At 54.4% G+C, this 68396-nt stretch overlaps 5 protein-coding genes across 6 annotated transcripts in view; 1 reads left to right on the top strand and 4 right to left on the bottom strand.

The window, feature by feature from the left end:
* The first annotated feature begins 730 nt into the window (after positions 1–730).
* Positions 731–9959, top strand: ANKRD54 (ankyrin repeat domain 54). Of its 2 annotated transcripts, none has more exons than XM_090272460.1 (8): positions 731–1170; positions 2530–2577; positions 6750–6848; positions 7490–7561; positions 8063–8110; positions 8185–8309; positions 8504–8611; positions 8986–9959. In XM_090272460.1, exons 1-8 carry the CDS (start codon positions 846–848, stop codon positions 9058–9060), a joined length of 900 nt encoding a protein of 299 aa, XP_090128586.1. In that variant the 5' UTR covers positions 731–845; the 3' UTR covers positions 9061–9959. The 2 variants fall into 2 exon arrangements, with proteins under 2 accessions (XP_090128586.1, XP_090128587.1); XM_090272461.1 differs by having other exon boundaries at positions 1106–1170; positions 6755–6848.
* An 8685-nt stretch (positions 9960–18644) lies between these two features.
* On the bottom strand, positions 18645–21719 carry GALR3 (galanin receptor 3). Its single transcript, XM_090275329.1, has 3 exons — positions 21358–21719; positions 20058–20435; positions 18645–19450 (listed from the first exon to the last, which is right to left on the bottom strand). The coding sequence occupies exons 2-3, from the start codon at positions 20414–20416 to the stop codon at positions 18661–18663; spliced, it is 1149 nt and encodes a 382-aa protein (XP_090131455.1). The 5' UTR covers positions 20417–20435; positions 21358–21719; the 3' UTR covers positions 18645–18660.
* Positions 21720–23766: 2047 nt separating this feature from the next.
* On the bottom strand, positions 23767–30105 carry GCAT (glycine C-acetyltransferase). The gene is made up of 9 exons (XM_090272463.1): positions 29874–30105; positions 28285–28415; positions 26680–26781; positions 26068–26214; positions 25434–25588; positions 25215–25297; positions 24858–25029; positions 24351–24472; positions 23767–24076 (listed from the first exon to the last, which is right to left on the bottom strand). Exons 1-9 carry the CDS (start codon positions 30067–30069, stop codon positions 23925–23927), a joined length of 1260 nt encoding a protein of 419 aa, XP_090128589.1. The 5' UTR covers positions 30070–30105; the 3' UTR covers positions 23767–23924.
* Positions 30106–30581: 476 nt separating this feature from the next.
* H1-0 (H1.0 linker histone) lies at positions 30582–32761 on the bottom strand. Its single transcript, XM_090272464.1, has one exon. It carries the CDS (start codon positions 32429–32431, stop codon positions 31847–31849), a length of 585 nt encoding a protein of 194 aa, XP_090128590.1. The 5' UTR covers positions 32432–32761; the 3' UTR covers positions 30582–31846.
* A 28900-nt stretch (positions 32762–61661) lies between these two features.
* TRIOBP (TRIO and F-actin binding protein) overlaps positions 61662–68396 on the bottom strand; it is a 21720-nt gene continuing 14985 nt past the window's right edge. The window contains exons 8-14 of the mRNA XM_090272465.1: positions 67143–67290; positions 65284–65386; positions 64573–64732; positions 64393–64503; positions 63467–63553; positions 62600–62763; positions 61662–62038 (exon numbers count right to left, since the gene is read on the bottom strand). Of these exons, the coding sequence (XP_090128591.1) occupies positions 62602–62763; positions 63467–63553; positions 64393–64503; positions 64573–64732; positions 65284–65386; positions 67143–67290 (771 nt within the window). The 3' untranslated portion in view covers positions 61662–62038; positions 62600–62601. The remainder of the gene's footprint in view (positions 62039–62599; positions 62764–63466; positions 63554–64392; positions 64504–64572; positions 64733–65283; positions 65387–67142; positions 67291–68396) is intronic.

The raw sequence follows: 68396 nt of genomic DNA on the forward strand, positions 1-68396 counted from the left end.
CTGGAGAGGACACTCCAGCGTCATCGCAAGATGTCGATTCAACACGGGAGGAGACAGATACCGTGTCACTCCCGAGTCGGACTGCACAGCCATTCTCGGCGGTGCAGATAGACTCTTAAGAAGCTACACCATCGTCTCTCGAGACGGACGGCTGCTGATACCCTGGCTCAGTGACTGGTCTCGGACTGTAGCGTCGCTCTGAAGTAACTACGTTGAATTAAAATTCTTTATAAATCAGTGATCAACGCCGGTTACCGAGAAAACCCTGAAAAAAGGGATCCGTCGCCTTCAGAAGCTGTTGCGCCTCGGTTCGTGGTGATAACCAAAATTTTAACATATTCTCATTTTCCTACTTACCCTACGCAATTGTGGGAAGTTTTTTTCCCCACGCTTATTGATTTAAAATATATATTTATTTCTCCCTCAAGTTTGGCTTCTCAACTTTCTTTTCCGATTGGCTGAAGATCATCTTAATGTGATTGGATAAAGCATCTGCCCGTTACCTTTCTCCTGAGCCGATGGAGGAAATGGAAAGAAGTGTCTTAAGTTCATCTGTTTTATTGGCTCCGGTGTTGGGCACTTCAAAAATATGATTGGTTTTTATGTCCGACAGTCACTCTACGGGAAACCAATTCTGTTGCCAAACCAACGCCCGTTGGAGGGCGGGGCTTAGGCTGGCAGGGTCTCCATTGGTTCGGAGCGCTTCGGCTCGCGAGACCCGCGCCTGCTCGGTTGCCGTGGTTGCGGGCCGTCCCGCCCGCTCGCCCGCCGACTGCGAGGCTCAGCGCTGAGGGAAGTGCGTCGCAACCAGGCTCCGGCGGCCAGGCCCGCGCGGAACTGTTGCCATGGCAGCCGCCGCCGGGAGCGCGGACAACGAGCCGCGCTCGGGCCACTCAAGCTCAGATGGGGAGTGCGCGGTGGCGCCGGAGCCCCTGACGGGCTCCGAGGGCCTCTTCTCCTTCGCCGACTTCGAGTCGGTGCTCGGCGGCGGCGCGGGCCTCCCAGGCCGGGCGGCGGGCGGGGCCCAGTCCCCGCTGCGCTACCTCCACGTCCTGTGGCAGCAGGACTCGAAGCCCAGCGACGAGCTGCTCCGTAAGATCCCCGCCGGCCGGCTGAGGCGCGCCGCCAGGCCCCACCGCCGGTTCGGGCCCATGGGCAAGGAGGTGCACGGTGAGGAGCGCGCGGGAGGCGGGGCTGTCGGTCGGAGCCGTCCGACGTCGGGTCTCAGGGCCGCTGGGTCTCCCTTCGGTAGTAACAGCCGCTGCGTGTAACTGCTGAGGACGGGGACAGTGAAGGAAAGCGAGGCTTCCTGCTCAGAGCCTGTCGCCCCAGGCCTTTCACGCGGGGTCGTTCCCGAACGGAAACGTTTCAGGAGTCCAGGCGTTTATTAATAGATAACAAAACGGGGTACCGGGGAGCACTTTTACTGTCGAGCGGGCAGGCCGGAGCCTGTGGCCGAGCGCTGCCGGCCTGTTCTCACGCTCAGCCCCGGGCCGCGCGCCTCCGCCTCCTTCCGCCCCGGGCCGGCCCTGGAGCCTCTGGGCCTTAGTGCCCTCCGCTGGGAAGGCGTGTGACCCCTGGTTTACAGGGTTTGTGGCAGTTAGTACCCTGCCTTTGGGGCGCGCCAGGCGCTGCTGCGGTCACCTCTGGTTCTCGCAAGGAGAGCTTACTGAGGTCCGGGCGCCGGCCCCATTTTAGGGGCGCGGAAACGGGCCCGGAGAAAACGCCGCCTTGCTCCGGTCCCGCCGCTCGCAGGTCTGCGGCGCTCAGCCCCCGCGCCGGGCGGGTGCCGGGGCGTCTGCGCGGTGGGAGGCGGCCGTGGGAGGCGGCGGGAACGGTGCGGGAACGGAGACTCCCGGGGTCCCGTCCAGGGCCGGCTGTGCGAGCCCACCCCGTCCTAGAGAGCGCTGTATAACCCGCGAAGTCCTCTCTGAACGTGGGGGGTCGTTATGTACCCGAGTTGCAGTTTTTGCCCGTTTTTCCGATGACAACGGCATCGCTTTCTGTTAGCCTCTAATATAGAGGTAGCGTCATTGTAGGGGACAGTGTTTCTGCTTAGCAATGACCAAATCGAAGTCATTGGGGGGGGGGCTGCTTTGAGGAGAATATGAGGTTGTCTGTGTAGCCTGCTCGCCGAGAGCTTCCATGTAAACGTCTCATCGTCTTTGCAAACGACTGGGGGCTGCCAGCATAGCGCTCAGCCTTGTGTGGCGGAGGATGGACCTGAGGCCCAGGAGGGTCAGCTGACTTGCTCAAGTCTCCCAGCTACGGCAGGTGGCAGAGTCGAGATCTGGCTGCACAGGCCTTGGAGGGTTTGCTACAGAATGTGGCTTTCGCAGGGGCTGTGCCACATTTCAAGTTGCTCCTCGTTCCCCGGCTAGTGTCTCCTGTATCCTGGCGCCTTTCTTTCCCTTTCGATGCTCCTGTGACTGAATGGTGGCTTAACTAGCCAGCCACCCGCTTTCTGCTGCTTCATGGCCGCTGCTGTTACTGTTGTTTTCTAAACGGGCACTCTGTTACTCTTCGCAGCTCTGAAGAGGCTGAGGGACTCGGCCAATGCCAACGATGTGGAAACAGGTGAGTGTGCAAAGCAGATCCGGCTCTAGCGGCTGCTTAGGGAAGACAGCTCCAGGGACCCGATCCCTGGGAAGACAGTGCTTGGACTCCCTCGGTCCGACAGCTCGCCCCGTGGACCATGCTCACTGCCGTTGTATAACTGCCGGCACCTTGCGGAAGTGACGTCTGGCCGAGATACTCACTTCCCGAGCTTCCCTGTCACCATGAATGTCCTGATGTCTTAGTGTGTACCGCCCCGTGGTCTTCTTGATGGTGGGGACCGCGTCTGCCTTTGTATCCCTGACACCCGTCAGATTAGGAACTTTTGGGGACTTCTGGTTAATGGGAACGAACAGTTGATTTTGGCTGCCACCAGAACCACCATCTGCACAGAGCAGCCACCTTCAACTGCTCACTGAGGCTTCGTGGCAGTTGGGTCACTGGTTCTCAAACTTGTCTTTTGGCAGAACATCTGGAAGGCATGGAGGGGCCCTCACAGGACACCGCTCTTGTTTTGTTTTGTTGTTGTCATTGCTCTCCAGCCTTCACTAGCTGACGGGGCAGTAGCAGTATCAGAGGTAGAAGGATAAGGCAGAGGAAGGAAGTTCTAGTTTTATCCACTGACTTCATTCTTCCTGTGATCAGGGGAAAGCGCTGTATTCCTTCCTACAGCTGTTGTAACAGACAGACATAGCGGTGCAGAACAACACAAGTGGACTATGATACAGGTCCACAGGTCGGCAGTTCCGCACAGCTCTCACCAGGCTGCCAGCAAGGTGTCTGCAGGGCCGTGCTTCTCCCTGGAGGCTCGGGGTGAGGACAGGACCTGTTTCCGCGCCTTTCCTGGCCTCTGGAGGCCACTCTGCTCCATCGTCAGCTCGGCAGTAGTGGACTAAGCTCTCACACGGCCACCTCTCTGGGTCTCACGGCCAGGAAAGGGTCTCTGATATTAAGGACTCATGGAATTAAATTGGGCCTGAATAATCCAGGGTAGTGTCCCTAGCTCAAGGTCCCTAACCTTAATCACATCTGCACGTCCCTTTTCGGTGTGTAAGGTAATATAGCCATGAATTTGGGGATTAGGGCGTGGCTTCTTCAGGAGACGTGGACATCACTCTGTCTTGGTGGTGGGGTGCTGCAGTCGACAGATCAAATGTGAGCATAGACTGAGGGCCACGGGACAGGAGACCCCATGTGCAGCAGGTGTGGAGAGGAGGTTGATCACTGCGGAAGCTGGGGTGTCACAGACGGCCTTGGAATGGTGCCTTATCCCTGGGGTGGCATAGGGAGCAGGCCTGGAAACCAGAGGGCTTTTCAGCTGGCTTCACTTTGGTCTCTCTTCCATGAACTTTAGTATTTTGGAATATTTGGGCAGCAACCTAGATAGCTTATCAAGGAAAAATGATAAGCGTTCTCTTTTTAATCTCTAGTGAGTGACCAGAGAATATTTTCACTATAGGTCCCTTCCAAAGAAAGCCTAGTTCATCTTGAATCAGTATTCACATGGTGGTTTTATTATTTTGATAGAAAGGATGCAATTTTCCGTTCAGAGCCTCTTACACACCCATCTTCAAATCTAAATGGTGTTTCATTTACCAGGCTCTTGCAGGACTGATGGTGAAACTGGCTGTAGCATTAGCCTCTTCACGCCTTTTCTTTTATGCTTAGCATTTTGTTTTCTTTTGTGCATATTTATTTATTTTTTTTGTATAGTTTAGCAATTACAGTGGACATAAAATTTATTCCTTGCTATTGTTAAATTGTAAGTGCTCTTCTATGAATTCATAATCATTTAAAATATTTTAAATATGGAAATAATAATGTATGCATTTAAAATGCTTTTGAAGTTTACAAGAAATATACAAGTAAAACATCCATAATGTCAGCAAAGAAACTAATCTCTGTTAATGTTTTAGTGACTGTCCTTCTAATTTTTCTTTCTATGCGAAGGGATTTTCTTTCTTTTCTTAAATTTTATTCATTGATTTTAGAGAGAGAGAGAAAATTGTCCATTTTGTTGTTCCACTTAGTTGTGCATTCATTGGTTGATTCTTATATGTGCCCTGACCAGGGATCGAACCCACAACCTTGGTGTATCTGGACGATGCTCTGGCCAGCTGAGCCACCAGCCAGGGTGCTATGCAGAGGAATTTGCTTGATGGGCTTGCACGTTGTGCACAATTTTGTAGGCCACATAATTTTTTGTGTGTCATAAACATTTTTCATAGTCTTTGTAACTTTATCAAAACGGAAGTGTCATTTTTATTTATAGAATGAATGCATGACTATATGATTTTTCTTTTTTTTTTTTTAAGATTGTATTTATTTTTAGAGAGAGGGTAGGCAGGGAGAAAGAGAGGGAGAGAAACATCAATGGGTTGCCTCTTACTCACGTCCCAACTGGGACTCAGCCCGCAACCCAGACATGTGCCCTGACCAGGAATTGAATCAGCGATCCTTTGCTTTACGGGACGACGCCCAACCAACTGAGCCACACCAGTTATGGTTATATGATTTTTCTAAAGCCTATAAGGTAAAAAGCAAAGAACACTTTGTAATTTCATTCCCCAATTATAATCACAATATTTAATGGATGCATGCAATGCCTCTAAAGGGACAAAGAAAAAGTGCTTCAGTCAGTTATGTATTGGCACATGGGTATTTCATTTTTAAGATAATTTTCTAGGTATGGGATTATTTCATCAAAGGGTATGCATGTTTTGATGGCTTCTGATAGATGTTGATAAAATGCTTTCCAAAGACTATAACCGCACAAATCACAAAATAGAACTGGTTTGTATCTCTTTGATACTGGCTCTCTTTTGGTGATTGGTCTGGTGAACACTGAGATGTCCTGATGCTTTTATTTCTCCTCCCCTCTCACAAACCTTTTCCTTCATTAATTTATTCAATCAACCAGCAACCTTCACTGAGCAAGACAAGTAATATCTTGGTCCAAGGTATTAAGATAAACAAAACCAAACCCCTACAATATAGTTGGAGAAGAATATTAAAGCAATACCATTTCTAAGCTACAACTCCCTGAAAAACTGAAATTACGTATTTAGCTGGAGAGGTGTAAGTTCTGGAGCCAGCAAAGTGTGGGTTTATATCCCAGCTTGGCCTTCTGTCGCAGAGCGGACTTGGCCTGGGCACGTCGCACGAGTTCTCTGGGCTGGAGTCTCCTGGTCTGTGAAAGGGCATGATATGTTGCTGGGTGTCTGAGGGGCTTAGCAGTCAGGTACCTGACACCTGGCTGGTGCTCAGTGTCCAGCAGCAGTTACTCTCAAACAGCATAGCATGTTAACATTAGAGCAGCGGGATGAACGGCGCGTGGGTGCAGGCGAGGGAGCAGCTAACTCAGCTGGAGGAGGCAGGGAAGAGTCATGGAGGAGGGGATATCTGGGCTGTGTCCAGAAGGACTCAAGTACTTGAGAGGTTTGCTGAGGCAGATGAAAATGTTGCTTGCCCTAAAATGATGTTTGGCAGCAATTTCTGCATTTTAGTTGGACACGCACCTATGATATACATAATGCCTCACATCCTATAATGGCTCCATACTTCTCAGAGAAGGAGATTCACATCCATTATCCTTATCACAGTGGCTCTGGTTGGCAGGGCAGAGATTACTGCCATTTGCTGGTGAATTGGGGCCCAAATCTGGGCCTTCTCACCCCCAGCCCAGCTCTTCCCACCGCCCCGTGCTATTGGCAATGTACTTGTTAGCTTAGCCTAGCCTGGGATTTAGTCTGTGCCTCCAGAACCTGTGCTCTGTCCCCTGTAAAGGGCTGCCTCCTGGGAGCAAAGCAAGTGTCAACCAGCAGCTTGGACAGCTGTGTCCAGCTGGACTAGGTGTGTGCCCAGGGTCAGGTGGTGGCAGGGGCCAAAGTCTCTGCTGGGGATTTCTGTGACTAGAAGTTCTGACTCTGAGGGCCGGGATCCTTCTACAATGTTCTGTCACTAGAAAGTAGCTTGAGCACCCAGAATCCGTGGCTATAGTTGTGTCCTCAGAAAAACAAGTCCCTTGTCATGGCAGTCCCTGTAGGCCAAGCATCCAGGGGGCACTAGCTCCCCCATGCATTATCAGTGCCTTGCCTGGAAGGGTCCCTGAGCATCCCTCTCCATCCCCTGGGGACTGCAGCTCAGCTAACACTGTCATTTCCCCCTGCTTCCCTCTGCCTTGGTGGTGTCAGTGCAGCAGCTGCTGGAAGATGGCACAGACCCCTGTGCAGCGGATGACAAGGGCCGGACAGCTCTCCACTTCGCCTCCTGCAATGGCAATGACCAGATTGGTGAGTCCCAGAGGCCTGGGGAGGAGCCTCCGTCTGCGCAGCAGGGGCGGTGCCCGCTCCCCTGGCTCCCTGGGCCTGCAGCCTGTGGCCTGTGGCTCTGGCCTATCCTAAGATCATGAAGATAGTGTCCTGTTTTCTTCTACAAGCCTGACTGAGCTTCACTTGTAGGCCTGTGGTCCCTCTTGAATTAGTTTCTGTATATGGTGTGACACTCAGCCCGGCCCCACTCTGTCAGTCTGCCTGCACAGCCGTCTGGGTAATGGAGGAGCTCTGATGGCGCTACTCTTGAGGTGTCTCGCAGCGTCATCTGTTGTCCTAAGTCCCCACTATGGCGCTAGGCTGTGGAAGGAGCAGAACATGCTCCTGAGGACCTCCATTAGCAGCCACTACTGTTGGAAGAACTTTCTCTAACCCTTAAAATCTCAGTCCCATAAACCTGGATAGGCCAGGAGGTCCCCCTGGAATCGTGTGTTCCTGGCCCTCGGTCCTGCACGTGAACTCAGTGAGTGAGTGAGTGACACAGTGTAAGGGGCCTTGTTGAGTTTCCAGGTCCACCCTTTGAGTGAGCCTCTTTAGCTAGGTTAGGGGTGCAGGTTAGGGTCCAGTCCATAGACACCTCCTTTGGGTTTTCCCATTTCCAGTGCAGCTGCTCCTGGACCACGGGGCCGACCCCAACCAGCGCGACGGGCTGGGGAACACACCGCTGCACCTGGGTGAGTGCCTGAAAAGCGGCCAAGGCGCCTTCCTCTGCCGCACAGATGGGCTCTTTTGATGAGGAGCCTGGGGTCCTGCAGGCCCCAACAGGACCTCCTGTCGTCTAGGGAGAGCCCCAGCCCCCCGTCTATGCGCCGTGGACTTCCCTGTCAATCACTAGTTGGCTGTGCCCTGAGCAGACCTGACTTAGCAACGTAAATGGACTCAGCGGCAGCTCTGCCAGGGCAGGTGAGGCCTGCAGCTGGTTCCTGCCCCGTGGCTGACTCATGCCATGGCTCGCGGTGAGGCAGGTACCATCTCCAAGCCTCAGTTTCCCCAGCGGTACAGGGAGGGAGCCGGACTTGATTGTGGAGTCCCACCCAGTTGCTGCCGTGGTGATGCCCTCTCAGGAGGTGTGACCTGACACAGGCACACTCGGAGACACAGTCCTGCTCCCCGCAGCGGGCACCCAGGGCCCAGCCCTGGTGGTCCTGCACTCTCAAGCCCCCGTTCTTCCTCAGCGGCCTGCACCAACCACGTCCCGGTCATCACCACGCTGCTGCGAGGAGGTACGTGGCGCCCTCCCCTTCTCCTCCTCTCCCGCCCTCGCGCCCAGCCTGCTCACCTCTGCCCGCTCCCACAGGGGCCCGTGTGGATGCCCTGGACCGAGCTGGCCGCACGCCCCTGCACCTGGCCAAGTCAAAGCTGAACATCCTGCAGGAAGGCCACTCCCAGTGCCTGGAGGCCGTGCGGCTGGAGGTGAAGCAGGTGAGCGCCCCTCGTGCTGAGCCCATGGCCACGGGCAAGCGCCAGGCAGGTGCTGCCCTCACCGCCGGCACCCTCCTCCAGCGCCAGCGCTCCCAGGTCGCTCCGCACCGACCCCAGTTGGTACCTGCTCCACTGTGCAGCAGTGGCAGGCCTCCTAGATGGGACCCCCTGCCTAGCCTGCCCTCTCCTCTCAGATCATCCAGATGCTGAGGGAGTACCTGGAGCGCCTGGGGCGGCACGAGCAGCGGGACCGGCTGGACGACCTGTGCACCCGCCTCCAGATGACGAGCACCAGGGAGCAGGTGAGCCGTGGCCGCAGGCGCAGACCCCGGTGGCGGGAGCCGCAGGGCCCGTCCATCCCTGGTTCGAGGCAGCCAGACCCTCCCTGTAGGAAGGGGCCGTGGCTGTGGGGTTGCAGCGCACTGTGGGCCCCGAAGCCTCTGCTTGCTTCCGGGGAAGCTGCAGGTGTCTCTTCTCTCTGGGGTCATCTGAGACCACCTGCTGTGGAGGATTAACCTCTGGACAGCTGTTCCAGGCAGAGTGAAGCCGCCATGCGCCTTGGGAGGAGAGTCAATGCCTGCCCTCCAGGCTTGTGGTATTGGGAAGGAGACTGGAGGGCCCAAGCACTTAGGCCTGTCCTGACACCCCGCGACAGAGCCTCACTTTTGTCCCGCAGGTGGATGAGGTGACCGACCTCCTGGCCAGCTTCACCTCCCTCAGCTTGCAGATGCAGGACATGGAGAAAAGGTAGCAACAGGGGCTTGCTGCCTTCCCGGCCTGCCCCTGCCCCTGCCTGCCTGCCCACCTGCTCTCGTTACAAAGGAAGCCTGATGCCTGGGACTTCGGAGCTGCGCTTGTCTGGGAGGCCCTCCCCTCACCCCCAGACGCCATGGGCCAGAGGTGCTCTCTCACCAACCTCAGAGCCTCTCCCAGTTGTGGTCTCTGCCATCTCTGTGGCCCGGGACCACAGCCCCCAGCTTCTTCCTCTGACTCCGCAGCCCCGCAGCCACACCTCATCTCTGGCAGCGCGCGCTGTCCGAGCAGGGACACTCGTCTCATGGTCTCCCTGGTACCCTCAGCAGACCCAAGACCCTTCTCTGCATCCCGTCCCAGGCACGGACTTGTAGCCAGCAGGGTGTGTAGGGCAGGCGCCCTCGGGCCTAGAGGTCACTTGCTGGCCCTGCACCGCTCACCAGCACTTAGATTTAGACTTGACTTTGGCACCTGACTTTCAAGGGGGCACTGCAGTGAGTTTCTCTGGTTGGAAGGAGAGGGTTGGTAAAGCCTAGACCTTAGAACTACAAGGTTAGGAAGGACCCCGCAGAATCCAAAGCAGAAAAGCCCCAACTCTTTCTCCTAATCATCGAAGCGCCAGGAAAGAAGAGCAGTTCTGCAGCTCAGTTGTAGTGGGGTGAATAGTGGGCCCCAAGACAGCCATGTTCTAATCCTGGGAACCTGTAATGTGAGTTCACATGGCAAAAGGAACTTGGCAGACATCATAAATTAAGGCTCTTCAGACAGGCGATTACCCTGGATTGCCCTGGTGGGACTGATGTAATCGCAGAGGTCCTTACGAGACAGAAGCAGATCAGAGAGGAAGGAGGGGGTGCAGTGGCAGAAACAAGCTGGAGTTATGTGAGGGGGGGGGGGTCACAGCCAAGGAGTGCAGGCAGCCCCAGAGGCTAGAAAAGGCCAGGCACCTGTCTCCCTGGGGACTCCCAGCAGGCCCAGCCCTGCCGAGTTAACCCCAGCAGGTTGATTTTGGAATTCCCACCATCCGAACTCTGACAATAAATTTGTGTTGTTTTAAGCCACCGAGTCTGTGGTAATTTGTTGCAGCAGCAATGGGAAACTAATAGACTAGAAAAGGCTCAAAACCCCCTGGGAAGGGGGCACCCACTCACACCCCTGCAGGAGCGGACATTGCCTTTGTTGTGGTCCCCGGACACAGGAGAGGCAGCAGCGCCTCCAGCGGGGGCCGGCCACGGGGGGCCGAAAGGAAGGCGCCGCCTGGCCCAGCCCTCCAAGGGGGCACCTGACTGCAGAGCAAAGGCAGACTTGTTCCAGTCGGGTCTGCACTGGCTCCGCTCCACTTCCTCTCCCACCAAATTGGAATCCTGGCTGCTTTTCAGAGGAGAGAGCTTATTCCCCAAATCCCAGCTTGGTCGGGCCCGAATTAAACTCATGCAACCCAGCTGCTCCCTAGACCCCGAAGGGAAAAGGGGGTCTCTGTGGGTATGAGATGCTGGCTGGGCTGCCTCCAGGACCCTGTGAGAGGGAAGCCCAGAGCTCCACCAGGTGGGCAGGTCGAGGAAGGGGAAGCGTGGCAGCCCCGAGAGGGGGAGGGCGAGGGGCAGAGGAAGAGCAATGAGCTGTTCCGTGGAGCTCAGGTCGCTGTGCTCTGAGGGAGGTGGCCGCCTGCCGGCTGTGGGTAGGAGCGAGGTGGGGAGCCAGTAGCACGGGTGTGGGGGTGGGGTGGCTTTTATTAACTCCTTGCTCGTGAGCCTGCCCACTCAGGCCCAGGGGCCTCGGTTGAGCTCCCCTTCCTACAGGGACTGTGCTGGGGCCTGTGCCTGGACACTGCCCCCTGTGGTCATGGCACCAGAGGTGGGGCTGGGCAGGGAAGAGTCCTGGGCAGTGGAGGGGTAGGGGTGGGAAGGGGTGGACGTCAAACAGGTGGCCGCTTCTCTGGGGACCTGCTCCTCTGGGCCTCTACCACCCCACCCCCAGGGACGATCACCCTGGAAAAAGTCGAGGCAAGGTTTCCCAGCCTCAGGTCTAAGGGGTTCAATCAACAGGCCCTCAGGTATGAACCCCCTAGACTGCGTGTGGAGGGTGCACGTGTATTTCTGAGGCAGAGGCCCAAAGCTTTCGTTCTCGGCAGGCTTCACACTCGGGAAAGGTCAGGAGCTCTTGCTATTGAACTTTGGGAGCAGGCAGGTGAGGGTCCCGCCAAGGACATCCTGGGGGACTGCCTGGGCTCTTCTGGGACCTACTGTCCCCTCGGGCAGGCTGCTTTGTACTGGCAGAGCCGCGGGGTGGGGCGTGCTGAGACTTTGTGAAGCTGGTTTCTGAGACGACTCTGTGTTTCCAGAACAGCCTGACACGGAGGATCACTGGCTATCTCCCAAGTCCGTGGCCTGGACCAGCCCACCCCCCCATCTGGAAACCAGCATCCTCCATCCCAGTGATGCCCCACCCCCACCCCCACTTTTGGCTCTGTAGCCAAGTAATCATGAGAACAGGCCACTGGGGCAAGGGAAGGGGCCATGCTCAACTCTCTCCCTGGCCATGTAGACAGTGAACAAGGGGCTGGACAGATGAAGGTGGCTCAGAGGCTGGTCATCAAACACGTGCCAAACAGTGAGGCAGCCAGACAATCTGCCTTGTCCATTTCCACCGAGGATTTATCCTGTGCCCCCAATCTGTGAGGAGCCAGCCTGCCCCAGACATTGGGGTGAGGTAGGAAACACCAGTCGGCCCTGAGCTGGCTGGGCTGGGCAGGGGGCAGGAGGGGAAAGCCACAGGGGTTGGAGTTAGTTCTGTTACTAGCTGCTCAGGGAGTTACTGAGTTTGGGGGGGAAGCAGGGAGGAGGGTAGGGGACAGGAAGAAGAAATCTATCTTTATTGATTTCACCTTCTGGGAGGGTCCTCTGCTCTGTACCTCACATTAGTTCCTGTTAGAAATACTGACCCCTTGCTGTGCATGAGGCACTGTTCTAGGTGGGAACACAGCAGTGAACGCAAGGACAAAATATTCACAGGTTCTCACAACCTTGATGGGTGAGAAATGCGGGTTTGCCAGGGTGACCCGACCAGGCAGCTAGGCTGGAACCTGGATCCACCCCTGAGCTGCTGCCGTTGCCACCAGGCCTGAAATGAAAGCCTTCTCAGAAGCACTGTCCTAAAACAGAGGGCAGCAACATTTGTTGAGCTCCTGCTGCGTGCCGGCTAGCCCTTTGTACAAGCCCTTTGGTTTAGTGTTTGCCATAAAATGTGAGGGAGCCAACATTGTTGCTCCCACTCTTTTACAGATACAGAAAACTGAGGCTTGGCAGAAGAAAGTAACTTGCTTGAGGTCAGAGAGTTGGTGCGTGGGGCCCAGCCCAGGTCTAATGTAATCTCTGCCACATTTCCAAAGTGCCAATATCTCCAGTGCCCGTGGGACCCAGTGGGTGGGAATCCATAGGCCTCACCGAGTGAGTCTGTCTCCGTGGCCCAGGAGGGTCTGGCCCTTTCCTCACTCAGCACAGGATACAGTGTGCTTGATGGACAAGACAGGTACCTGGTCACCCGGGAGAAGAGAAAGGACAACATGAGGCGATGGGGCTGAGCTGAGTCTGGAGTGGTCCTTGCTGATCTTTGCTGGCTGCCTCCACTGTTAACAGGCTTCCCAGGGTGGTCTGAGCACTGACTGTGGGACTTGAGGGGTGACTGGCTGGCCAGAGAGGGAGCTGGGACCAGCCTACAGAAGTCCTGAGGTCTGAAGGTGGCAGATACCAGGTGAGGAAGGCTATCCCTTCCATCTGGAGGTCATATGTGTTCTTACCCAAAGCAAGCACCATGAACTTGGTGAAAGAGTCCCTATCCCCACCAGGCTGCCTGCTCCCAGACTGCTTCAGGAGCTGAGCCTGAGCCAGGGTGAGGTGGTCAGAAATCTGGACGATGCCTGGGTAAGCTCAGCAAAGACCCTGGCTCCTCATCAGCTATGGGGCCCAAAGGGCACTGCAGCCCAAACACCCTGATGCTGGCTCGCCAGCAGACACCAAGGCCTCAGTGCCTCCAGGGAGACATGGCCAGGTCAATTTGCAAATGAGGAAACAGGCTCAGGGAAGCGGAAGACCAGGGACCAGAGTGTTCTCTTGTTCCTATGACTGGCCCATGCCAGCCTGGTGAGGTGCCTGCTTGGGAAGCCCAGGAGGATGCCACGTGCTATAGAAGCACTTGCCAGTCAGCACATCCAATGGGACAGAGGTGGATGAGTCACGCCTCTTTCGCTGGAGACCAGGATCTGCCGGGGGAGCCCTGGAAACATCACGTACGGCTGGTGGCAGCCAGTGAGCAACGTGAGGCGGTTTGCCTCCCAAAGGGACCCGGCTCAGACAGAGAGCTCAGTTCTGCAGGTCACTGAGGCCCAGAGAGGTCAGAACTAGGAAATGAAGGAGCCAGAATCCACCCTGACAGTGGGGCTCAAAGCCTACTCCTCTGCCACCTCTGAGTGGAGTACCCATTGCCCAGGCCAATGCCCTCCCCAGCACCCCCGCCATCCAGAACTCCCCCGGGTACTCCAAGCTGGCACTGTGCCCCTCAGCCCCTCCGCACCGCCCTTCCTGCTCCCCTCTCACCCCTCCACTGAGCCTGGGCCACTGAAACAACATGGCACCAAGCAGATGCCTCCATGAATCAGTCTTGTCCTCACACCAGAAACGATTGCAGCCATCACAGCCTGGCCCTCTGGCCTCAGGCCATCTTGGATCCAGCTGGCAGCTTGCAAATGAGCCCTGCATCAGGGCTGAGGCACCGATGTTCATTAATAGGAAACCTTGGGTACTTAATTGGTATCGATGTCCCCAGGTACACACTTCGAAGCTGATAGATGATGCTGTGCCCGCCAGCCTTAGGCAGGGAGGGGGGTTGATTAACATGGCCACGCCAAGGACCACCTCTCCTCGCTCACTCTCCCCAGGACTGAGTTTTGGCCCGGACTACGGCTGCTCTACGGGGCAGAGGAACCACCTTCCTTGCACATCCAAGTTCCTCCCTCCCCCTTAACCAACTCCTTCCTGCCTCTTCTCCTGCCTAAACACCATGGAACCGAAATCAAACAAACCTGAACTAAAGATCGCAACTCTGTTTTGGGCTGGCTCTGTGACCTTGGGTAAGTTACTTCATTTCTCTGAGCCTCCGTGTCTTCATCTTTCAACTCTAAAGCAGAGGTCGCACACGTTCTAGGCCAAGTGCAAACCTGAAAGGCAGTACGTGCCCAGTGCACCGGCGCCCTGTGGACGCCCCTCACCGCGTCCCATAGGTCCCTCAGTCCCAACGTGTTCCCACCGAGCTCAACATCTTCGCCCTCAAACCTGATCCTTGTCATCCCCACTGCCACCCTCGACAGCCCAAGGTGGCGGTCTGGGGTGTCATCTGGGACCCCGCTCTGCCCCCCACACGTTCAATCACCAAGTCCTGACAACTGTACCTCCTAAGAGGTGTCCCAGCTGTCTGGCCACCTCTCCCCGCCCACTGCCAGCGTCTTTGGTATCTCCCTCTCTGGGTTCTCACGGCAGCCTCTTCACCACCCTCCCTGTGCCCCCTCCCCAGGAAAGCGGGCCTTGCAACCAGAAAGAGCTCTCTAAAGAGGAAATCTCATCAGGTCATTCTTGTATGTAAAGCCTTCCAGGGACTCACCATTGTCCTCTGGACAAAGTACAGTCTCAGTTTCAGAGAAGACTCAACAGAATCCTTCATGACTGCCTGCCCTGTCCCCCCACTTCTTGCTGGGGCTCCCAGGTGCCCGGTGCCAGGCCCTCGGCGCCCCACATTGTGCCTGACTCCAATCGGCTTGTGCTGTCTCCCTGGCTATCCGCCCTGATGAAGTCCCACTCCCGGACTCGCCTGGGCACCAGCTCCTCAGGAAGTGTTCTATGCCTCTCCACGCTGGCTCAGGGCCCTCTTCTGGGCTCCCACCATCCCCTAGGCCCCTGTCTTTCTTTCCTACAGGAGAACCTTGTACCTACTATGTGCTCAGACCTGAGTGTTGCAGGCCCATCCCTAAGAGGTTTGCACAAATAGGAGGGTGAAAGGGATGCAGAATTTAATTTAATTTTTTTTTAGAGAGGGGAAGGGAGGGAGAAAGAGAGGGAGAGAAACATCAATGTGTGGTTGTCTCTCAAGTGTCTCCAGCAGGGGACCTGGCCCACAACCCAGGCGTGTGCCCTGACTGGGAATCAAACCAGCAACCCTTTGGTTCATAGGCCAGTCCACTGAGGCACACCAGCCAGGGCGGGATGTAGAATTTAAACCCTCCTCCAACTAATAGGGGTTCCTCCCGCCCCCCCCCCCCAGGCTGCCCCAGAGGAGGGCTCAGGTCAGATACCTTCTCCTGGGCTGTGGGGGCAGCAGCCAGGACTCATTCAGCCTTTACAGTGCCCCCCGCCCCCCCTTGCTGGCCTCTGGCCCTACAGGACTCACAGCTCTCTTCTAACCAAAGCACAGTAAGTTCCCACTTAGCATCATTGATAGGTCTGTGATTAAACGAAATGATATACAATGAAACCAACTGTATTATAGGCTAATTAATATAAACTAGAGTTAAGTTCCCAGGGCATCTCATCAACGTGATAACGAAACGACATTGCACAAAATGACGTTATTCAATACCTTGCTGTATTAAGACCATCTGTTCATTCAAGCGTTTCATTAGCCCCCCGAAGCAGACCTGGGCATCACTGGGGCCAAGCCCAAACCCAGCAGCAGGCCGTCAATCTTCCTGCCAAATCCGTAGAAAAAATCATTTTCCAGCCCCAGGCCAGGCCCTTGGCAGCAGCTCAATGCTAGCCTGGTACGTCCCACCCAGCCTCTACACTGCAACCCCGGGGGCTTTCTGACCACACAGCTGACCCCCTCCCACCCAAGAAAAACCTTCAGTGGTATCCCCATTGCTTCAGCTGGCCTGGGAGGCCCTGCTGACCCCACAGCACTCACCCTCCCGGCCTCCCTGAACCCCACCTGCCCTGCTTCAGCGGCACACGCCTACTCATCGCTCTACCCTGCGGGCTCTTCCTACCGTTTTCCAGGAAAATGCATATTAATTGTCACCTTCTCTGAGACTCTTGCTTGGAGGGCCCAGGAAGGCAAGAGTGCTCTCCTCTGTCCCCTTCATAGCTGTGTGTGTCCTGCTATGGCTCATCACACGGTGCTGTCCTTTCTTCTCTTGGAATCTGGCTCTCCAGCCAGACTGAGAGCCCCTAGAAGGGAGAGACCAGGTCACACTCGTGCCGTCTCTGCCTTCCCCGATTGGCCTCGCTTAGGGCCGGCACTCAAATAAATGTTTGACGGGTAAAGGAAAGAAGGACGGGACAGGTAATGTCTTTCCTTCCCTGGCACCTCTGTCCTCACGTGTGAAATATCTGCTGTGTGTCTACTCTGGGTCAGGCTGTACTGCCCTCCGTTAATCAGGGCCCCTGGCTTCTTTATTTGGCTCTGATGGGCCAATGAGACCTACTTTCAGAAGTAGAAGGCCTCGAAGTCCAGCCAGAGCCCGGAGCTGTACAACTGTCTGCCAGTTGAGCAGAGACCCTCCCCGGGAGCCTGGGGTTTTGTGCAGGTTCAGGCCCTGGCTCTGCCGCTCCCTGGCTGGGTGAGTTGTCTCCTGCCCGCCCTACAGGGAGGCTGTTCCCGGTTGGTCACCTGTCCGTGCCTACAGAAGTGACTGTGGAGGAGCAGCAGCCCGGCTGGGAGATTTTGTTCCCTTCCTTTACCTGGCAGGCACTCACCATTGTCATCAGATGACGTTTCCCTGGTGCTGCTTGGGCTGCCCTGAGAGCCATCCCTGGGGCCCAGTTAGGGTACCAGCTCTGCCACGAATTGGCCACTTGGCTCTGGTCGCGCTACCTCACCTCCTTGAGGCTCGGTTTTTGCTTCTGAGAATGGAGGTCATGTCCTTTGCCTGCCAGGGTTGGCATGAGGCCCGAATGAGCCAGTGGAGGAGTGAGTGAGGCCACAGGGAGACAGAGGCAACGCCAGGTGCTGTGGCAGCAGGCGACATCACACCCGCTGCCCTCCAGGAAACGTTCCCACTGCAGCGGCCTGCGTCAGCCAGGCAGAGACGGGGGAGAAAGAACAGTGGACCAGGCGTCAGGCCTCTGTGCTGGGTGCTTGAAGCAGTTGCTCCCCCAGCTGGGTCCCAGCCTCCCCCCCCCCGCCCCCGTGAAGGGTGACTGCCATGCTGACCCCTGGGTCTGTGGCAGGTGGCAGACACTGACCAGGACTCAGCAGCTGCCTCTGTCAGGGAGGGGCCCTTCCAGCGTGCCCCAGCAGCCAGAGCATGTGCTGGGGAGACACGGAGGCCAAGAGGTCTCAGGCCCTGACCAGAAGTTGATGAATGTTACTGGAGTGTGGTGAGTGAGGGAGGGAAGCAGTCGGCTCTGCAGCCACTGAAACTGATTTATGGGTTAATTAAGAGGTTTCCACAGCCACAAACTACCCCAGCTGTGTGCACGAACAGGAAAAGAGGGGTCCACAGGGCAGCCAAGGCTGCTGGGAGGCCAGCTGGGACCCGAGTGTGGCTCAGTCTCTCTCCTGAGCCAGGAGTGACAAATGGCTGAGGAATGATGGAGGAGTTTGGGCCAGGCAATGGGCCTAGGCTTGAAGCCCATCAGGACCTGCTGGCCTATCTGAAGAGAACTCTTCTGAGAAAGGGGACTGGGAGCCCCTGAGGTTTCCAAGGCCTCCAATCAGGGTGTGGGGAGCTGCGGGTCATGATGCAGAATCAGGAAGAAGAAGAACAACAACAAACCTTGGAAACCATGGGAACTGGGAGCAGAGGCCTCAGAGGCGGGGGAGGGGGTTCCCATGAGAAGTTAGAGTGCAGTGGGTTTGAATCCAGCCTCTGCCAAGCACTAGCTATATGATTTTAGGCCGGTGATTTTCAACTGGTGTGCTGCAATAATTTTTAAAACATGCAACACCTGACTATTTAGATTGTCAAAAACAAAACCACAAAACTGACTACAGCCAGCATAACAATAGCCCAATAGCCGTCTGGTGTGAATGAATCAAAATTATACTTTTTTTTTTTTTTTTGTCAAAGCAGCAAAAAATATATATTTCTTGGTGTGCTGCAAAATTTTAGTAATTAGTTATAGTGCTGTGAGGAAAGGTTGGAAACCGCTGCCTTAGGCAAATCACTAAACCTCCCTGATTCTTGATTTCTTCATCTGTAAAATGGAAGAACTTATATAGACCTTGCAGGACTGTTTTGATAATTAGACTGAAGAATGCAGCTGCACATAAGATAAATATTTGTGCCATGTTAGCTACTAGTATTATATAACCTGGGACAAGACTTGGAAAGGAGAAGGGGCTTGGTGAAGGGTTGCGGACGAACCAGGCCTTAGACGCTGCTGATGGAGTTGGAGGGATGGCCAGAGACCTGCCCTCCTGCGAGAATAGCTATGAACACAGTCTCGGGAGCTGCTCTAAGCTGTATCCACCCATTTGCACCGCCCCGGTGCCCACGGGGCTGGAGCCCCAGCACAGCCACTGCTTTGGCCCCATGCCCTAGCAGCGTCCGGCCCCGGGGGAAGGGGAATGACAGAGAACACCCAGCAGAGTGGATGGAGGTGGACAAAGTTTATTTCGGTCCTCTTGCAGACAGGGCTGGTCCAGCCTCCCTACCACCAGCAGCCTCCTCCCCCGGCTCCCCGCCCCAGCAGCCACCCGCCGGCAGCCTCCCGCGGGGCCGGGCGTCCCTGGGGCAGCCAGCAGAACCCGGGGACGCCGGGCGAATGCGACGGAGGGTGCGGCGGGCGCCCGGGAGGCAACAGGAGCGGTGGCGTCGGCGTCGGCCAGAGGGCCACAGGCGGCGGAGGCGCGCGCGGAAGTGGCGCGAGGCGAGCGCGTAGACCAGCGGGTTGAGGCAGGAGTTGGCGTAGGCAAGGCAGTGAGAGGCCAGGCGGCAGGCGTAGGTGGCCGGGCTGAAGGCGAAGTGGCCGTACCAGAAGCAGAGGATGAGCGCGTGGTGCGGGCCCCAGCAGAGCGCGTAGAGCGCCGCCACCGCCAGCATAGCGCGCCCCGCGCGCCCGGCTCGCCCCGTGGCCCTGCGCCTGGCCTCCGCCGCCGCCGCGCCCGCGGGGCCCACGGCCGCCCACAGGAAGCGCAGCGTGCGCGCGTAGGCCAGGCTCACCACAGCTACCGGCAGCAGGTAGCCCGCGGCGAAGGTGGCCACGTCGAGGGCGCGCCGGTGCGCGTCCTCCCAGGCGGGCACGCAGAGCTCGAGCGCGCCATAGCGCACCGTGCCGTAGTAGCTGAGGTAGGGCGCCGAGAAGAGCGCCGCCAGCAGCCAGACCAGGCCCACGGCGGCGCGGGCGTTGCGCGGGGTGCGCAAGGCCCGCGAGCGCAGCGGGTGCCGCACAGCCAAGTACCTGCGGACGGGCGCCGGGTCAGCGCGGCGGGCGGGCCATTGGCGGCCCGCATCCGCGCCCCCAAGGAAACCCTGCAATGGGACCTGGGGTTGATGGCCTTCATTTCAGCTTCGGAGCTGTGAGAGTGACCTCGCGACTGCTTCCCAGGTGGTGGTGGTTAAGGGGGTTAACCGGGCAAAGTGCTTAGAGCAGTGCCTGCAGGCACAGAGAAAAATGACTTGGCCAAGATCATCAGCTAGAGTGAGCCTGGATTTGACCCCAAGTTTCAAGCCACGAAAGCAGTTATGACTACAACCTGGGCCAGGAGTGGGTTGTAATAAAGTATCTGAATTCATTCCTGTATTCCTTTTGCCATTCATTTCATGCTCATGAGCACCTACCATGTGCCAGGTCCTGTGCTGACAACTGAGACACAGATGTTTTGGGGAAGCTCACAATGGAGCTGTGGTGAGGGCAGGATTGTCCCCTGAAACTCCCCCTGCAGGTATCCAGACTCTCTCCCATCTCCCTTTTCAATCCCCAGTTCTCTCTCTCCAAAGGCCAATGAACTTCTTGAACGATCTTCCCTCCCCAGCCCAGGCCCAACCAGCTCCCGGGCACAGTGCACCTGACCACTGAGACGGCAGCCAGCGTGAAGCTGCTGGCGTACGTGGTGAGATAGATGAGCAGATGCACAGCCTTGCAGACAAGGGCCCCGAAGAGCCAGGCGTCCAGCGTGTAGATGGTGGCTTGGAAAGGCACGCAGCACAGGATGAAGCAGAGGTCGGCCACTGCCAGGTTGAGAATGAACAGATCCGTAGTGCTGCCTGGCTCCTGCCACGCACCAGGGCCAGGCTGCAGCAGCACCGCCAGCACCAGCCCGTTGCCCACTGTGCCCAGCAGGAAGATGAGGGCAAAGACCACAGGCACTGCCACAGCTGCCACACGCCCTGGGCTGTCTAGTGAGATGTTCTGGGCATCAGCCATCTCTCCAACAGAGGGTCACCTGGGGAAGAGAGCTGGAGTTCTCAGGCAGGGGCTCCCAGCTCTGGTCACTTAACTTGGAGACCTAGCTTCCTCAGCTGGGGCCTGGTTAGGTCTCCTGGGCTGGAAGCTCCTCGGGATGGGAGTAGGGAACAAAGCCAAAAGTTATCACTGAGACCTACTGTGCAAGCTCCTGGCACAGTCATATTGGTGTCGGAGGCGGGTTTCTCAGTTTCCTAAGGTACACTCCCATAATGCTGAGCGTGAAGGGCTGATTAGGGAGTTGATGGACACTTCCAACCAATGATGCTAGTAAAGACACGGGCAGAGCTGGGTGACGACATGGTGGGTGACGGGAGGGGCACTACAACCTCAGGAGCCGGTATATTTTCTTCTCGATGAGGATCTGAAGCTCAGGGAAGGCTCTTGGACATAGGTCAAAGTCAGCAAAATGTGGCTGACCCCCCTGCGTCATTGGAGAGCCCAATTTAGTGAGAGCCCCACAATAGCACAGCTGGGAAAACCATACAGGTCACTCATTGGCCCCTTTTTGCACACGAGGAAATCAAGGCTCAGAGAGGGAACATGGGAAGCTAAAGATCACACTGAGTGGCAGATCTGGGGTTGCTGCCACCCTGGTACTCTGACTTCCAGGCTGGAGTGCTCATCTGAGAGCCTGTAACAGGTGGTGCTGTGTTAACCTGCGTGCATGCGCACATGCGCTTGCATAAGCTGCATCCGCCCTCGCCCCTGCCCTGCCCCACCCCACCGCCCACATCAGCTACTGCCTGTGGATCCTCCTGAAGCCCGGGACCTCTAGGTTGGTGGGACAAATTAAGGGCAAGAGGGTCAGGCAGGGGAGAGGGAAGGAAAGAGATATCTGCTCCCCTCCCACAGCACCCAGTATGCAAAACCCTCCCAAGTGCAGGATAGGCAACACCCACCTCAGTTCTGGGCACTGGGCCCCCCCGCTTGATCCTGGGTAAACCGGCGAGGCTGAGGCTGCCTCCTGGCTCAGTGGCTGCCCCTTGGTGCTTCCCTGCAGGTCTGCCTCTCACTTCTCCTTTAAGGCCCCTCCTCTGCTGAGCCAGACTTGGGCAGTCCCTCCAGAGCGCCCAATGGCCACCTCTTGCTCAGTCCCTGATTTCCCCCAGGTGGCATGCTCTTCTGCCTGGCTCTTCTCGGCCTCTCTGCAATGCTTCTGCCTCTTTCTGCAGTGAGTAACCCATTGATCTGAGATGTGCTTTGTAGTTAACCCCTTTGTGCCCAGGGCCCATCCCATCCTCAGCACTCCCACCTCCTGTGGCCCTGCCCACCCTCCCCTCTCCTGCTCCAGTCCACATTCAGAAAGGATTCCTAGTCTTGAACAGGGCACCCTAGGCTAGGAAACCAGAATATGAGTCTTTTTGCTGCAGACTTCATATTGGTCTCCTTCCCCAGGCCCTGAGAACCCTAAGACCTATCAGCTTCCCTAAGCTTGGTCCAGGGCTTCAGTCTGGCTGGAGACTGGAGAGTTTACGTGCCCACCCAGAGTCTGGCTTTAGCCGGAGGGCAATGGGGAACTAGTGAAAGTTCTAGAGCAGAGACAGGACCTGGCCATTTATTAGTGTATTACGGCCTGGGGTGGACCGATTTAATGAATGACTGTTAGAAAACTCTTTTCCAGGCAACAGCCAAAGATGTTAAAAGGTCTTGGTGAATGGCTGATTCAATCAAGGGACTCTGACCTGACCACTTGGAAGGGCGGACCCCATGGCCAAAGAGTCAGAGGCTAGCACCTGGGGGTGAGGTGCATTGGATTTAGCAACAAATGTCGAGGGGGCAGAAGGCAGACTGCAAGGCGTTGAGGGAGAGAAGACTGGGCTCAGTACCGGTGTCAGGTTGTGTGCTCTCACTGCTGCAGCTGTGCACCTGGCACCAGGTGCCCTGCCTCGGTGGTGGCCACACACCAAGTGTTCCTATGGCTGAGGTAGCCACAGCAGCCCCCTTCCCCTGGCTGCATCCCCCAGCACCCTGAGCTCCTGCACCCCAGCCTCAAGCTCTCCCAGATCACAGGCTAGGGCTTCCTGAATCCTAGAGTCAAGATCCTGCAGGCCTGGCCCTGACTGGTGTGGCTCAGTGGACTGGGTGTTGTCCTGCAGACCGCAAGGTAGCAGGTTTGACTGAGCAGGACACATGTCTGGTTGCGGGCCAGGACCATGGTTGGGGGTGTTCAAGAGGTAACCAATCTTCCCTTCCCTCTAAAAATAAATAAAATCTTTTAAAAAAATCCTGCGGGACTGGGCTGGAGGCCAACCAGATTGTCCCTCCCAGGGTTCCCAGGGAAAGGGAAGGGCTGGCGATAGGGGTGTCAGAGACCTTGTTCTAGTTCCACATTGTTAATAAGGGCCTTTTTCATCCTCCCTGCTCTACCCCCAGCGAGCTTCCCAAGGCCACAGCACGCTGAGATCGTAGCTATGGTGACTCAGGAGCCATCTCCCACCCCCACCCAGTGCCTGCAAGGCTGAGCGGGGAGGGCAATGGAGGGAGGACTAGAGGAGAAGACTGTGGGAAGGGGGTTATCATCTCCATTATGGACCCAGCAAAGCGTTGCGGAGGAAAGGGGTGGATGAGGCCTTCGGAGCAGCCGATAGGCTCTCCTTGCCCCGCTGGCGGAGCTGCCCAAACAGCCCAGTCCAAGGCCATTAGTCTGGAGGGGCGGGGCTGGAGCGGCCGGAGTCTGAGCTCGCTGCGCCCCCTGGCGGCTGGTCAGCTGGCCAGCAGTCCTTGGGATAAGCGAACTGGAAAAGCAGCGGACATTAAGATAACATCCATGCTTGGTACAGCGAGGGAAACTGAGGCACACACAAGGGACGGGGGCTACCCCAGGCCACAGAGTTAGGAGAGAGTTAGGGACAAAGTAGGCTAGAACACAGATTTCCAGACTTGCTGGGCGTCTCTAGTAGTGACCCCCACTTTCCTTTGGGACCCGAATCCTTTGCTTCTCCTCGACTCATGGGTATGAGTGCCCAGCCCGTTCTTATCTGGGCAGCTGTAGACCACCGTTTGGAAAGGGACCAGAGGACAAGGCTAGACTCCAGCGGCAGCAGAGAGTAGGGGGTGGGTGGCGAGGGAAAGGGCCTACAGAACTGGTGCTCAGCTCCCTCTACAGCAGCACAGAATCCGGTTGAGCCAGACAGTGGCCCCTGCTGGATTAGCTCAGCTGCCCGGGTGTCATCATAATTTGGAGGAGGTAGTCAGCTGTAAGGTCTACCATAGGTTTCAGGAGCCTGCACACGCGGCTGCGGCTCCTGTCTGCCTTTTTAGCAGATCACAGAGTAGGCCAACCTGCTCAGAGAGAATAATACGACATGTCACAGCCAATTTCCACAATTGTTTCACGCTCATGGCCACAAGCATATGCCTTGCCCCAGCCCAGCCTTAGGACATTGACAGGGAGCCTCTGATCAAAGGCTCTCTTTGTTGCCATGGAGGGAGGGGAGCCTTGCCTCTGCTTGTCACTACGCAGAGCTCAGGGTAGCGCCCCGTGCAGCCGCCCCACCTCCACGAAGGCCTCCACACAGCGGTCGATGTCCTCCTCACTGTGCACTGCTGAGATCTGGACCCGGATCCGGGCCTTGCCCTTGGGAACCACTGGGTAGCTGAACCCGATGACAAAGATGCCTGGGAAAGTAGAGAGGGTCAACTTGGGACTCATGGGAGCCAAGTAGGCTTTGGGGGCATGACATACAGCTCCTACTTTCCTAAAGATCACAGAGGCCAAGGGAGGGGCTCATGGTCTCTCAGACATGGATGGCCTCATGGCCTGGGTTTCTCAAATCTGGACAACTGATCTAAAAAGCATAGTAGGGTAGTGATAAGAGGTGGTATTCACAGTCTAAGGGTTCCCCCTCTTTTCTCTTAGGACCCACAGCCAAGCCTTTTGCCCTGGCCTTACCTCTCTTTAGCATGTCATCTGCCATGCAAGAGGCCAGCCGGGCATCACCCAGCATCACAGGGCAGATGGGGTGATTGGCTCCTGAGATGGTGAAGCCAGCGGCCTCCATCTTACTGCGGAACCTGTGGGCACAAGCTAGGTGTCACAGGTCGCTGGAGAGCTGTGGATCACTCACACCTGCTCCCGATGGGCATGTGACCCAAGATCTGTGCCCAAGTCTGCAAATGGAACCAACAAAAACAGAGATGCAGACCCAGCAAGTCAGGCGGAGGAACAAGCAGACCAAAAAGGGAGGTGGAAAGACAGAAAAGATGGGGAGACTAGGGTCATTCACAGAGAAATGTGCCAGGAAATGGAAGGAAGAGGCCGAGCTGGGTCCCAGTGCAAGCTGCCAGGGATGGGAAGTGGGCAGAGGCAGACCCTGTAGGCATGGGCTGGGCGGGCACACAGGGACAGGCCTCAGCAGCTCCCCACCCCAGCCTTTTCCACCCCTGCCAGGGACCGCACCGCTGGGTCTTGGCTGCCATAGACTGAACAATGGCGTTGCTCTCCATAAGCAGGTCCAGGGCCTTGGAGGCGCAGCCAACAACAGCAGGTGGCAGGCTATTGGAGAAGAGGTAGGGCCGGGCACGCTGCCGCAGCAGGGACACCAGGGGCCCGGGCCCCGTCGTGTAGCCCCCTGAGAACAAGAGTAGAGGTAGGGTTAGTCAGGAGCCAGAGCCTATCCTAAGGCCCTCCTGAGAATACACAGTCCATGCGCCCTCTCGTCTGCAGTCCCAGGTCTCCCCTCCCCACCTTCCCTGAGACTCCTCCAGGACCCTGCATGTGGATAAGGGGACCCCAGGGGCATGACCCTGTAGGCACCTGATGCTCCACCCAGCGCCTTCCCCAGTGTGGAGTTGATGATGGTGACCTGGTCCATCACTCCCAGCAGCTCATCCGTGCCCCTGCAAGGAAAGCTGCCACTGCCACCACTGGCCACCTGAGCGCCCAGCAATCACGGATTGAGCTGGGGCTGGCCTCCTGGTTTCCCACCCACCCTTAGAAGCCCAACCCAAGGCCTCAGGTGCCACATGCTCCCACCGTCCTGTGGCCCCCAGGAAACCAGTGGCATGGCATTCATCCACAAAGACCAGGGCACCATATCGAGATGCGAGGCGGCAGATCTCCTGCAGGGGTGCAATGTCACCATCCATGGAAAAGGCCCCATCAGTGGCCACCACGCGCAGTCGATGCTTCTGCAGGGAAGGCAAGGACAGGCGGTGTTTGGTGTGACACAATGGCCCAACCACCCACCTTCTGTGCTACTTAGGGCTCTAAAATCTCACTGTGCCCAGTGCCCAGCACAGATGTGGGCACATAAGCACTACTGTATTGGGACTGAAACATCTTCTGCCTCATCCATGCCTTTCTGAGCTTCACCCATCTCTTCCAGGGCAGTGAGAATGCTCTCAGTGTCCCCTTCAGAGGGCAGGATAGGGTGGGGACAGTTCTTTCCGTAAGCACATCCCGCCATTATGCCTACTAGGATCCTGCCATACATAAGGTGCCCAAGGCAGCATGGTGCAATGGAAAAAAGCTCTGCGTCTGAGGGATCTGCATTCAAATCTTGGCTGTTTCAAACTTTTGGGCTATTTGTCTGCGAATGTGAAGCTGGCCTTAGGAGGCTGAGGATAAGCTGAGCCCTTGGCCCTAGAATCCCTGCTCCTCGCCCCACCTGCGCCTCCTGCAACTTGGCCTCTAGATCAGCCACGTCCAGGTGGCGGTAGCGGTACTTGTGGGCCTTGCAAAGACGGATGCCATCGATGATGGAGGCATGGTTCAGCTCATCTGAAAGAACTGCATCCTCTGGGGTCAGCAGGGCCTGGAAGAAGGCAGTTGGAGTAGAGCAATTAGCCAAACACCTTGGGGGTCTCCCTCTCCTATGACTCGGCCCCTGAGCCCAAATTTCACTGCCAACCAAGACATTCCTTTGGACATGGAGGCAAGGAGCCCTCTGCCTTTATCTGGGTTCCCAGAGGCCCAGGACTGGGCCGAACCAGGGCCCTGCTCACATGAGAGCAGGAAAGAACATGTTTGGTGAATGCCTGGCCCCTGCCACTCCCAGCCATCCAGTTGAGGTAGGTTACCCCCCAAGTACCCTGAAAGATGGCCTCCTTGCAAGCCTCAGGATTCTCTCTGGAGCACCTACGTGGAACAACCTGACATCCATAAAAAATGATCGCTGGAACCTCTAGCCATGGCACTGGCACCCTGCCAGGTTCTCTTGACCTGCCCCCCCCCCCAGCCTAACAGGCTTCACTGACCCCCACCCATGGTCCCTACATACCTCAAAGAAGCCGGCGTTGGCATCAAAACAGCTGGGATAGAGGATAGCATCCTCCCGCTGGTGGAAGCGAGCTATCTTTGCTTCTAGATCCTTGTGAATGCTCTGAAGAAAGCGAGTGGGATAGGTATTAATGCCTGCAGGGTCACATGAGACAAGTCCTGGGGACAGAGGCTTAGAAGGCCACAAATACACGAGCCTAGAAGGCCTGCAGCCTTGGCCTCTTCCTTCTTTCTTCACCACAAAGGTTAACTCAGAGCTGACAGGAATATGGCAGAAGGGACTTGCTAGGTGTCCCTTCCTGGTTGGCTCTTCTTTTTGTAATTGGGGTCAGAGAGTGAAATTATGGGTACTGATGATAAAGGAAGATGTGTCTTCCTGATATCAAACCAAATGCCTTTTTGGATTGCTTTCTGGCCGAGGATTACATAAGTAACTCCACATTCGCGTGTACCTCAAATTCTTAAGATCCGCAAGCTGTCCAGTCCGGGTGAAGACTTTGTTGGGAAGTGCCCTGGCTGGGAGTCAGGAGTTCCATCATTCATTTTATTCTCACATTTCTGAGCGGCTAGATAATAGTAATCTTAAGTAGTCAGGAGCACAGACTTGTGAGCCAGGCCCCGTGGGTTCAAATCGTACTATGACAGCCTGTGTGCCCTTAAGCAAGTCACTTCACTTCTTTGGGTGTCAGGGTCCTCATCTCTTTAACGGGGATGATAACAGCACATATTACTTTAGGATTGTTGTGAGCACTAATGAATTAATAGTTATAATGTTCTTAAAATAGTGCCTAACACATAGTAAGCACTGTAAGTTTCATTTTTATGTTTATTCTGTAACATTTACAAAATAAAATAGTAACCATTCACTGAGGATCGCTATGTGTCAAGCACTCTTCTGAGCATTTTTACATGTATTAACACTTTAATTTGTAAAAATTCTAAGAACTACTATTATCTCTATTTTACCAATGAAAAGGTTGAGGCACAAAGAGGTTAAGACACTTGCCCACGGTAACAGAGCAAATAAAAGGTGGTGCCAGGAATTGAGTTCAGGCAGAATGGTACCAAAACCCTCTATCTCAGTCTCTGCCAGTTTTTTAAAAAAGATTTTATTTCCAGAGAGAGGGGAAGGGAGGGAGAAATGTCCAAGAGAAACATCAGTTGTTTGCCTCTCGCGCGCCCCCAACCAGGGACCCAGCCCACAACCCAGACATGTGCTCTGACTGGGAATCAAACTGGCGACCCTTTGGCTCCCAGGCTGGGGCTCAATCCACTGAGCCACACCAGCCAGGGCTGTCCCTGCCTTTTATTCTTCCTTTCCTGTAGAAGGACAGGTGAACTCTGTTCTGCAGGTGCGAAAACAGATGCTCAGAGGTAAAGTTTCTTACCCAAGGCTTCGCAGCAAAACAGAAGCCCGAACCCAATCTTTCTAGTGGACGGCTCTGTGGCTAAGAGTGGGCCCACAGCCCTGGGATGGGATGAGCTGAGCTGGCTAAACCAGCCCTGCTGACTGTGGGAAGCAGACAGCTGGGGTCAGTGCCCTAGGCTGGCCACAAGGCGCCCCGCGACCCAACCCTCCCCCTTGCAACACCCACTGTGTACCTACCTGGGTCCCACAGATGAAGCGAACAGAGCTCAGGCCGGCTCCAAACTCCTCCAGGGCCTGAAGCCCTGCCTGGATCACCTCTGGGTGGCTGCTCAGGCCCAGGTAGTTGTTGGCACAGAAGTTAAGGATTCCTGAGATGGAGGACAGGGAACACATGCAGCAGCTCAAGGCTCTAAGGGAAGGCCTGGGAAGGTGCCAGGCCCCGGGGACCCAGGGAACATATGAACCCAGATTCACCCCTGACGAGGCAGCAACCACACAGAATGATCCGTTCTGGGGGCAGAGGCCAGGATGGGGAACTGGGGGCCTAGGAGGGAACGCTTCCACCAGCTACAGGAGAGGAAAGGTCAGGAAAGGACTCTCAGGGTGGCGCCTTGAAGGATAAAAAAATTAAACTCTGGCTCTGAATCACATTCCCTCCAAGGATAACCCGGTCCTGCCTCACAGGCTTCTCCTGTCCCGGAGGACCACCAGCAACCCCTCATCTGGGCCTTGGTTTCCCCATGGGTAAAAGAAGAGGGTTGGGTCAGGTGCTCGCTGCAGTCCTCAAACTCCACAGCCGACTTTGCTTGCCTGGTATAGAGTCACAGGCCCAAGAAGGGGTGCCTCTGAGACCTGGACCCTGAATTATAAAGCCCAAAATGAACACAGCTGACCCAAGAGGGAAACGGAGGTCTGAGGAGGAAGGTTCACTCAGCCCAGGAGAGACAAAAACAGGATGAGCACTGGGGTCTCCTAATTTCCCATCTTTTGACCTGCTCCAAACTTCCCCTGGGGGAAAGCAAGATTTCCTGGGACCGTCTTACAAATGAGTGCAGCAGCACCAAGGACCCATGCATACTTCCTGGGCAGGAGGCAGTTTGGGGGGCCCTTGTAACCAGCACCCACTTGGGACTTGGCACAGAGAGGCAGCGACTGCTGGTTAGACAGAAACGAGGGACAGACCAGGTGGGCCAATTCATGGTGCGACTCCTGCAGGAGTCCATGTGCCCCTTGCTCACTGTGACGTTGGCCAGGAAGTTGGCCTCTCTGGCCCATTAGCTGACCTTCCAGCCCCAATATACCAGAGACGGGAACCAAAGCCCCGCTCTGCCTGCGGCTAGCTGGGGTCTCTGGGGCAGCTCACTTCCCATCTCTGAGCTTTTTTGTTTGTAAAGCGGGATTAGCCCTTCCAACATTGGGAGGTTTGCAGGAGTCCAGATGCAGCAATTAGGGGTGTGCACAAAACAGCAGCTCCAGAAATGCAGGGTTTCTTGCTGCACCTTCCCATCACCCTTCTTGAAGCAGCAGGGTGGGACCCAGCTGGGTCTGTCTGTTTTTTCTCACGTTCTGCCGGGGCTGGGTCTCAGTCCCGCCCCGCCCTCTGAGGCAAACAGGTGCTCAAGGGCAAATCTTACCTCCTTTCAAAGAAACGGGTTGAACCAGGTTAGCAAGCCATACAGCAGGCCTGCGAGCTGGAAAGGGGGCCCGTGCCTACGTGTGCCGGGGCTCCCGCCTCCCACCGCCTCCAGGACCTCCATTCAGCGTTACCCTCAGAACGGCCCTCTAACACCCGGCCACGTCCGATGACTCCCGGGAGGGGGAGTTACCTCCGGAGACGCCGTCAACGTGGATGCGCGGCCCCTGACGCGACGTGATGACCCGCTCGCTCTTCCAGGTGCCAGACTCGCGGATCCCTTCCAGCTCCTCCTCCAGTATGCCACGCAGCTGCGACAGTGCCGAGTGCGCACGGCGGCTGCGAGGGGCCCGGCAAAGCGCGGCGCGGAGAACGGACCCGGCCCACATCGCGCTCTCCTCGCCTACCTCGCGAGCGCGGCTGCCGGTCGGGGAGCCCTGCGCTCCGCGGCCTGGTCACGTAGCGGGGGGCTGGGCCCCGACAGCCAATCGGAGCAAGAGGAGCTCCCTGGAAGGGGCGGGAGGCGGGCCCAGGGGCAGGTGGGCGGGGCCGGGCAGGAGGCGCAGCGGACGAAAGAGGACTGATTTGTAAGTTGAGATTGGAGAAGTCCGTGAAGGGGGAAGGGACGCAACGCGGGGGGACCCAGCGCATCAGACCGCCCCCCAGCCCGCCCATTCCCATCTCCTGCGTACACACCCACCTCTCAGAAAGGGTGCTTTGGACCCCAGCGACAGCATCCTGAAGCACGTTCTGTCCCCTCCAGTCCCAAGGTTTGTGTTTCTGTGGAGCTCCTGGAACCCTCCCTCCGTTCTCAGATGCAACCACCCCCAGACTCGCCCCCACTACTCGCCCAATTGCTCTGCCTTCTACAGTCTTCGCAGTAAGGTAAAACACCGTCAGGTTCTGTCCTTTTTCAGTTTTTATTTTAAAGTTTTAAAATTACAAAGACAGCAAATTCTTCCCGGCACATATAACTTTACAAAAAAAAGGGGGGGGGGGAGGGGGTACGACGCGCAACTGCGCGCTTTCCTATTTTGAGAAAGACAACTGTACAAGTTTTTTCTCCCAGCTCCCGGGTGTGAAACTAAATGCTAGCTCTAGATAGATATATACACATTTACACGCACATACACAGACCTAGCTCTGTAAAACTACTTAGCAATTCAAAAACGACTGCAGTATGTCTTACTGTCCACTCCCCGCCCACTCCCCCTCCCCCATCTACCACTACTTAGAAAATACTCAGAAGGAAAAGAGGTCGGGAAGTTTTTAAGTGGCGATGGCAGGGCTGGAGATTCACCAGACCACCAAAGCCACCTCTTGTACAGGAGGAACCAAAAACCAGGGGAATACAATCCAATTGTGTGGAAAAACCCAAGTTTCAATAGGGCTCACTGAGGCACTTGGATGACTGACTCCGCAACCTTCCCCCAAAAGTTTCCACTCCCACGACAGGAGACTTTCCAAAACCACAAAGACACCCCCCCACCCATGGCTAGTTTCCAGCTGAGAGTAGCCACAGCTTCTCAGACCAGCTGTCACTTCCTAGAACCCCTCCCCTCCCTAGAACAATAGGGAGGCCACAGGGACAGACTAACAGAAGTGATAAGTAAACTGGATTTGAATCCCCCACTGCTCACCACCGGGAGGTGGAAGTCAGCCCAGAGAGGGTTTATTCCACCTCCGTACTTGGTGTCCAGCTGCTGCCACCCCTCTCCTCCCCAACAAGGTTTTGAAACTCACAAGGGCTGCTCAACTTAAAGCTCACTTGTCTTAAAGATACTCCTACAAACCTTACAATTCCTGGGCTCCCTTCTCAACTAGCCAGAACAAGCTGCTTTCCAACCCCCACTTTTACCTTCATACCAACAAACCAACAGAACACCAACCCACCCCAAACCCTAAAGTAGATTAATAACAAATTAACAGAACATAATATAAGTACACTCTCATCATTACAGAGATGAGGTTGTTTTTTGCTGTCCTTGCACGACTTGTTAAGGAAAAATGAACTATTCCCTAATTTCGGAGGAATCAGATTCTGTCTCCCGTGAAGTCAGAATACAAAGGGGCAAGGGGCTACAGATGAGGACTAAGAGAAAAGGAAAAAAGTATTTACAGAAAATAAGAAGACAGGCAGGAGTGTCCACAAGAAAATCTTCACTGTCACTTCTTCTTGTTGGCCCTCTTGGCACTGGACTTGGCTTTGGGTTTCACTGGTTTAGCCTTCTTAGGCTTGGATGCCTTGACTGGCTTGGCTTTGACAGTCTTGGGTTTTTTGGTTTTCTTGGGCGTGGCAGCTGGCTTCTTCTTGGCCTTCTTGACTGGGGTGGCTTTGGCCTTCTTGCTGGGGGCTTTGGAGGCCGCCTTCTTGGGCTTAGCTGCTTTCTTTGGCGTAGCCACCTTCTTGACTTCTTTCTTCGTCTTTTTGAAGGCCACTGACCTCTTAGGCTCATCGCTCTTGGCCAGCCGGAAGGACCCCGAAGCACCCACTCCTTTGGTCTGCTTGAGGACCCCGGTGGTAACTAGACGCTTGATGGACAACTTGATCTGCGAGTCTGCATTCTCGCCCACCTTGTAGTGGCTCTTGATGTACTTCTGGATGGACTGGCGCGAGGACCCAGAGCGGTTCTTCTCCGCCTGGATGGCAGCCACGATCATGTCTGAGTACTTAGGGTGGTCTGTGGACTTCTTGGAAGCCTTGGCCCGTTTAGGCTTGGCTGCAGGAGTAGACGTGGAGTTCTCGGTCATGGTGGGCCGCCTGGTCTTGCTGTTGAAGGAGGCGCCTTCAAAAAGGCCTGCCCCCGTCGGAGGCCGAGGAAAGCCCGACTTGGGATCGGCTTTTGCGTCCCTGACCCTCAGGCCAGTCCAAAACCTGGCTCTCTAGGACCTGGCTCGCGTCGCGGGAGAATTCGCTGGACCGGTTCTGCGTGGCGTGGCCCAGCCCAGCCGGTCGGTCTGTTTCTGCGTGCGGCTGCGGTTCTAGCCCTGGCTCTGGCTCTGGCTCTGGCTCTGGCTGTAACACCGCCTCCGCTGCCTCTCTTTTCCCAGCTCCGCGTCTGGCGCTCAGGCGGCGCATCCGGGTATTTAGCGGCGGCGGGCGGACCGCGGTGAGGACAGGGCTGCTGGCTGCCTGCTCCCGGCCCGGAATGGCGCTGCGCCGCCGCCATCTGTGTTTCTTCCGCCGAGCAAATCCGACCTTTCTCCCCGCCCCGGGCCTTCCCGCTCCCCGCCGCCGCCCGGGGTCGCTGCCCGGTTCCCTGGGCTCCCCCGCCAGGGGGCCCGCCGGCCGGACCGCCACCCCCCGAGCCCGCCAGGCGCCCCAAACGGCGCTGAGGACCGCTTGTGTGCCGGCACATTTCCCCTTTGCTGGGGGCTGGCTCTGTGGGGCCGGGGAGCTCCGGTGCGGGAAACCCCCCGTAGCAAAGCTCTCCCTTGGGGCTACCGGGGACCCCGCTCCCGACCCGCTGCGGGGTCCCCCAGCCCGGCGGAGTGGCCGGAAAGCGGCCCCAACTAACACACGCGGCCCCGAGCCGGGCGACTCCCAGCCGGGCCGAGCCGGGACAGGGGGGAGGGGTCGCTCCCCCGGGGTCCGGTCACCTCTCGGGGGTCATCCCGCCACCGGGCTCCCCGCACCTCTAACCCCTTTCTGTCCATTGGGCCCCTGAGCGAACTTTCCTTGGAAGAGTTGGAAGGGCACTTTCAAACTTTGTCCCTTCCCCCTCCTCTATGGGTTCTCCCCCAGCGGGCCCCCTGACCTCTGCGGTGGAGATTCTCTCCTGAGGCCGAACCCCCAATGCTTCCAGGGTCCCCTGAGGCAGGGAGGAGGGGTCTTCCGAGTCGGCTGCTCTCCTCAAAGACCCCCACGTCTCCCATATATCCTAACCGGGAATTCATGTATATGCCTCCCTCAGCCTAGGAGTTTTGGGGTGTCTGAGACAAAGCCCGCTGCCCCCACCCCTGAGGCCCAGCCCGGGGGTACAGTCCCTCTCCCAAGGACCCTCCAAGGCGGGGGGTCTCGGGGGCGGGAGGACCACGATGGAGGAACTGGCCCACAGGCTCCAACCAGAGGCTGTCCTGGGGGCCCCTGGCATGGGGAAAGGCTCGGAGTGCTTTAGAGCTTGGGGAGACGGGACTCTGGGTGGGAAGGTCGAGGAGGGGGTCTCGTTCCTTGGGCACTAACTATTTTAGGAAAGTGTGAGGTCGTTAGGGACCCGGGGGCCGGGACCACCGCCATTTTGCTGGGAGGATGCAATGTCTTTGTTAAAATGTGTACATCTTTTCCTGTACTTGGCAGGTATAGATGAGGCAAACACGGGGCGCCACCGTCTTTAGGGAGTGTTGAGGGGCTCTGAGAGGATTTAGGGACCCACAGGCCAGCGGAAGGGACCCCAGAACTCCTGGGACAGAGCACCTTGTTTGCGACAGACACCTTACTTACAGGCAGGGTCCTGCTTGGCAGGGGCCCTGGCTTGAGATTCTGGGGTGCTCGCTCCCTAAGCCACTTCCCACAACAAACCCGCTTTTATTCCCTAAGCAGAGGCCCATCACTCTTTACTCAAAACAATACCCTCGGAGCTGGGGGTGGGGGACAGGTAGTGCCATAGGGGTTATAGCTGGTCAAAATGATGAAGGTGACTCCGGCCCTGCCGGCGAGCTGTTTGGAGACACTGGCCCTTGAGAAGGTTGGAGGGTGTAGATGCGGGTCGGGTCTTAGCAGGGATGCGGGGGACAGTGGAAAGGGCTCATACTGGACTTCAGCGTCTCTGAGGCCAGGGAAATAAATGGGCTCCCCCACCCCCACCCAAAGGGATGGATTAATCCAAATGATTGGGGGAAGGAGGGGAGAGACCTGAGACTTGCTATCAGGTGCCTTCTCTCTGGGCTTATCTTGGTGACACAGGTGGGGAGGGGAAGTGTGAAGGGCCCGGTTAGTTCAAAAGGTTACGTTCTGATTTGGTTGATGTCATTTACCCCGGTTTCCTGATTTGAAGACACAACAATTCTGGTGGGTTTGTTTTGGTTTATTTTCAAAGACGATTCTCCGGTTCCTACTAAGATCTGGATGGGGAAATAGATATCCCGATAGACACCCCCAGGTCTGAGACGTTCCACCCAGCGCTTTCAGAGGCATGCCACGCCGCCCACCCCAGTTCTGTGCACCTCTTAGAATTGGGGCTGGATGAATCCAATGACACAGTGACGAAATAATTTTATTTACACGGAGTATTACAGTTTGCAAAGTGCTCTCCACGCGTTTCTTGATCCTTTGCGCCTCCAGCCTCGGGAGGCAAGCAACGTGATTACTACCCCCCCATCATCCCTACTTTCCCGTGGAGGCCGAGGAACTCGGTGGTGGATAGAGGGGCGCACGCGCTGTGAGGGTCAGCTCCTGGCGCCCCCAGGCTTTTATTGGATTTTGTAGCGGTCACATCCTTATCCCCGCCCATCCCAACGACCTGTGAATTCTCTCCCGGAACTAAAGCCAGAAATGGAGGGAGGGGTCGCAGGGCCCTCCTGCCTGCGGTGGAATTCACCGCCAATATCCCTGTCTGGGAGAATTGAAGGGAGGGGAGGGTCCGGAAGAGGTTCCCCCAGAGTTGGGTGCAGAGTCCGAGGCCGAGGAGGGCAAGGTGAGGAAAGGCTGCCTCCAGATTAGCTTGGCCGCACCTCGCCTCTGCAGAGCCTGGGGGCTTCTTGATTCAGGCCGGGCCCCACCCGGGCACCGGGAAGGCTGCTCTCGGGTCCCTACTTATGGATCGAAGAGCCTTTTAGTCGCCGGCAGACAGCGGAACTCCCTACGCCCCCTTCAACGCGAGCCATTTCAAATCCCGGAGCCGCAGAGATGCGGGCAACTACTCCTGGGAAATGTAGTCTCCCGGCGGGCGCAGAGCCCCGCGTTGCGGCCCCAGCCCGGGACCCTCGCGAGCCTCGGAACCTCCCGGGTCCGGGCGTGGGGAGGTCAGACATCTTCGGTCCAGTCGTGCGGAGGAAAGCCCAGGCCTCCCTGCTGGGTTTTTTTTTTTTTTTTTTTTTTTTCCCACCTGTGAAAAAGGGGACTCTACCCGTGGGGCTGAAATGAAATCCTGCAGGAAAAGTGTAAATCGCATTAGGATGCCGGGGGTCGCGTTCTTGTTAATGTGCGTGTGTGCTTGTGCCAGCATTGACTGAGCCCTTGCTTCTTCAGGCAGCAGGTCTAGAATGGCTAAAGGACTTGTCTGAGGATGGGGGGCAGCCTGAAGGAGGGTTTCTGCTGACTGACTCCCAAAGCAGTGACTTTTCCCACTGCTCCACCTGTGGCCTCCTAGACCTTGTAAGACGGCACTTATTCTGGGCTTTGGAACCATAAGGAATTCACCTGATATATGCCAGGCACCTCTTAAAATTAACCAACCTAAAATAGTCCTTATGCCAAAGAAACATATGTTGGGGTGACAGATTCTGTTCCCCTACAGCTCCTAGGTTACAAGTCTGTACAGCATGTTAATGTACTGACTACTGTAGGCAATCCCAACACAATGGTAAGTATTTGTGCAACACTTGTCACATTACTAGCGTGCTGTGAAGGCACTCGGGGATAGTTTTCCAGTTCCATTATAATCCAGTGGGGTCACTGTCGTATATGCAATCCTGTCAATGGCAGCATCGTTGTTACACGACCCATAACTGTCTTCAGGCTTCTTTTAAGAGTAAATTGTCCTGCAGCACCCCAGACGAAGTCAGAGGGTTATGGTTGGCTGCCTTGGGCATCTGCCTTTTACTCTGAGGAGAGGTAGGAGAGGAATAAATTACCCTGTGTATAGTCTCCTGCTGCTGCTGGAACAGATTAACCCCAACTTGGTGGCTCAAAACAACATGTATTTATTATCTTACAGTTCCAGAGGTCAGTAGTCCAAAAATGGGTCTCCTTGGACTAAACTCAAGGAGTGGACAGGTGTGTGTTCCTTCTGGAAGCTCTAGGGAGAGGATCTGTTTTTTGCCTTTTCCAGCGTCCAGAGGCAGCTTGTGGACCCTTTGCATCATAAAAAGCTATCAACAATCGACGGTCTTTTTCATGCTGCCATCTCTCTGCTTCTGACTCTCCTACCTCCCGCTTCCCTCATTTAAGGACCTTTGAGACTCCACTGGACTACCTGGGTAATCCAGGATAATCTCCCAGCTCAAGATGTCGGCCGATTAACAACCTTAATTCCTCCTTGCCATGTGGCATAACATATTCACAGGTTCCAGGGATGAGGACACACATGTCTTTGGGGGACCATTATTCTACTTCCGACATGCATAACTGGGCAGGGGCTGTGGGATGTGAGCAACACCCCTCCATACCCACTGTGGCACCAAGTGAGGCCCAGCTCACATCCAGGGCTCTTCCTGTGTTCTGAGAAATCCCTGGTTGGGCAGAGAGCTGGAGGCAGAGTGGGCACTTTCCAGTCATCTTGCAGCAATGTGGCTGGTAGGGAAGGGAGGGGACATTGTAAAAACCCTTTGGCTGGACTCATATTCCTTGTGTCCCTAAATGTCCATCATTTTTCAATGTAAATAGTTTAAAAGACACTTAGCCAGGTAGGGGTAAGGGACAGCCCCCTGCCCAAAAGTAACCACCACACCTTCTTGAGAGGGGGGACGAGCCCTCTCCAGGGATTAGTGGCCATCCCTCCTGAGCAGTGAGGGGATTACTCTGCTGGCCTCTCCTTCCCCCCATTCCCTATCCCTCCATTTCCAGGTCTCACCCCCCCCACTTTCTCCCTGAAACCCCTGTTCTCTTGTCTGCCTCATTTTCCCATCTGCCTCACCCCCTCACAGAATGTGAGCCCTTCCGAAGAGGGGAAGGCTCAGGTGGGCACCAGGATAGACCAGGCACTTGGCCTCCTGGGGCTCAGAGTTCAGTGGGAAGGACAGACAGCGCCGATATCTTGCATATTATGATTGTTTCAAGTTCCAAGAAGGAAAGTAACAGGGAGCTCTGAGGGGATGACAGGCAGGCTTATGTAGATCAGGTGCCGGGGTGGGCTTTGTGGCTGCGTGTGGACAGGGAAGGCAAGTCTGGCGTAAGATGCCATCAGAGAAGCGAGCACACGGAGCACAGAGGGATTTTAGCTGCCTCAGCAAGGGGTGTGAATTTTGTTGTAAGCGCACTGAGAAGCCACTGCAGAATTTTAAGCTCACATTTTTGTTTCTTAAAAAAAATTAGTTATTTGAATTTAAAAATTTAAATTATGAACAATACTATGTATACTAGAGATCATGCAACATATTTATGATTCTAAAATATAGAAACAAACAGCTGTTTCCCATGGTTCAGGTGAACGTAATAAACATCAGCAGTCCCTCAGGTACCCCCTGCGTCTCCCTGATCAAATCTCTGTAACCTTTCCCCCCAAATTATGTGAACAATTCTCTCTCTCTTTTTAAAAATAGTTTCCCCATATGGACATCCTCAAACACTATACATCTTGGTGGTGCCTGGTTTTGGATTACGTACAAATGGAATCATATTGTGGGCTTCTTTTACTCGGTGTTATATTTGTTTAGTGTTATCACATTGGTGCAGGCTGAGACGCCTTCCTTTTCACTGCCGTGGTCAGAGCACATACTGGTTTTGTAGGGCCTGAAGTTTCTACAATTTGAATGGTCCTTTTAAAAAAAAATATATAAAACTTAACAGAATATTAGGTAAAAACTGAATTTATATTTTGAAAGAAAAGAACTCACATGTTGTTTTTTTTTTTTTAAAGATAAATATTACAAACATTATGAAAGCCAGAAATGTATTATTTTTACTAATTGACTGTCTGATCCACATGGCTAGGGTCTGTCTCAGAGCCTTCCACGGGACTTGGGGCTTCCTCTCAGGGCCTTGCAAGGGGTTTGGGCAAGGGAGGGACTGTAGGACTTCAGTGAGGTCAGCATCACAGTGAACCCACCCCAGAATGTGGCTCCACTACAAGAAGAGGCGACAGTTTGTCTCCGTTCTACTTGTGGTTAGAATGGCTCCCAAAGACGTGCAGGTCCTAATTCCGGGAGCCTGTGAATATATTTTATTACAGGGCAAGGAGGAATTAAGGTTGCAGATGGAATTAAAGTTGCCGATCTTGAGATAGAAGACTATCCTGGATTATTCAGGTGGCCCAGCATAATCACAAAGGTCCTTAAATGGGGAAGGGGAGCCAGAAGAATCCGAATCAGAGAGGTGACAGCATGAAAGAGACTTGACCCAACATTGCTGGCTTTTAAGATAGAAAGAGCCCACAATCCAAGGAATGCGGGCTGCCTCTGGGACGTGGAAAGGCAACTAACAGCTCTTTCCCCCAAGATCCTCCAGAAGGAGCGTACACCTTCCAACACCTTGATTTTAACCCAGTGAGACCCATTTTGGACTGCTGGCCTCCCACACGGTAAGGTAATAAGTCTGTGTTTTTGTAAGCCGCCACATTTGAGGCTATTTATTACAGCACCCTTAGGAAACTAACACACGACCACATTGGTTGGATATTTGGGTTGTTTCCATTTTCTTGCTTTCCAATGTTGCCGTGAGTTTTCTTTTTACATATGTGTTGGGTTATTTAATTTATTTTAGTTTTCTTTATTGTTGTTCTACTACAGCTGTCCCATTTTCCCCCCCATTGCTCGCCCCATCCTGCCCATCCTCCCATCCCACAGTCATTCCCTGCCCTGTGGTCCAAGTCCATGGGTCATTTATATTAGTTCCTTGACTAGCCCCTTCCCCTTCTTAGTGCCCTTCTCCCTCCTCTACTCCTCTCTGGTCCCTCTCAGTTTGTCCCTTGTTTCCATGCCTCTGGTTCTGTTTTGCTTGTTTGTTTTGTTCATATGGTATTTGTCTTTCGCAGCCTGACTTACTTCATGAGCATAATACTCTCCAGTTCCATCCATGCTGTTGTGAAAGGCAGGAGCTCCTTCCTCTCTGCTGCGTAGTACTCCATTGCGTAAATGTACCAGTTTTTAAGTCCACTCATGAACAGGTGGGCACTTACACTGTTTCCAGCACTGGCTATTGTAAATAACGCTGCTATGAACACAGGGGTGCAGAGGTTCTTCTGAATTGGTGTTTCGGGATTCTTCCAGTATAATCCCAGCAGTGGAATCACTGGGTCAAAGGCAGTTCCATTTTTAGTTTTTTGAGGAAATTCCATACTGTGTCCCACAGTGGCCGCACCAGTCTGGATTCCCACCACAGTGCACTAGGGTCCCCCTTTCCCTGCATCCTCGCCAGCACTTTTTAATTGCTGATTTGTTAATGATGGTCTCTCCACAGAGATGGTTCATTTAAGGAATGCAGAAATTTACCTCAAGGGCCTACTCAGGGTCACCTGAGATGCGTCCTTTGTGTGATCTGGAAATGGCTGTTCAAAGTGTAAGGTTGTGTTGCAGCCTCACTGCAGATCCAAACCCATTGCATCCTTAGCGGGTAGCACTGGAGGGAGGGACGGGTCATCTTCTTGAATCTTTACAGCAAGGCTTCTTCCAGTTGGCCTTTCCTCAGGCTCCCCAAGCGCCCACATGCCCAGAAACCCAGATTTCAGCTCTCCTCTTTTCTATCTTATCTGTTCCAAAAGCTGAGTGAAGACAGAACATAAATTTTTAAAGATTTTTTTTAATGAATCACTTTGATTAAATAAGTAGTTGGCCATAGAGTCTTTGTTACCCCAAACTCTTCTATTTATTAAATACTTACCTTGTTGCCACTCACCATGCTAGACACAGGGAAGACCACAGTCGTGCTCCTGCCTTCATGGGAAGGTTGGACAGTGACCAAGAACCAGGTGCCTGCGGTCAGTGCTGTGAGGATGACAAACGTGGTGGGCTGGGCGAGGCAGGTAGCAATGGGTGGGTCAGGGAAGTTTTTCTCTAAACAGGTGATATTTGAACTGTGACCTAGATCATGAGAATAAGTAAGACTTTTCATTTCATTTAATTTTATGTTGCAACTTACAGATTTTTACTTCCAGTAAAGTAAATGCCAATCTTTATATTCCAAATAAACACAAAGCTTGTTGGGTCGGAGGGGCTCCTTTTTTTCAGTCCAGAGCAAAAGGGTAGTGAGACCAAAGAGAAAACCGCTGTAGTTCACCCCCAGCCACGCCTGGTCCACAGCCTGCTCTGACCTCATACTCGCCATTGTGACGCAGCTGCAAGCCCGTCCTGTATACACGGCCCTGGCGGGGCTGAGGTTTTGTCCGTTAGAGCCCAGGGAGCTGGTTGAGGTGACCTGTAGGACCTGACTTGCGACTTTGTCGTTGCCATTACTTTGCGAATTTGTTTTCTTTGTCTCATTGTTTTTTTGTTTTTTTGTCATTTTTTTGCACTTTGTTTCTCTTCCTTTATTATTTCCCTTTTTATTTTAATTTTTCTTATTTGATTTTCCTTTTATTTTTACGTATTATTTTCTTTTTGGTATTTATTTTCTTTTAGTTTCTCTTCTTATTTTGAAGCCACCATGGCCATAGTTAATAACTTTGCCGCCATCCTTGGCCTTCAGGAGCACTTTATTGGCGATTACGTGCTCCTGCGCACCCTTGGCAAGGGGTCCTTTGCCAAGGTGTGGTTGGCCCGGCACAAGCCCACGGGGACAGAAGTGGCTGTCAAAACCATCAGTCGGTTCGGCTTATCTAGATGTTTTGAAGAAGTCTGTTGTCATAAAGGCTTAAATCACCCAAATATCACGCAGTTGTTTGAGGTGATTGCCACTGAGAAGAACTGTTATCTCTTCATGGAGCATGTCAGCGGGGGGGACTTGTTTGACCTCTTGGGAAACAGCGGCCCCAGGACCGAGGAGGCAGCCAGACCCATGTTCCGACAGCTCCTGTCGGCGCGGCAGTACTGCCACCAGAAGAAGATCATCCGCGGGGACCTGAAGCCGGAGAACATACTGGTCGGTGGTGAGAGGAACCTCAAATTAGCCGACTTTGGCTTCGATAGGCACATTACCGACTACAAACTGACCACGGTCTGCAGCACCGCGCCCTATATGGCCCAGAGGACGTGCGGGGTCACACCTACAACGGCCCAAAGGTCGATGTGTGGAGCCTGCGGGTAGTTTTGTATAGGATGTTGACGGGGGATTTGCCATTTGTGGGGGACACAATTGGGAAGTGAAGCAGGAGATCCTGAGTGGGAAGTTCCGGGTACCCCGCTTCCTATCCAGAGAAGATCAAGAGCTTCTAAAAAAATTATTGACCCCCAACCCCGGGAAAAGGCCAACTGTAGAAGACATATTAAGAGACCCATGGGTCACCATGGGCCAGCAGGAGGAACTGAGGCTGTACAGCGAGCTGGCCTGGGGTGACCTTGACCCCCAGGTGACAGGTATAATGGAGGACATGGGCTTCACGAAGCAGGAGATTCACGAGTCATTGACACAGAAGAAGTATGACAGGGTCATGGGTATGTACCTGGTCCTCAAAACCACGACGACAAAGATGAAGGGCCGCACCATAAAGGCAAAGCCCCGCCTCGCCTCCGTCTCCAACATCAGGGAGAGCACAGAAGCACAGAAGAGCCTGCCTTTCCCTCACGCGGCCTGGGGCTGAGGACCACCGTTCCCCCCTGGAGCCAGCCCAGGGTCCAGGACCAACGCTTCCCTCCCCGGCCCCCAGGCCGGATCAGCCACCCCAGACCATCCCTCCAGTGAGACCCCGGCAGCTCCCCCACCACCCCCAGCCACGGCAGCACCAGCAACTCTGGAGGACCCCCAGAAGGAAACCCCGCTGACAACCGCGCCCAGGCTGCACAGCCTGCTGGTGGGACGCCAGGCTCCCCCTCTGGCCCCAGCCGGGGTTGGTCGGGTGTGGCTCACAGAACCTTCAGGTTCTTCTTAAGATGTCTGTGCTGTGGGGCCGTCCACTCACAGGCAGTGTCGCAAAAGGACAAGAGTGGCGCCCACATGACTTGTGAAGTTGTGGACGGCCTGCTGCACAGAGGTGGACATAGACAGCTTCCAGTGTAGGCGGTGCCCGAAGTACACCCGTGTGTGCCGGTGACGGGACCCGGTCCGGTGGGCAGTGGACGACGGAGGCGTGCGAGCTGCCGCCGCGCTCTCCGCATGGGGGTGACACCGGAGTGGGTCCCGCAGCTCCGTGCGCGGTCTCTTCCTGGGCCCTTGTCCCCTCCCCTGCTCTCCTTTGCTCCCACATTTGTGGGGTTCTTAATAAAGTATTTGTTTTTCCAAATTTTGCAATAAACTTGAGTGATTTGATCCACAAGAATGTTTTGGATACTTTGTTTTTCGCCTCTGCACAGAATTGGGGCTGAGCATACAGTATTTTGAGAAGCGTGTACGGATGGAGTACCTACTTGGGCTTTACTGTGGGAACCCCCCAACAGTTATGAATGTGGTCTTACAGGGAAAAGGCCAGCACCCCGCATGCTGGGCAGGTCCCAGTCACCAGGGCGCAGCAGGGGCGAATCAGACAGAGGTCTCTGCTGTCGGCAGCTGACGGCCTGGGTGCTCTATGGCATCAGCAGGGACCACCTCTCCCGACCTGTTGGCTTTGCTTGCTTCCCTCTGGGCTGTGTCATCTCAGGGGGGCTCTCCCTTTATACAGTCACACATGTAAAGCGCTGCAGGGAGAGCGCTCCAGGCTGAGGACACAGCCAAGCTCTGGGCGGCCGGGGCTCAGTGAGCTGCAGTGGGAGCAGCAGGAGACGTGGTTGCAGACGGGGGGTGGGGGGTGGGGGGGTGGGGGGGCGGGGGGCGGGGGGCAGCGCCTGTGGGCCACGGGAAGGGTGCGGGCTTTACTCTGAGAACAGTGATCAACCATGAAGGGTTTTAAGCAAAGAAGTAGTATAATCCAACTAATGTTTTAAAGCTAGTAAATTGTGGTGAATATTCGTTCTCTGCAAACTTTTATCTATTTCTACATATTATAAGATTATTTCTACATATGATTCACCAGGCAGGGCAGGTTTTCGTATCACCACTGAAGAAATGTGAGTCGGAAGCTGCACGGGTCTTTCTCACTTGAATCCTTACCACCCCAGTTCCCTGAACAGGTAGGAACGCAAATTAATCGCATGTTTTAAAAGGGAAAGCCCTACCTGCCTCTGCAGAGCTGGTTCGTTGTTCTTCCATCACTGATCAGCTGATCTCCTTGCCCTGGGCACTGAGGAACCTGCTGTGGTCCTCTGATTCCTCTGTCCCCCTTCCCTGAGACCCCAGCATCATATGGCCTAGACCTGCGTGTGACTCTCATCACTTTGTATTGTCACCCTGTGGTTCCCTTGCCCTCTTGCCCTGCTCTTCCATTCCCGAGTTCTTGGGGGCTGGGAACTACAATGCTCACCCCTGTATTTCCCATCATTATCAGAAAGCCAGGTCCAGAGCAGGTGCTCAGAAAATGATGGACAGGTGAACCATCAACCCTGGGACCATACAGGGGACTGTCCCCAGTCAGGACCGGCTGGAGCGTAAAAGGGACTGTGGTGAACGATTATGCTGCAACCACCGTGTCAAGCTGGCCTGGGCTGGAACCGGGATGTACGCACCTCGGTGAACCTTGTGAAGCGTTATGAACAAAATGGTGACGTTTCTAATTCTGGGATCTTTTCAGAGGCCCTCGGACTCACTGCATTTGCTGGAGCTGCTTAACCCGATGGTCCTCATAGCACAGGAGACGTCATAATAGATACAAGGGTAAGTCATACAGACTCATACTTTCACAGCGTCATTTCCTTTTCAATTCGACTTTAGTATTTTTAATTATTACAAAAAGAAGCTCTCAGTTTGGTTCTAGATTATCCTTAACCCCCTCAAACTCCCACTAATCTTCATTTTTCAATGAAAAGTAAACGAATCTCAGGATAGGACCTTTGAATAAGAAACGGTATTCGACTCGAATTTAAGATTCCTGTGTTAATTATGTTACGCTTTCCTTTTTTTCATGGCAGATTATGATAATTTTCCAGGTAGGGTGGGATATAGAATTTTATTTTCAATTAAAATTTTGAAGTAAAAAAGGTAAGTTTTGAAACATATATGATAAAGCTCATACCCAGATTTTGGCAGAAAAAGCATGAAGTTGATGAACAAATGACTGAAGTTTGGGAAACTCAAGATGATTTCCATACTTATTTAGGAAAATAAGTATATCATGTTTATATTTTATTTATTTTTATAATCTTTTTCTCATGATAAAAATTATGCATGCTTATTGTTGGAATATGATCCTGGAAAATTCATAGCAGCAAAAATATAGTTAAAAAGTAAAAACAAAACAGCATAGAATTACATACTTCAGGGGAAAATTTAATGTGAATTCTTTTACTTTCAGAAATATAATAATTTAAAAATATGAATACACGTGTAAACCTGAATTTACATAAAATAAATAAAAGGGATATGGTTTGGTTTATTAAAAATTATCAATAGAATGACTTTAAGTAGCAAACCTTCCCTTGTGTACTTAAAAGTCTGACCGACTCAGAATTTATACACATGTACTATTTAGCTCCATTCTTATCTAGTAATTGAAGACACATCTTTACTTTAAAATTTCCTACAATTTCAATCAGTTATAATGAAATGAGTGAAGGTTCCTTTTGGAAATTGTGCATTTAAAACTCTGTTTTTCCTATTTGCCAGAGACATACCTTTGCCAGCGCTTTGCACACGCACCTTTCTACCGTGGCAGCATAGAAACACGGCAGATTGAGCTGTGTTCTAATTTTCAGAGGGAGGAAATGACTTTGACTCTATTGCCCTACCGGGTCTACTGGTGTAGGGAGATGGTTATCTACTTATAAAAAGGGTACAGGTGTTGAAAATATCTATTTACGTTTTTTTCCGAAGCAGAACGTCAGCAGGTTATAACGTTATTATCTTAATCACAAACAGGCAAGATGATTAGAAAACAGCAACAGTAAGAACCACTCCGCACCCAGGTAATAACCTGCCGCTCCTCTGGGAGCTCCGTGCTCCTCTCCCGCCCGAAGGGTTTCTCCAGTCAGGAGACTGACTGTACCTTCACTTAGGTTTCTTGTTTTTGTTTTTTTAGTTTGTCACACACCTTTTATTGAGTTTTCTATTTTTGTTTTGCGGTTTTTTTGTGTATGTGTGGTTTGTCTTTTTACTGTCTTTTTTCATTTTTTTATTGTTCTATTACAGTTGTCCCACTTTTCCCCCATTGCTGTCCCCTGCCCTGCCCACCTCCTCTTCTCCCACAGTCACTCCCCACCCTGCTGTCCTGTCCGTGGGTCATTTACATTAGTTCCTCGACTAGACCCTTCCCCTTCTCTCCCCCCTTCTCCCCCTCCCCCTCCTCTCTGGTCACTGTCAGTCTGTTCCTTATTTCCATGCCTCTGGTTCTATTTTGCTCGTTTGTTTTGTTCATTAGGTTCCTCTTATTAGTGAGCTCATATGATATTTGTCTTTTGCTGCCTGGCTTATTTCATTAAGCATAATCCTCTCCAGTTCCATCCACGTTGTCGCAAAAGGTAGGGGTTCCTTCTTTCTCTCTGCTGCGTAGTACTCCATTGTGTAAATGTGCCGCAGTTTTTTGACCCACTAATTTACTCATGGGCACTTAGGCTGTTTCCAGGACTTGGCTATTGTAAACAGCGCTGCTACGGACATAGGGGTGCAGAGGTTCTTCTGAATTGGTGTTTCAGGGTTCTTTGGGTACAATCCTAGCAATGGAATTGCTGGTTCAAAAGGCAGTCCCATTTTTAGTTTTTGGAGGAAAGTCCACACTGTTTCCCGCAGTGGCTGCACCCATCTGCGTCCCCACCAGCAGGCACTAGGGCTCCCTTTTCTCCACATCTGTGTGTCCTCCTTGGAGAAAGGTCTGTTCAGGTCCTTTGTCCATTTTTTAATTGGACTGTCTTTCTGGTGTTGAGTCATATTAAGTTCTTTATATATTTTGGAGATCACACCCTTGTCCGAGGTATCATTGGCAAATGTCTTCCCATATGGTTGGTTCCCTTTTCATCTTGCGGATGTTCTTGCTGTGAGTTTTCTACCGTAAGGGTCCTGGGGCCAATAGGAAGGAGCTGCAATATGCGTGGCTTCAACCTTCCCAGGTCCTGCCTGTGCTCTTCGATGGCGGGTCAGGGCAGAACAGGATGAGGGTGGCGAGACCAAGAGGGGCCATCTCAGCTCTGCAGATACTGAACAAAAGAGATGGCAGTGGAGGTGGAAAGAAGAAGCAGATGTGAGAAATATTTAGGAGGGTGAGTCTGCAGGACTTGCCAAAGCGTTCATTGTTGGGGATTTAGGGAGGAACCGGAAAGACTCCCAAGTTCCTGACACAGAAGCAAGGATGGGGGTGGGGCCAGGGGGGGTGATGGCCGGGGAGTCAGGCACCAAGACCCTTTCTGGGTGGGCCTTCGTGCTTCCTGCCCCAACCAAAGGCTCTCCCGGTCCCTCCTTAGCCTCACGCTGAGGAAGCTCGCCTTCTCACCGACCTCTCCCGAGTTAGGGAACCAGTTGCCACCCCACATGAACTGAGAGTCAAATGACAGACAAACACACACACACTACCGGGACAAATGAATGAACTCGCAAGTGACAACTTCACAGTTAAACTTCAGCTGATTTAACTGAACAAACTTTCACTGATTTTCTGAGCTTTACAGCAACAGAAGACATCGCCGAGACCAAGACAGAAGGTTTTGACCCTTAGCGATAGTCTAATCTCGCGCATGGACACCCTCCTTTGGGAGGCGATGTGGCCCTCACGCAGGAGAGGAGGCCGCGTGTGCAGATGTGGGGAATGTCTACGGTGGGCTGAGAAAAGCAAGGTAAGAAAATATGTGTGGAGGATCTCATTTTATAAAATAGGGAACTTCAAGAGCTCCCTAAAGGTATATAATATTAGTGCACACCTATTGCGTAGTTACTATGCGCCTGGCACTGTGCTAGGTGTGGACGGGGGACCCAAGCTCAGAACCAGGGGCTGGGCGTTGTGAGGGGGGCAGACGCCATGTGGCTGGGGCTGGAGGTTTTCCGGGACCCACCCATTCTGGCATCATTCCCACTGCAGGGAGCAGGCCTGAGCTTGTGGTGCGAACGGGAGGGCTGTAACCTTGGGGCCGCCCAGCCGGCAGGTGGGCCTGGCCCTTGTGGAACTGGGACTGGCCTCCTGCGTGGAGTGAGTCCCCGGGATTCCCAGACTGTTCCGGAAGAGACCGCAAGAGGGAGACGCTGGGCTCCGTACCAGTGGATGCATGAGTGTGCAGGAGAGGTTGCTTAAGAAAACAGTGACATAGCACTGTGACCCGGTCACTCTCCGAGCTGGGCAAGCGGGTGGTGATGTGTGCGTGGGTCCGCGCCACATTATTACTCACGGTGTTCTGTGAGGAGTAAAACTGGGTCAAGGCAGGCTTTTATGTTTTACTTTATACCCCGAAAGCAGTGGTTTTCAACCAATGTGCCACAAGAATTTTTGAAACCTGCAATATCTGACTGTTTAGTAGGGTCACTGAGCTCTTTTCCCCTAGATTGTCAAATAAAAAAATGACAGCAGCCAACACAACAATAACCATCCGGTGTGAATGAATCAAAATTAGACCTATACTTTTCGGTGCGCCACGGAATGCTACTAATTAGTTTGTGTGTGCCATGAGATGAAAAAGGTTGGAAATTGCTGCCTAAAAGTGTTTTAATTTTATGGACTGGTACAATTTTATTACACACTAGTTTTAATTTATACATCAGTATTGTTTTAATTTTATAAACAATAAGCATGTATTACTTTTGTAATAACCAAAGAACCGTCATAATGTCAAAAGCATACATACGATGAAAAGCAAAAAATATAGAAAAAACGTTCAGAATAAGTATGATGAATGGTATATATCTTTAGCATATAAAGTACTGTTACAAATCCTTAACAGAAAAATGGTAAAACCCCAATGAGAGAAAGTTCATAGACAGATCATTCCAAGACACGTAGCCACTTCGATCTCTTAAGGAAGCAAAGCTGTGCAGCTTGGGAACAACAGCAATGTCATGTTTGTCATCTTTCATGCTAAGTAAGGTTTTTAGAAATGACAACAGTGCTGGGAATGAGCTGGGCACTCCCTTACCTGCTCACAAAGTACACGGGACATGAGCTCAACATATCTGGATAACAATTTGCCTCTAGGAATCACGAGACTTAAATTGTTCAAACTCAGCCTGGATCTAATCATGAGAAAAGAACTGGACAGGCTCAAACTAAGGGACATTTTGCAAGATGATTGGCCTGAACCCTTCAAAAAGATGTTAAAGTCACAAAACACTACCAAAGCAGGAGACGTGGGCCAGAGGAGAGACAAAGAGACCTGACAACGAAATGCAGGAGGTGATCCTTGATCGGACCTCAAGGTAAAAAAAGAATAAATTCTAAAAGACATTACTGCCCTGGCCGGTGTGGCTCAGCTGGCCGGAGCATCATCCCTTAACCTAAAGGCTGCAGGTCTGATTCCCGGTCAGGGCACACGCCTAGGTTGCAGGTCGCTCCCTGATCTCCAGTCCAGGCACATATGAGCCCCAGTCTGGGTGTGTGCATGAGGCAGTCAACTGATGCTTCTCTCTCACATCGATGTTTCTCTCCCTTCCTCTCTCTCTAAAAACAATGAAAAAATGCCCTTGGGTGATGATAAAAAAAATTTTTTTAAATAAATGAAAGACATTATTGAAACAATTGAGAAAATTTGAATGTGGATTGTATATTAAGTTATATTGTACCAATGTTCCATTTCCTGAACATGTTCATGGGTCATGTAGGTGAATTTCCTTTTACTTAAGACATGGATGCTGGAGGATTGGGAGAGTCTGGAACAGATCATCCAGCAAAATGTATGTATTTAAACAGATAAACAGATTGACAGATCTGTGTATATGTAGACACAGGTGCCAACAGACAGCAAAGAGAGAAAGCAAAGGTGCAGAAGGCAACAATCGGAGAGTCTGGACGAAGGATGGGTGTTTATCATCCTATTCTTTCAGCTCCTCTGTAGGTCTGAAATGCACAGAATTCTCCTAAGTTGGAGGAAGGGTATTCAAGGCCAAATGGGTCTCAGCCCTGCACCGGAGAGAGGCACCTGAGGCTGACCCTGGCTCTGGTCCCGGTCCCTAGAGCCTCACCCTCAGCACCTGCAGGCTGGAGACTTTTTACAGGCCTGTCTGCAGGCTCATACCGCAGGCCCTCTCCCCAGCTCTGGTCCTACTCCAGATCCCTGAGCGTCTTCTTCACTCAACTCCTCAACCCACATCGGGCCCAGGATGAGGCCAGACCCTACCCAGAGGAAGGCCTTCCTGGGCCCCAGCTCTTGGGAATAAAAGACAAAGGCTTCTAGAATCAAAGAATCCAGAATAATCAAATATGGAAGCTGAGAATTCTGTACTCATTAGAATTCTCACTTAGAATCGTAAAGTATAAAATATTAGAATCACCATCTCCTGCATCTGGCAAGTCCGTAGGCAAATACTACTTTTCTGCTGCATGCACCACACCCTCAGATGCACAAGTGGGGTTCTGACCAGCACCAGCAGCCCACAGGGCCCTGGAGCTGGGGCCGGGATGCCCAGGATGGCGAGGAGGCCCGCCCACCAGGCCTGGCCACTATCGGGCAAGGGCCCTGCCCAACTGGGGCCTAAACATAGCTGGTGCCACTCCCTGCAGGTGTTCAAAACATGCCTTGGTGCTGGCTGGGAGCAAAGAGCAACTCCCAGAGTGGAGTGGGCATAAACTCTGAGTCACCGTGGCTGCTGTAGAAAGGTCTCAGTCCCTTTGCTCATGATGGGTATTTAAGGTGTTTAAACAGACCTTAGAAGATAATGTGGGCAGGAGAAGCTCCTAAATCTGCTGTGTGACCTGAAGTAGTTTGCTAACCCTCTCTGGGCCCTTAAACCCTCTCCTGCAAACTCAGGGTTTGGCTGGACCTCATCAACTCCCTAAAAGTCCACAAGGTCTAGCATAGTGGCCAGGTCCTAGCATCACAGATCCATGTCACCCGGGTTTAAATCCCAGCCCTACCACCTATGGATGTGAGGCTCTTGACAAGCTGCCCCTTCCGTGCCTCAGTTTCCTCTCCTGTAAACTGGAGATAATAATGTCACCTACCCTATAGGGTTTTCATGAAGACTAAATATGTATATATATATATACATGTGTATGTGATATGTGTAAAATAAGTGATATACACACAGAGTGACACATAATCAGTGCAGTTTAAGTGACAGCTGTATCATCACTGTGGTATTTCAGACACTGGGACAGACATGATGTGTTTGCCCACAATAAGGCAGCAGAGACTCACAAATGTGTTGTGTCTTTACTTTGGGCTAATATTTACGTCAATTCAATGTGGGAACAGTGGGTTTTCTCCTGCTGATCCACAGCTTTGACTGGTAATACCATATGGCTTTGCTTAATATTTTAAAGTATGGGCATCTCTTATTCCTGAATGTGGTATGTTTGAGAGACTAAAAGTTTTAAAACATAGAAGAGGCCCACTGATAGGAGTCTAGCCTAAGTAAATAACTAGAAATTCACACAAATATTTGTGTGTAAGGATGTTCACTTTAGCATTATTTTTAATCCTAGAAAAATTGGAAAAAACTTATATGCGAAACAGTCAGAGGGCCTGGTGAGATACATCTTGGTCTTATGAAACCAGTAGAAAGGTTTTGGTTTCTTTGCTCACGATCGGTATTTAAGGTGTTTAAACAGACCTTGGAAGATAATGTGGGCAGGAGAAATTCCTAAATCTGCTGTGTGACCTGAAGTAGTTTGCTAACCCTCTCTGGGCCCTTAAACTCTCTCCTACAAACTCAGGGTTTGGCTGGACCTCATCAACTCCCTAAAAGTCCACAAGGTCTAGCATAGTGGCCAGGTCCTAGCATCACAGATCCATGTCACCCGGGTTTAAATCCCAGCCCTACCACCTATGGATGTGAGGCTCTTGACAAGCTGCCCCTTCCGTGCCTCAATTTCCTCTCAAGCATAGCAGAGCTCTCCAATTTGTTAGTTTGGAGAGATGTTGCCATGTCAAGAGGTGAAAAAGTTCCTGGCTGCTGTGGCTCGGTGAATTGAGCGTCAGCCTGCGAACCAATTGTCGCTGGTTCGATTCCCAGTCAGGGCACATGACTAGGTTGCACGCCAGGTCCCCAGGTCGGGGCACGTGAGAGGCAACCACACGTTGATGTTTCTCTCCCTCTCTTTCTCCTTTCCCCTCTCTCTAAAAACAGATAAATAAAATAAAAATAAAATAAAAGTAACTCTGTTAAAAATTAAATGAAATAAATTTTAAAAAAAGAGAGAAAGGTCCTTTAAAAAAAAGAGGTGAAAAAGTTATATTTCAACAGGGTTGTTTTTAGCATTTTCAAGTAGCCTATGTGTAGTGTGATCCCATGAAAAGTATATAAATTTTACATTAAAAGAAGTATACAGGTGTGCATAGTTATGGGCATACACAGGATTACAGAAGTCTGACAGGATATTTGACAAATGAATGCAGTTTATGTCTAGATGGTCAATTTATTGATGATTCTTTGTTTTTAATTAGCTCATTTGCTTTTTCTCACTTCCAAAAATTAACATACCTCACTTTTATGGTAAATAACAATTTTAAAATGTTTTATTGATTTTAGAGAGAGGAAGGGAAAGAGAGAGACAGAGAGAAAACAAAACAAAACATCGATTTTATTTATGCATTCATTGGGTGATTCTTATGTGTGCCCTGCCTGGGAATCAAACCCCCAACCTTGGCCCATCAGGACAATGCTCTAACCAACTGAGCCACCTGGCCAGAGCCATGCTAGAGCTTTCTTACTAGAGAGCTGGCACAGGTTCTTTCCCTCTTCTTCCTTTCACTTCTTCCATTGTCCGGGATGAAGGTGTGTTGACCAGCGCTAGAGCAGCCATCTCGGACCATGTGGTGCCTTATGAATGGGGGCTGTGCATGAGGGAGTCTAGGTTCTGGGTATAAAGATACGAGGAGTCTGGATCTCAGATACTGTGGCTCAGCCTGGGATGCCTCCCTACAAATTTTTCTGGACAAGATAAATAAATGCCTTTCTTGTTTAAACTACTGTTATGGCCACTTGCAGCCAAATATATCCTAATTCACTCACTGATGAATCACTGTTTGCCAGAATCTGGTGCCAGAAATAAAGACAAACCAGATATGAGTTCCAGCTTCACGAAACTCCATGACAACCCCAAGACAACTCTATTTTTCAGTTTCATACTATAGGCAGCCATTTATTTGTTCACACTGTCAGTCAACCCTTGCTAGGAGCCAGACCTCCTGCCCAACACCGGGCGCTGTGCTGGGCGCAGGGACACCGTCACAGCTGGCCCTAAAGGGGCTCCCAGGCTAAGAACCCGCACCGTGATCCTGGAACCTTCTCTCCATCCAGAGCAGCTGGTCTCTGACCCAGTGGCTCTAGCATAACAAGGAAAATCGATTAAACAGTGTTCTCTGTCCTCCACAGGAACTGCCTCACGTCATCTTCACCACCTCCCTATGAGGTCAGGACTATTATCCCCAGGAAACGGAAGCACAGAGAGGTTACGTGACTTGCCTGAGGCCACACAGCTAGTCAGCAGTCTACCCCAGCCTGCTCTCCTAACTCCCGAGCTGCCTTGCCCTGCTTGCTCAGCCTGGCCTGCGAGCGCCCAGAGCGTGCACAAACGCGTGGGCTGCGTCGGTGAGCAGGGTAGCTGTACGGGATGGGTGGGTGTGCACACAGCTGTTCACGATCACGTGTGTCTACAACTCTGTTTATGTGACGTGGCTACAGGTGTGTCCAGCCTGCTCCTCCGGCCGGCAGCGCCCTTCCTTACCTCGGTGGCCCCATTACCCCTACTTATCTTTGGAGCCTCGGCGGGGCGTCATCCCCTCTGCCCTGGCTGCTGGGCTGGTCCGCTGGCGTCATCAGTCTTCCCTGGTTGTTGTTGTCCTGGGGCTGGGCCGGGATCAGGGTGCGTCCCTTCATGTCTGTGTCAGCCAGGTGCTCGAGACAGGCCTGCCCAGGACGTTAATAGTAATGGTAACAGCTGCCACTCGGTGGGCGTGGCTGCCGTGGCAGGCATGTGCCGCGCGGCAGCCTCGTGACCTCACTTTAATTCCACTCATTAATCTCAGGTGAGGAGGAAATGCGGCCTCAGAGGGCGATTGACTGGAGCAGATACGCGGCAGAACTGGAAAGTGAACCCCAAGCTTAGCCCCAGCTCTGCTGTCTCCATACCATGCTCCCTTGGGGGCTAACTCATTATTTTTTTAATTTTTATTTTGGAATAGAGATCACATGCACCTGGGAAATAATTCAGAACGTGTGGAAGAGAATAATGTCAAAATAAATGTCCCTTTACCCTGTCCCCGAGCCTTCCCGTCCCCTGTCAGAGGCAGGCGCTGTTCCAGGTTCTTGCGTGTCCAGGGGCCCCTTCACACTGGGTTTTCTCACTGGGGGTGGGGTGGGGGGGTGGGCGCGCGCATGCGTGTGTGGGTGCCGATCCTTCCAGGGAGGTTCTCAGCATATACACACACATAGGCCACTCTGTCCCTGCCATGTCTTCCTCCTTTTACACAAACAGTGCCACATCCCACATTGGGTTCCGCACCTCGTTTGTTTACGTCACAGTACGTCCTGGCCGTCTCTCCGCATCAGCATGTACGGAACGTCCTCACGTGCAGGTCACTCGGTGGCCTCCCCTCAGCTCCTCCTCCTCCGGCCACACTGCTGGCGAAGCCTGTCCACCTTTGTCACTTTTCAGACTCACCGGGCCAGAGCAGCCAGCTGCCCCACTCCTCAGGCGGGGGCCTCGCTCTGGAGATGCCTTGGCTGAGGTCACGGGGCTAGTGGGTGACCAGACCAAGGCTCAGGCCCAGGTGACAGCTTGCACGGATGGGGGAGACGGGGGCACAGACATGGCCGCCAGCCTCGTTGAGCCGTGACCTCGAGGATCTGCAAGGGAGCTCGGAGACAGGGCCGGCTGGGTGTAGGGTGGCCAGAGCTCGGTCGTGTCTGGCCTGGGAGTCGAGGGAGCAGGAATGAAGGTCTAGGCAGGGAGCAATATTGCAGGGACTTTGGGAAGACGTATGGTGGCACCTCCGTGACGCATGGGGAGTCTGGGGCTGCAGGACGGTGAAGGGCCAAGGACCAGTGAATGATGTGAGCACCCCAGGCGTATTCGCCTGCCCTCTTCAGGGGCCTCCAGCCTTCCTGGGCCCCTCAGGAGGAAGCCTTTGTTCTGCTTTCCTAGGGAAACTGAGGCAGGAGAGTGGAAGTGGCTCATTCGAGTTAGCCTTGCAGAGATGCTCCCAGTTCTCTCCCCACACCGACCGCCCACGCGGGGACATGAGGCACCTGGTCTCCATGCGATCTCCAATGAGAGACCCTGGGTCAGCTCAGGAAGCCGCCTGCGCCGTGAGACCCACGGACCTGGACTACAGCTCTGTGGCCAGGCGGCTGCGCTGCTGTGAGTGCGGCCCCTCACCAGACTGGGGTTAATTTGCACCCCCCTCACTGGGCTGCCTGGGGATTAAAGGAGCCAATGAATGTGAGCGCTTACTGCAGGGCCTGGCACTCGGTAAGTGCTCAAAAAAGGTGGATGTTATCACTGTTAGGGCAGGCGACCTGAGTAAAGAGATTTGGGCTCTGGAACCCAATGTGCCAAGATGTGAGTCATTCAGTGACTGACCTCATTGAGGCATTCATGTCCCCTTCCTGAGCCTCAGTTTACTTCTCTGTAAACGGGGACCCCAATGGGTACTTCAAAGGGTAATTTAAGAGCATCAACAAGGATGGTGTCTGTAAAGTTTACTCACAACAGAAGCTCTATCAAAGCAAGCTCCTCCCTCCCCGGGCCTGAGAGCCCCCAGGCCCTTGTAAAGTCCAGTTGAGACGCTGGCATCACAGGGCTGACTCACGGTTACAGCCTGGCCCTTTCATGTATGGAAAGTGCCTTTAGCTCCCAGCCTCTCAGGCTGGCTGCTGGGCTTCCGACTGGTTTATGGGGAGACCAGGCCCTTCGTCATTTGGTGTGAGGGTGGGGCTGAAGCTGGGTCCTTCCCAGAGGATGTCTGGCTGAGTAGTCATTCATTTTCTGTTTCTAGGTCAGTCAATCAACAAACACACATCCCACTAAGAATCCATGTGCTCTGTGCTGGGCCCTGGGGAAACAGAAGTGAATCAGAACTGGTCCCTCGATTCAGGAGGCTCAAAGTCTGGAGGGGAGAACTATGTGGGAACAACATGTCAAGTGGAGGAGCTGTGGAAGTCAGAGCAGTTATCTAGCCCCATATGAAGAACCTTGGAGGGCTGCCTGGAGGTGACTGATAATGACTGATCGGAGTCCTGATGTCATCTGGCGAGGGGCAGGGAGTGGGCAGGTGTATATGGAGGACAGCAGTGAGGACAGATGAGTTCATGGCTGGGCACCCTTGGGAGCTGCAGGTGGCTTCATGTGGAAGCCTGGAGCCCAAGGAGCCTGAAGGAGCAGGGAGAAGGGGCCGGGGCAGGCTGAGGGGATTGTGTGCCAAGACTAAAGGCAGCAAGGAGGTAGGCAGGGCTTCAGTTCGCTGTTATAGGAAGTTCACGCTGGTCATGTGCAGATTAGACAGGACGGGAAAAATCAGAGGCTGGGCACTGGAGAAGAGGCTGAATGAGGCCATGGTCAAGGGAACCAGGATAAACAGCTACATCCAAGAGCAGGAGAGGGTAGCCCCCCAGGGCTTGGTGTGGAGGAGGTGCTGGGCAGTTCCCAGTGGCCGGGCTGGACTCCTCCCAGATTGCCTGGTGCTGCCCACAGCCAGGGGTCGAGTAGCCGCAAGGGACAAGATGTTGAGAGCTCCCTCACAGGCCACTCCTTTCAGGGGGATTTCTTGTAGAACCACTGAAGGGTCTGGCTTTGTACCTGGAAACGCATTTTGCCCCAAGGGAAAGGAAGTCTCAGGAAAAGTGACAGGTGGGAACCTGCCCAAGTGGAAGCAAGGGGGCTGGATTCGCACAGGCTGTGGAATTGGGGTGTGCACCAAGTTTTAACCAGGTCCCCTGGGGATGGTCAGGGCAGGGGCATCCAGCTAACTCCAAATAATCATAAAATCACAGCTCCTGTATTCCTGGCCCTGTGCCATGCAATTTACTTCCATAATTTGATTTAATCCTCATCACCGCCCCATAACCTCACCACCGCAATAATAGTAGGTAACATTTGCATCGCCCTGACTAGGTCCTAGGCATTCTTCTCAGCGTTGTCCATCTATTAGCTCATTTCTAGCTTCACTACACTTCTGCAAGGTATGCACTGCCATCCCCATTTTGCAGAAGAGGAAATGGAGGCACAGAAAAGCTATATAACGCGCCCAGATTTGCAGAGCTGGGACAAGGATACAGATGGGGAGCTGTGTGACCCCAGCCCTGAACTCCTGTGGCGTCTGTACCTGGTGAGGGAGGGGTGTCCAGGGTCCGAGCGGGACACGGGTATAACAAGGGCATTTGGGAGGAAAGGGGGGTGGGAGTCTGTGTTATTAGCGCTTTTGGGGGGGGGAGCGCTGTGGGGTGATATTGTCCCCTACCCACCAGAGAAGCTGCAGGTCCCTGGGGCTGAGAGGGGCGGGTGGTCATGGAGCCCCTGGATGGGGTGGGGCGGGGGCGACTGGAGCGCTAGGCCTTAGGCAAGGGAGGTGGAGGAAAACCTGACTCATTGGTGATAAGGAAGCGACAGGGCCTCTCTGTCCTCCCCCAGCCCAGACCCTACGTGGCTCCCCACTCTCTGTGGCTGGAGGAAGTTCAGTGGACTCCAGTGGGCCTTTTCTCCTGGTCTCTGTTGGCCATTCCCTTCTTGAAGCATCCACTCCCTCCGGCTGCTGTGAACCCACCCTCTGCTTTTCCTTGGAGTTCCGTCCCCCTCTCCACGCCCCACACTGGACACCAACCCTCAGGGCCTTCGCTGCTGCCATCCACACCCCTGCCCTTAGACCTTGTCCTGAGCAAGGGTGTGCCCACTACAACTCTCCGAAGCTCCCCACCCCCAGGGGTAAGAAAAAAGCTAGAGCTTGGAACCAGGGCCCCACCTCCCTGCAGACCAGATTTCAGCTCCAGCCTGCCTGTCTGGGCCTCCTTTGGGATCCCACTACACACTCCAAAAGCTAGCCAAACCCAGCTGCTCTGTCCCTGAATGGGCTTCACTGGCCCATATCAGTGCCTTTGAGTGGGATACTCATTCAACCTGAAATACGCTCCCCACCCTCCTAGCCTAGCTCGTTCCTGCTCAGCTCCGGCACCTGCTCCTCCAAGAAGTCTCCCGGACCTCCCAGGCTGGGTTGGCTCCGTTGTCTGTGCTGGTTGTGGCTTCCTGTAATTAACCAAAGAGCAGCACGTTGGAGAGAAAACGGGGCCTTGGTGGTGGGCTGGAGACTCACTGAGGCTGCCCAGACTTGGGGTTCCTGAGAAAGGTCTGGGCGGGAGACGGACAAAAGCCAGGGACGCAGTATCAAGTCATCACAGGGAACGTGCAGGAGAAGCTGGGAGAGCTGAAAGCACACGTGGGCAGGAGGAGAGGATTCCATGAAGGAGACAGAAGGTGGAGGGGACGGAGCAGGAGAAGCAGGAGCGCAGAGAAGCAAGATGGCTCCCAGCACTCACGGCCTGCGACTGACCCCTCCCCTTGAATCTGGTCTGGCCCTGTGACCTGTTTCTGACTAATGTGATGAAAGCGATGCCATAGCACGTCCAAGCCGAAGTCATCAGATGCATGTAATTCCAGCTGGGTCTCCTGAAACTCTCCTTCTCTGGGAGGTCAACTGCCACGTGAGAAGTCAGACCACAGGCTGACTGCCAGGCTGTGCGGAAGCCCAAGCTAACCACGTGAAGTGGCCGCGTGGAGAGAGACGTCCAGGTGCCCATTATAGTCTCTCCCAGCTGAGGTACCAGGCGTATGAGCGAAGAAGCCTGTCTTGAATGTCCAACCCAGTTGAGCCTTCAGATGATTCCAGTCACCATGTAATAGCAAATGCAAAACAAACAAACAAAAAAAACCACCACCAGGAAAACTGCCCATTTGAGCCCAGTAGGAGGGTAGTGATATCTCAAAGCGCCAGCACCATGCATGATAATAAGCTTTGTTCTAAGGCATTAAGTGTGTGGTAGTTGGTTACACAGCATAGTTGAAACACTCGGTGATTTAATACCTGAAAGCCCCCTGTGGTAGACATCAGGGCCCCCACTTACCAGATGTGGAAATAAAGCCCAGAGAGGGCTGTGACTCTGTGAGGCCCACGTAGCCCGCTGGAGGCAGCAGTGGGGGTTTGAACACCCCCGCCAACGCTCTTCCCATAGGACACGCCTGGCTGCCTGAACCTAGCAGCCACGCCATGTGGTTTGGGCCAAATTCCCTGGCTGACAGGTTACTGGGGCTTTCCCCAGGTGGCTCACCTGGGCACCTGCTGGTACCCTAGCATTTTTTTTTTTACATGACTCAGTCTAATGCACAAATTGTTAGATGTATGGCATGGCACACTTTTACGCACGGGCACACCCATGCGGCCACTACCCAGATCAAGGTATGGCATATTTCTCACTCAGAAATTTCCCTTGTGCCCACTGCTAGTCAAGGAGAGGCCCCCATCCCAGCACAGAGGTGCCCACTGCTCTGGTGACCATCACCATAGTGACAGATTTGCTTGTCCTTGAACTTCACGTAAGTGGAGTTGCATGGCATGTGCCCTTTGTGGCTGGCTCCTTTCTCTCACCATTACTGCATGTAGCAGTAACTGTTCCATTGCCATGTAGTGTGTACTCCAAGGTATGAACATGATGCCATTTATTCATTCATTCTGCTGTCGATGAACATATGTATTGTGTCCGGATTTGGGCTGCTATGAATAAGGCGGCCATGAACACTGCTGCTCTGTTCATTTTCCGGCCCTAAGCCCTCACTGCTCCTGGGTGTCTATGCAGCAGCGGAAATCTACGTCACAGGGGAGATGTGTCTCGTTCTCAGAACCTGCCACACCGTTGCCCACAGCGGTGACACGAAGAGCGCTCCCACTGCACTTCGTGAGAACCCCGGGTCCCCACACCCGCGCAGACACGGCACTGCCAGCCCTTCTCGTTGGAGCTGCACTAGCCAGCGGGTAGTGAGATCTCAGGGGAGGGCGGGACGCCCTGAGCTGGCAGAGGGCGTGATGGAGGCGGGGCATGAAGGGAGGGGTGTCCAGGAGGGCTGGTGGGAAGCGACAGAGCAGGGAGGCTGCCAGTGGCAGGCACCCCGCCTCTGAGCGGCTCTGGGATGCTCCTTTTCTCTTGAGACTCAGGGTTCTGCTTCTTTCTGCTTGACCGTTGTTAGCACAGTTGATGAGGCAAGATGGTGGCACTGTGGGGACTTCGCCCAGTAGTTCAAAGGCCAGGAAGCCCTCCCAGATGACCCCCTGCCCCAGCCCTCCAGCTCCAACCAAGACTCCTCTTGCCATCTCAGTGGGGAAACTGAACCCCGTGCCCACTCCTAAACCATCGCTGGCAGGAAAACCAGGTCCTTTCCCCACGTCCCACAGGCTGCCCCGTGGATCTTGCCCTGCACACACCAGGGACGTTCACCGTGCGTTTGCTTGTGTTCTCTCACTTGGAACGCCCTTCCTGATTTTTCACCTGGAAAAGTCGTATTTCAATGCCACCTCCAAAAGCCCTCTTTGACCCATAGGCTGGGTCAAGGTCTCCTCCGGGTTCCCACAGCCTTCTGGGACCCAACCTGAGGTGGCCTATTTTAGTGGCCTCGGTGGCAGAAGGGCCAGGTCTTGCTCACCTCTGCACCAGTGCCCAGCCTGAGGGGCCGGAGTACTGACCGGAACAGCCGAGGGATGGGCTGGCTCAAGGTATCCTTTTGTCTTCCTCATCTTAGCCACAGCTCTGAACCTGGACAGCCAGCCTGTGGCTGGGGAACTCCCGAAGGGGACCTCTTCCCAACCCCACATGTGGCCACCATCAGCACATCCAGGCAGCCATGGTGAGACCCCCACCCCCACCGTGCCCAGGGCTGAACGTGACCTCCAAGTACAGCCTTAAGGTAGGACTGGGGCGAAAAGGCACCCATATGATGGAGAGTCTCGGAGAGGGGATGTGACTTGCCAAGGTCAGTCAGGGGACAGTCAGCTCCAGCTGGGCCCAGCGCCCGCCCCAGGGCTGCTCAGACTTGAAGGTGCCTGTGAACCCCTGGGGGCTGTTAAATTGCAGACTCTGAGTCAGCAGGGCGAGTGGGCCCTGGACTTGGTGTTTCCACCAAGCTCCCTGCTGGCGCTGGTCGGCAAACCCCTCGCAGAGCTGCAAAGCATCGGCTGGTGGAGGAACTAAAATCTCTACTCCGCCCTCAGAGCCCACATGCTACCCTCCAGGAATGGTGGAGGGTTGGGGGCAGGGGTTAAGGAACCCCCACTCCATGACCCACCCTGCCCCAGCCATCCAGGACACCAGAGCTACAAGAACATTTTATTAAGTTAAGAAGGCCGACGGAGCAGGAAAGAAACGCCTTCCTGAGGCAGCTCCTGCCGTTCCACTCCCAGCACCCCCTTGGAGGAGGAGGTGGGGCCATGGAGACAGAGGCTGGCTCCCTCTGTCCATCTGTCCCTCTGTCCAGAGCCCCAGGGTGTGGGACACCCCAGGGCAGGAAGTAATTAGTGGGAGGTAGGGTAGGAGGAGGGTGGCTGGCTCCTTGACTCTCCCAACAGAGTCAAACCTGGCCGTGGCCACTGCCGGACCCCAGGGCAGGGCCACAGGCCCAGGGGCCCAGCACGAGGCTGGAGACAGAGGGGGAGCCAGTGTTGGAGGCACATGGCCACCAAGAATTATTTTTTAAAAAGTACAAAGTGTTTTTGGAAAAAAAAAAAAAGAAAAAAGTCTATATATAAAAATCTCTTCACATATAAAATCCTGAAGAAGGTGCAAGTTAAGACCCAGTGCGAGGGGTGCGCTCAGATACGCAGAGTGCGTGTGCGTGCATCTGTGCACGTGTGGTGTGCACGTGCATGCTGGTACATGTGTGTGCCTGTGCAGTGTCTGTGTGCCTGTGTGTGCCTGTGCGGTATCCGTGTGCATGCCCGGGCAGTGTCTGTGTGTGCCTGTGCATGTGGTGTGTGCCGTGTGGTGCCTGTGCAGTGTCCGTGTGCATGCGTGTGGTGTGTGTGTGCTGCTGTGCGTGCCTGTGCAGTGCAGTGAGTGCCCACGGGTGCCTGCGTGGTGTGTGTCTGCGTGCCTGTGCATGTGTGGGGTGTGCACTGTGTGTGTGTGTGACAGTTGTGAGTGCATGTGTGGCCCACAGAGGGTGGGGAGAAAGCTTGGCTTCTGACTTCCATCCAGCAGAGAAGGAGGGCAACTGGTTCCCTTGGGCTGGGGGGTCTGCAGCTGGGCTGGACCACAAGGCTCTGGAAGACAAGTGGGGGAACTGTGGGCTGGGGAAGCCCCAGCCTTGGCCCTGGGCCCCAGCGTGGCTCAGGCCAGGCAAGGGTGGCCAACTGGTCCTTCCCACACCTCTCAGCCCCAAAGGCTACATCTGATCTGCTACTCCAGGTTTCTCCCCAAACAGCCTGGCCCACAGGGCGGCCTCTCCCAAGTGCCTTAGATGTCTACAAGGACTTGTCAGGAGGGAGCTGTCCTCCATCAGTGATGTCTGAGTGTGGAGCTCCGTGAAGGAGTTCTATTAGTGATTAGTACTGCGTGCCCTGCTGCCGGTTTGAAGGGGGCAGGCACACTGGATTTGCCGCCCAAGCCTACACGCACAGCCAGGGGCACTGTCAGCCCCGAAGAGGCGTGTGGAGACTGTGCCTGTGGCACGGTCCCTATTTATAGGAAGGGAACCAGAAGCCAGCAGAAGGAAGCACCCTGGGCCGGGTGGCACAGGGAGCTGGGTGTGGATGAGCCTTGCGTGCACACCTCCAGGCCAGGTGCCCTGCGGGCCTCGCTCCCGCCCACTCTGTGGCACCCACCTCTACTCGGCCACGCTGTTGCGCATCGCCTCTTTCTCCTGCAGGGCCGCCATGGCGAGGCGCAAGTGCTCTTTCAGCTGCTCGATCTCCCGCTCTGACCGCGTCTTGATGTGGTTCAGCTCCACGTAAACATCCTGGTACTTTCCTGAGGTGAAGCGCTTGTCCTGGGGGCGGGCAGGGGCAATGAGGGCACAAAGCCCTCCCGTCCTGGCCCTGCCCACCTGGCCACATGCCCACCATGCTCCGTGTTGGCCAGGACAAAGCAGCCAGGCCCCTCTACAGCCCCCACGGCCTTGTCCCTCCAGGTGGCCCCCAACGCTGGACAGAGTCCTCCCAGCACCACCCAGTGACACTGGTTTCAGCACCATTTACACCCTGTGGAGTCTGAGGGAGGTAAAGCTTTTGCCCAAGGCCAGGTGACCACCAGTGGCTGGGATGACAACTAGGTCAGCCTGGCCCAGTGCCTGGACCCAGTTCCCCGAGTCTGACTCACACACACTCCCAGAGCCACCAACACACAGAGGGTGTCAAAGACGTGGGCACATGGCACCAGGCAAGCCACAGACTGACAGGCCTGGGCCTGAACCCCAGCCCTCCCAACCGCCAGCAGCCCGGCTCCGTCCTCACCGGAGCGCACACTCTGCACAAGCAGGGCCGGTGGCTTCTTTGTTCGCCGCTGCGCCCCCAGCACCCAGCACGGGGCCTGGCGCGGAGCAGGTGCTCCATATATATTTGCTGAATGAATGAATGTGTGGCCTCGAGCAAGCCCCTTACCCTTTCTCAGCCTCGATTTCTTTGTAAGTGGGGACACTAACACCTCCGTGGGAGAGGCCTGAGGACGGCCCATGTCAGCCAGCCGGGACCCACCTTCTGCAGCATCTGGAGCTCGTCCCGGAGGCAATGCACCTCCTTCTTCAGGTACTGAAGCTCGTTCTCCTTCACTCGCAGCAGCACCTGGGGTCAGAGGCGCCAGGCTGACCCAGGGCTGCAGCCATGCGGCCCAGAGGGCACTGCGGTCTGCCCTCCCCTGCCTCGGCCCCTGGAGTGCAGCGCCCAGCCTGCCCTGAGACACACTACACCCCAGAGGCACACTCCTCCAGGAAGCCCTCTCACCCTCACCCACACCATAGCACCGGGCCCTCAACTTGAGGGCGTGGCGCAACTCTGAAGCAGAGGCTGGGACTCCCTGCGGACCACCTCACTAACCCCTCCCCAGGCCGAGGGGCACGTGTTATTATCCTGACTTGACCAGAGGGGAGACAGTTTCGGCCAGACTGGGGAGGCTTAAACGCTTAGACTCTAGAGCCAGACTGTCAAGGTTATGATCCCAGCTCCCACACCAACTAGCTGTGTGACCTTGGGCAAGGTAGTTGACCTTCCTGTGTCTCAGTTTCCTTATCAGTAACACGGGGAGAGTAACAGCATGTACCTCACAGGCCTGTTAGGAAGACTTGGTGAGTTAAGAACTTCGGCTTAGAGAAGTGTCAGGCACAGAGAAAAGCCGTATATAATGTCTGTAAAATGAAACACCAGGGTGATCCTGGGATCACGCCCACATTTGCTCACTGCCACTTCTCCCAGGAAGGAAGGCGCTAGCCGGGGCTTAGAAAGGGGAGGGAACTGGCCCTAGTCACACAGCAGGTGGGTGGCAGGACCTGGAAGGGTGGGCTGGACTCTGGCTGCAGCATGGCAGGGCACACAGCAGGGCGCTTCCTAGCTGTGCCCTCGGGTGCCCTCCCCACGCCCGAGCCCCAGGACCGGCTGGGCTGCCTGCCGTGCCCCAGGGCGCTTACCTCCAGCTCACACGAGCTCCGCTCACTGCGCGCACAGCTATTGCCTGTGCCCTGGGAGGCGACGAAGCCGCGCAGCCGGTCGATCTCCTCGGACAGGCGGGAGTGCAGCTCCTGGGGAGGCGGGATGGTCAGGGCCGGGCTGCGGGGCGCCCACTCCCACCCCAGCGGGGCCAGGCCCACCTGGTTGTGGCGCAGCAGCTCCTGGCCCTCCTGCTGGCAGCACCGCAGCGTGTGCTCGCGCTCCTCGGCCTGCCGCGTCAGGGCGCCGATCTCCAGGCACTTCTGGGAGTACTGCTCGGACAGCACCTGCAGCTCCCGCTTCAGCGCCTCCACGTCCGACCTGCCGCACGGGACGGGAAGAGTGATGGGGCTCGCCTGCCCCCCACCAAGCTTGGAGTCGGGTCATGACACACTCAAAGCAGCTCAGGACTCCTGGGCCCCCACCCAACCGTGGGGCTGTGAACGGGTGGCAGCCTCTCGTGGCTACTGGTGCCTCCTCTATAAGGGGTGGGTTGGAAGAGCCCACCTCTCCAGTTTCTGCAGCCTCCACACTCCAGAACTGCGCTCTGTGGCAGAGGGAGGGCGGGTGGCTGGCCAAGGGCGATGCTGCAGCCCAGCCCCAGGGGACACCAATGAGGGGAAGAGAGCAAGGCAAGAAGGGCCGGAAGAGTGTCCCTGTGGATGGCATGGAGGTCTGGCGAAGGCCCTGCTGCTTCTGTTCCCTGTGCTACCATGAAGACAGTGGGAGTCTCAGGTGGGGACCACGTGACGTGGCCTTTGCCAAGGGGCATCAGCGCAGGTCCCTGGCTCTTAACCAGCAGTGTAGGCAGTTGGGTCCCCGGCTCAGAGGGAGCCCGGCCTACAGACCCCAGGTCCCAGGTGCTGTCTTACTGGTGCTGCTTCCGGAGGCCATCGGGGCCCTGCTGGAGACTCCGTGTCTTGCTCAGCTCCCGGCTCAGCTCCTCCTGGTAGGCCTTCTTCATGGCTTCAATGGCTGGAAGCGGGGCAGAGAAGTGACGGGGAGATTGGGGAGGGGTCAGCAGCACCAAACTCCACCCTCCGAGACTCCACGTGCCGCGGCATGGAGACGGGAGCAGGGAGCGGCACGTGCAGAGCTCTGGACCAGGCTGCGTCACGAACTGAGTGGCTTTAGATGAGTTGCTTGACCTTTCTAAGCCTGTCTAGCAAGAGGGGATAATAACCCCGGTCTGGTGGACCCTGCTAGGGAGACACCTCTGACCACTGGTACCTCTCGGTAGTGATGGCTGGGTAGGGCCCCACAGTCCAGAGTCCCCGCACTGCATGGAGGGTCCTTTAACCAGACCCCTCTGCCTTGCCCAGCTCAGTGGTCAAGAATAGAGGCTCGGCAGTTGGTAAAAATCTAGGTGACCTTGCTCAGGGGACTTAACCCCGCTGTGCCTCAGGCCCCTTCTCTGGAAGTGGGGTTAACAACAGCACCTTCTGCCATGAGTTACTGGAACGTGTGTGTAGAGCCTGCAGGTCACTGCACAGCTCAGACATTAGCTGCTGGCTTTCTTTCCAGACTGCGAGCGCCCCAGAACCAGGTCTCTTCTCACACTCACAACATGGTTGCCGTGAGGATGAAACAAGTCCTCATGCATCGTCTTATCCACGATTCTAAAACCCAAAAGCCCTGAACACTGCAAGCTTTTCACAAGTTTCCTGGTGACAATCCCCAACTTGAGTGGACATGAGGCTGTTTGAGGTGATTATTATCCCACTTAAGGGTGACATTCAGCAGTTTCACTGTGAAAACCTTAGTGCTGGCTTTCAGGGTGAAGTCCAGATCCTGCTGGGGGTGAGGGGATACCTCATATATGCACTGGGTTATCTTCCTAAAATGCAAAATGCACCAGCCCCAGGTTTGGCACGAGGGGCCATGGGCTTGAGTGTGTGAAGCAATTAGCGGGTGGCAAGTTCTAGATCATGGGATCTCTGATAATTTCCGTTATTCTACAGCCCCCTAGGGGAACACGGGATGTGCCAGGCACCCACAGCAGGCGGGCAGTTGACAGAGAGGGAGGAAGTCGCCAAGCCCTTGGTCTGGCATTCCTGTTTCTGTCCCAGGAGAGCGAAGGGTGAGTTCAGACATGGCTTTGCGGTCAACGTGCTCTGGGTTCCAACTCCAGCTTCTGCCTCCTCCAAGCTGTGCCACCTGGGACAAATCACTAACCTCTCTGAGCTCCCACTGATCATCTGTAAACTGGGCTGCTTCCTTGGGCACTGCAAGGGCTAGGACTGGGTAATGAGGCTTGGTAAGTGCTCACACCTTTTCCTGCTCTCCCCGGGGTCCAGCCTGTGTGCCCAGGGAGATGGCCCCTGTGAGAACTGGGTCCAAGGCTGAGCAGTGTCTCCCCCAGTATGCGGGACGGGCCTGGACTCAGAGTTGTGGTGCAGTGTGTGTGTGGCTTAAGATGGCCCTTCCTGTGGCTGCAGGCCCCAAGGGAGAGCACTCACCACCAGTGAGGGGGCGGGGTGGCTTTTTACTGCCTCAGTTTCTTCTTCTCAAGCAGGGTCAGAGGCCAGTTCTGGGGGCTTCCAGCTCCTGCTGATCCCTCACCCCAAGTCTGGCACCAAGACCACAACCTCTTATTTAAAAGCCTCCCGAGCCTGGCTGGTGTGGCTCAGTGGATTGAGCACCAGCCTGTGAACCAAAGGGCCACCAGTTCAATTCCCAGTCAAGGCACATGCCTGGGTTGTGGGCCGGGTCCCGAGCCCAGGGTCCTCACCTGAGGCTGTGGCAGCCGTCTCCTCGGCCAGGAGCCACTCCTTCTCCTGCTGCAGCCTCTGCAGCTCCCGCTCGTGGTGCCGCTGCAGCTCCTCCATCACCTGCTGGTGCGAGGACTCCATCTCCGCCAAGCTGCGCTCCCAAGCCTCCTGCGGGCAGGCGGCCGGCAAGGGGTCACAGGGCTGCCCCCATTGCCTGGGACAGGGGCCCTACTCCGGCCTGAGGTGAGAAGCCTCAGGAGCAGGTCTACCCAGGGACCCAGACTTCACCAACCTGCATCTGCCCCCCTCCCCCCTCAAACCCTTCTGAGGTCCCTATCCTGCAGGGTCAAGTACCTGATCCCATTTCTGACCCTTGTAGCCTCACCCTTGGCCCTACGTCACCAAGAAACATCAGTTATAAAAAACAGTTCACAGCATGTTCACACCTCTGAGCTGCAGCTCATGCTATTCCCACCACCTGGAGCATCCTTTTGCACCCTTCTCTTGCTGCGTGATTCACTTGACCTGCAGCCCAGCTTAAATGTCCTGTCTCTGGGTAGCCTCTTCCCTGCCGCCAAAGGCCTGGCTTCTTTCTGCTAGACCACAAATTCCCCAGACGGGGAAGATCCCCAGCTCGGAGTCCATGGGGTCTGGGCTGGGGCCTGAAGTGTGGCACGTGCTGAGTAAGTGAGCTAAGACTTATGACATCACAGAACAGGGTGTTGTGGACCAACGGGGAGAGTCACTGGGATGGGAACGTGGAGGGCAGTTTGATAGCACCGATGCATTTTTAATGATCCCGTCCCTTGCCCTAGCAGGTCCACTCATAGGAATGACCCCGTGGAAAGTCATACGTGCACAAAGACTCTTGGAGAAGGGTGTTCCCTAGGGCAAGATTGGCAACAGACAAGAACTGGAAACAACCTAAATAAACAACCCTTAAATAAATTATGAGATCGAGCGTTACAAAGGACCCAGGCGGCGGTTAAAAGACAGAGCTGCCCACATGGGCTGCTGGGGAAAGGAGTCTCGAAAGTTAGGTGATAAAAGCTGGTTTCTGGCAATATCCACGGGGTGATCCCAATCGCGGACAACAAACACACGGAGCCAGACTTGTATGCCAAAGCTCAGAAAAGGTAGGGAAGGACACGGGGAGGGAGAGTGCTGGCCCCAAAGACGTCCCCGTCCTCCCTGGACGCTGCTAATGTCACCTTACATGGCGGCCCAGGGGAACTGAGCTTGCTAATCACGTGACGTTAAGCTAGGGAGGCTAT

This window comes from Furipterus horrens, unplaced genomic scaffold (assembly GCF_987537825.1).
Source record: "Furipterus horrens unplaced genomic scaffold, mFurHor1.1.pri manual_scaffold_4, whole genome shotgun sequence".
Lineage (NCBI taxonomy): Eukaryota > Metazoa > Chordata > Mammalia > Chiroptera > Furipteridae > Furipterus > Furipterus horrens.

Bases quoted from the DNA above. Each gene is read 5' to 3' on its own strand.
- ANKRD54 (XM_090272460.1), top strand. From the start codon at position 846: ATGGCAGCCGCCGCCGGGAGCGCGGACAACGAGCCGCGCTCGGGCCAC. The intron at 2,578-6,749 runs GTGAGTGTGCAA...TGGTGGTGTCAG, and splicing joins TGCCAACGATGTGGAAACAG to TGCAGCAGCTGCTGGAAGAT. The intron at 8,310-8,503 runs GTGAGCGCCCCT...CTCTCCTCTCAG, and splicing joins TGCGGCTGGAGGTGAAGCAG to ATCATCCAGATGCTGAGGGA.
- GALR3 (XM_090275329.1), bottom strand. From the start codon at position 20,416: ATGGCTGATGCCCAGAACATCTCACTAGACAGCCCAGGGCGTGTGGCA. The intron at 19,451-20,057 runs GTGCACTGTGCC...GCCCGTCCGCAG, and splicing joins GCTGCCGTCTCAGTGGTCAG to GTACTTGGCTGTGCGGCACC.
- GCAT (XM_090272463.1), bottom strand. From the start codon at position 30,069: ATGTGGGCCGGGTCCGTTCTCCGCGCCGCGCTTTGCCGGGCCCCTCGC. The intron at 28,416-29,873 runs GTAACTCCCCCT...CCTCCATCTCAG, and splicing joins CGTTGACGGCGTCTCCGGAG to GAATCCTTAACTTCTGTGCC. The intron at 26,215-26,679 runs GTATGTAGGGAC...GCCTTCTTCCAG, and splicing joins CCAACGCCGGCTTCTTTGAG to GCCCTGCTGACCCCAGAGGA.
- H1-0 (XM_090272464.1), bottom strand. From the start codon at position 32,431: ATGACCGAGAACTCCACGTCTACTCCTGCAGCCAAGCCTAAACGGGCC.